Genomic DNA, 72,089 nt, shown 5'->3' with positions numbered 1-72,089 from the left:
CAGAGCCACAGACCAGTGGAACAGAATAGAGACTCCAGACATTAACCCAAACATATATGGTCAATTAATATATATATGATAAAGTGGCTATGGACATACAATGGGGAAAACAGCCTCTTCAACAGTTGGTTCTGGCAAAACTGGACTGCTAAATATAAGAGAATGAAACTGGACCATTGTCTAACCCCATACACAAAAGTAAATTCAAAATGGATCAAAGACCTGAATGTAAGTCATAAAACCATAAAACTCTTAGAAAAAAACATAGGCAAAAATCTCTTGGACATAAACATAAGTGACTTCTTCATGAACATATCTCCCCAGGCAAGGGAAACAAAAGCAAAAATGAACAAGTGAGACTATATACAGCTGAAAAGGTTCTGTACAGCAAAGGACACCATCAACAGAACAAAAAGGGATGATACAGTATGGGAGGATATATTCATAAATGACAGATCTCATAAAGGGTTTCATCCAAAATATATAAAGAGCTTACGCACCTCAACAAACAAAAAGCAAATAAGCCAATTAAAAAATGGACAGAGGAACTGAACAGACACTTCTGCAAAGAAGAAATTTAGATGGCCAGCAGACACATGAAAAAATGCTCCACATCACTTGTCATCAGAGAAATGAAAATTAATGCCACAATGAGATATCACCACACACTAGTTAGAATGGCCACCATCCAAAAGACAAATAACAACAAATATTGGCGAGGATGTGGAGAAAGTGGAACCCTCCTACACTGTTGGTGGGAATGTAAACTAGTTCAGCCATTGTGGAAGCAGTATGGAGAAAATAGAAATACCATTTGACCCAGGAATTCCACTTCTAGGAATTTACCCTAAGAATTCAGCTGCCCAGTTTGAAAAAGACAGATGCACCCCTATGTTTATCGCAGCACTATTTACAATAGCCAAGAAATGGAAGCAACCTACGTGTCCACCAGTAGATGAATGGATAAAGAAGCTGTGTTACATATACACATGGAATATTATTCAGCCATAAGAATAAAACAAATCCTACCATTTGCAACAACATGGATGGAGCTAGAGGGTATTATGCTCAGGGAAATAAGCCAGGGGGAGAAAGACAAGTACCAAATGATTTCACTCATTTGTGGAGTCTAACAACAAAGCAAAAACTGAAGGAAGAAAACAGCAGCAGAATCACAGAACCCAAGAATGGACTAAGTTACCAAAGGGAAAGGGATGGGGGAGGATGGGTGGGAAGGGAGGGAGAAGGGGGTGAAGAAGAAAGGGGGCCTTATGATTAGAATTATAATGTGGGTGGGCACTGGGAGGGCTGTGCAACACAGACAAGACAAGAAGTGATTCTACAGCATCTTACTCTGCTGATGGACAGTAACTGTGTTGGGGTTTGTGTGGGGGACTTGGTGAAGGGGGACCCTAGTAAACATAATGTTCTTCATGTAATTGTAGATTAATGATAACAAAAAAAATAGAGTGTAGGAAATGAAGATGAGTGAGAAAAGTGCAAAAATATTATATACCTTCTTGTAGGTTTTGAGCTACTTCTAGATTGACTGCTAGGTCCTCCATGAGCAAGGAGGTGTACATTGTAAGGCTATAGCACATGGGCTTTCCCATCTCTTTGAAGATCATGCCAATTAATTCAGCTTCATGGAACATTAGTCATAAAAATGTGAAAGCAGTGTTCTCACTTTCTTTTTTTAAATTTATTTATTTACTTTATTATGTTTTTTATTTTGCTATCATTAATGTACAATTACATGAACATTATGGTTACTAGACTCCCCCTATTACCAATTCCTCACCACATACCCATTTACAGTCACTGTAATAAGCATAGTAAGAAGCAATAGAATCAGTACTCGTCTTCTCTGTGCTATACTGCCTTCCCTGTGTTCGCCCCCTCCTACATTATACATGATAATCGTGATGCGCGTTTTTCCCCTTATCCCTCCCTTCCCATCCATCCTCCCCAATCCATTTCCCTTTGGTAACTGTTAGTTCATTCTTGGATTCTGTGAGTCTGCTGCTGTTTTGTTCCTTCAGTTTTTGCTTTGTTCTTATACTCCACAGATGAGTGAAATCATTTGATACTTGTTTGTCTCCCCCTTGCTTATTTCACTGAGCATAATACCTTCTAGCTCTATCCATGTTGTTGCAAATGGTAAGGATTTGTTTTCTTCTATTTTTTTCTTCTGATGGTGTCCTTTGCTGTACAGAAGCTTTTCAGCTGTATATAGTCCCACTTGTTCATTTTTGCTTTTGTTTCCCTTGCCTAGGGAGATATGTTCATGAAGAAATTGCTCATGTTTATTTCCAAGAGATTTTTGCCTATGGTTTTCTAAGAGTTTTATGGTTTCATGACTTAATCCAGGTATTTCATTCATTTTGAATTTACTTTTGTGTATGGGGTTGACAATAATCCAGTTTCATTCTCTTACATATAGCTGTCCAGTTTTGCCAACATCAGCTGCTGAAGAGGCTGTCATTTCTCCATTGTATATCCATGGCTCCTTTATGATACATTAATTGACCTTGTATGGTTGGGTTTATATTTGGGATCTCTAGTCTGTTTCATTGGTCTATAGGTCAGTTCTTTTGCCAGTACTAAATTGTCTTCATTACTGTGGCTTTGTAGTAGAGCTTGAAGTCAAGGTGCGTAATTTCCCTGGATTTATTCTTCCTTCTCAGGATTGCTTTGGCAATTTGGTGTCTTTAGTGGTTCCATATAAATTTTAGAACTGTTTGCTCTAGTTAACTGAAGAATACTGTTGGTATTTTGATAGGTATTGCATTGACTTTGTATATTGCTTTAGGCAGGATCGCCATTTTGACAACATGAATTGTTCCTATCCATGAGCATGGGATGCATTCCCATTTATTGGCATTTTGTTTAGTTTCTCTCATGAGTGTCTTGTAGTTCTCAGAGTATAGGTCCTTCACTTCCTTGGTTAGGTTTATTCCTAGGTATTTTATTCTTTTTGATGCAATTGTGAATGGAATTGTTTTCCTGATTTCTCTTTCTGCTAGTTTATAATTAGTGTACAGGAATGCAACAGATTTCTGTGTATTAATTTTGTATAATGCAACTTTGCTGAAGTCAAATATTAGATCCATTAGTTTCAGAGTGGATTCCTTAGGGTTCTTATGTACAATATCATGTCATCTTCAAACAGGGACAGTTTGACTTATTCCTTGCCAACATGGATGCCTTTTATTTCTTTGTGTTGTCTGATTGCCATGACTAGGACCTCCAGAACTATGTTGAATAAAAGTGGGGAGAGTGGGCATCCTTGTCTTTTTCCTGATCTGAAAGGAAAAGCTTTCAGCTTCTGTCTGTTAAGTATAATGTTGTCTGTGGGTTTATCATGTATGGCCTTTATAATGTTGAGGTACTTGCCCTGTGTGCCTATTTTGTTGAAAGTTTTTATCATGAATGGATGTGGAATTTCATCGAATGCTTTTTCATATTCTATGGAGATGATCATGTGGTTTTCCCTTCTTTTTGTTGATGTGGTGGATGATGTTGATGGATTTTCGAATGTTGTACTATCCTCACATCCCTGGGGTGAATCTCACTTTATCATGATGCATGATCTTTTTGATTTATTTTTGAATTCAGTTTGCAAATATTCTGTTGAGTATTTTTGCATCTATGTTCATCAGAGATATTGGTCTGTAATTTTCTTTTTTGTGGTGTCTTTGTCTGGTTTTGATATTAGAGTGATGCTGGCCTCATAGAATGATTTTGGAAGTATTCCCTCCTCTTCTATTTTTTGGAAAACTTTAAGAGAAATGGGTATTAGATTTTTGCTAAATGTTTGATAAAATTCAGTGGTGAAGCCATCTGGTCCAGCATTTTTCCTTTGGTAGGTTTTTGATTACCAGTTCAATTTTGTTGCTGATATTTGGTCTGTTCATATTTTCTGTTTCTTCCTGAGTCAGCCTTGGAAGGTTGTATTTTTCTAGAAAGTTGTCCATTTCTTCTACATTATCCAGTTTTTTGCCAAATAATTTTTCATAGTATTCTCTCATCCTTTTTTGTGTTTCTCTGGTGCCCATAGTGATTTTTTCCTTTGTCATTAGTGATTTTGTTTATGTGTGTAGACTCTCTTTTTTTCTTGATAATTCTGGCTAGTGGTTTATCTATTTTGTTTATTTTCTCAAAGAATTGGCTCTTGCTTTCATTGATTCTTTCTATCATTTTATTCTCAATTTTTTAAATTTCTGTTTTAATCTTTATTATGTCCCCCCTTCTACTGACTTTGGCTCTCATTTGTGCTTTCTTTTCTAGTTTCTTTAATTGTGAGTTTAGACTGTTCATTTGCGATTGTTCTTCTTTCCTGAAGTAAGCCTGCATTGCAGTATACTTCCTATCACAGCCTTTGCTGTGTCCCACAGATTTTGTGGTGTTGAATTATTGTTGTCATTTGTCTCCATATATTGCTTGATCTCTGTTTTTATTTGGTCATTGATCCATTGATTATTTAGGAGCATGTTTTAAGCCTCCATGTGTTTGTGGGATTTTTTTTTCTTTGTGTAATTTATTTCTAGTTTCATACCTTTGTAATCTGAGAAGCTGGTTGGTACAGTATCAATCTTTTTGAATTTACTGAGGCTCTTTTTGTGGCCTAGTATATGATCTATTCTTGAAAATATTCCATGTGTACCCTGTTGCTTTTGGATGAAGTGTTCTCTATATATCTGTTAGTTCTATCTGTTGTAATATGTTATTCAGTGCCTCTGTCTCTTTACTTATTTTCTTTCTGGTTGATCTGTTCTTTGGAGTGAGTGGTATGTTGAAGTCTCCTAAAATGAATGCAATTCATTCTATTTCCCCCTTTAATTCTGTTAGTATTTGTTTCACATATGTAGGTGTTCCTGTATTGGGTGCATAGATATTTATGATGGTTATATCTTCTTGTTGGACTGACCCTTTTATCATTATGTAATGTCCTTCTTGGTCTCTTGTTACTCTCTTTGTTTTGAAGTCTATTTTGTCTGATACTAGTACTGCAACTCCTGCTTTTCTCTCCCTATTTGTTCCATGAAATATGTTTTTCCATCCCTTTACTTTCAGTCTGTGTGTATCTTTGGGTTTGAAGTGAATCTCTTGTAAGCAGCATATAAATAGGTTTTGTTTTTTTATCCATTCAGTGACTCTGTCTTTTGATTGGTGCATTCAGACCATTTGCATTTAGGGTGATTTTCTATAGGTATGAATTTATTGCCACTATGGGCTTTAGATTTGTTTTTACCAAAGGGTCAAGGGTAATTGAACCTATCTAACAGTCTAATTTAACTCACTACATATGCTGTTACAAACACAACCTAAAGATTTTTTTTTCTCCTTTTTCTTCCTTCTCTATTCTTTATGTTAGGTGTCATATTCTGTACTCTTTTTCTATCCCTTGATTCAATTTGGGGGTCATTGATTTGATTTTACACCTGCTTAATAATTAATTGTTCTACTTTGCTGTGGTGTTATTTCTTCTGGTGACATCTATTTAGCCTTAGGAATACTTCCATCTTTACAAGTCCCTGCAAAATGCACTGTAGAGGTGCTTTGTGGGAGGCAAATTCTCTCAGCTTTGCTTATCTGAAAATCATTTAATCCCTCCTTCAAATTTAAATGATAACCTTGCCAGGTAGAGTACTCTTGGCTTGAGTCCCTTCTGCTTCATTGCATTAAATATATTATGCCACTCCCTTCTGGCCTGTAAGATTTCTGTTGAGAAATCTGATAGCCTGATGGGTTTTCCTTTATATGTGATCTTTTTTCTCTCTCTAGCTGCTTTTGAAAGTTTGTCTTTAACCTTGAATTTTTCCATTTTAATTATTCTATGTCTTGATGTTGTCTTCCTTGCGTCCCTTGTGTTGGGAGATCTGTGCACCTCCATGGCTTGAGAGACTAACTCCTTCTCCAGACTGGGGAAGTTTTCAAGCAATAACCACCTCAATGACACTTTCTGTCTCTTTTTCTCTCTCTTACTCTTCTGGTACCCCTATAATGTGGATATTGTTCTGTTTGGATTGGTCTCATAGTTGTCTCCATATTCTTTCATTCTTAGAGATCCTCTTTTCTCTCTGTGCCTCAGCTTCTTAGTATTCCTCTTCTCTAATTTCTATTCCATTTACCCTCTTTTACTACATCTAATATGCTTTTAAATCCCTCCATTTTATGTTTCATTTCAAATATGGAATTTTTTAATGATTGAATCTCCATCTTAAATTCATCTGTGAATTATAGAATATTTTTCTGTACCTCCTGGGTGTGTTTATGATTTTTATTTTAAAATCTCTTTCAGGAAGATTGGTGCAGTTTCATTTGGCCCTGTTTCTGGGGTTTGTAAGATTTTGTTCTGAACCAGATTCCTTTGATGTTTCATAATTCTATGTGGTGCTCTCTAGTCCCCAGAAGCCCTATTCTCTGGAGCTTCCCAGCCCCTAGAGTGAGGTCAGGGGTCATAGGGGAGCAGCTCTGTTGCCTATGGGGAGGAAATATCTGCTTCCTGATTCCTGTCTGTGGTGCCTGTTTCCAGTGTCAGAGCCAGTGGGCCGAGCACACAGGTGTAAGCCTCTGTGCTTTGCATCTCTAGCTGTTGTAGGTGGGGCCTCCCTCTTGCTGGCCTGACTCCAGCGCAGTGACTGCTGGTTTGTGAGTCAGGTTGGCAGGCCAGGAGGAAGGTGCAGCAGGCTCATGTCACAGTGGATGGCCTCAGAGATGAGTAGGCATCCAGGGAGCTGGAGCACCTGAAGCCCCTCAGAGTTCCCAACCTGCTGGGCAGAGTGCATCCAGACGTCCTTGTCCACCTATCCTCTCTCCTGCATAGCAAGCTGTGTGCAAACCCCGCCCCTTCAGACAGCCTTCTTGCTGCTAGGAAGCTTCTCAGACCACCTGCCTTACCTTTGTCCCAGAGCAGCCAGATATGGATCCCTCTCCTCCACAAATGGCTGGAATCTCAGTCTCTCAAGCACTCTGCCTGTCCCAGCTCCCAAACCCCAGCAACCTCCAGAGCACTACACAGTGTAGGTGTTCCAAAGCAGATCTCCAGGGCTGAATGTTCAGCAGTTCTAGGCTTCCACAACCTGCCCGCTCTGTTTCTTCTCCTCCCACCCGTGAGCTGGGGTGAGAAAGGGCTTGGGTCCCGCCAGGTCAAGACTTCCATACATTACCCTGTTTCGTGATGTCTGCTCTGTTCGTGAGAGGTCTGTATGCAGTCTGGTGCAGCCTTCTTTGCTGTTGTTGTTTTAGGGCTAGTTGTATTAACTATATTTTCAGACTATATATGGTTTTGGGAGGAATTCTCTGTCTCACCTCTCATGAAGCCATCTTGAATTCCTTGAAAGCAGTGCTCTTATGAGGCTATAAATTACCCATAAGACTTATTTTAAAATACTTATCATTGCCTTTTAGAGGAAGCAGGCATAACAGGATAAATTATTTGGCTAGGCTAAGGCCATGTATCAGGAATCCTGACATTTAACACAGCTAACCCATTTGGCAGGTTTAGAGTGTGTGGCAAAGGCACAGATCAGAAACTGAGTTTTCAGGTAAGACTGGACAGGTTTGAGAAATCAACACTTCTGGACCAGTGTCTCCCATAATGTGAAATAACTGCCTTGACAGCTAATAGAGAGACCAGAACCCACTACTCAGACTCCTGACAGAGAGAATAAGAGAAAGGTGATTAACACCAGATTGATCTCTATGGTTCGATCTGTGCAGAATCTAATGTAAACCTATGTCTTGGTTTACCTTGTAAGAATATTATCCCCTGTAAGAATATTATCTGTATGGCCCCGATAGATGACTGGTTAGCCAGAGATGGATAAGATTCCTCAAAGGAGGAACAACTTAAGCCAGGCACAGTCGCAGGGGGGCCATCAGGAGAGAAATTGGGGACCAACAGAGGGGAGGCATAAAACCTCACCCCCCCTGTTTTGAGAGAATCTTCTGCATCCGTGGATGTTTTGTTGCCCTTGTCTAGCTTGGATTAATACTTAGTCTATAGGCACAGACCTGATCATCTACATTTGCCCTCTTACAGCACTAAATTATGTTTTCTACCTTTATCTTGCATCTACCTACCACTTCAGCATTTTATTAAAAAAAATAATAAGGGAGAAATGTGGGACTCACACATAAATCAAGTATAAAAGTCAAACAAATAATCATATCTGACTTGATTATTTATAGTTCATGATACATGATCAAAACCGAAAGTTTCTGTGATATGATTGCTCTTGTACTGTTCACCATGTAAGAACTTATTCACTATGTAAGACCTTGTTCACCATGTAAGAACTTGTTTGTTATGCTTCAGAAGATTGGAGACTGTTGAGATATAGGCTTGGGGTTGATTAATGACTGTGCACTGAGTCCCCTATACAGAATTTTATTGTTGTTCACAACCATTTGATCAATAAATATGAGAGATACCCTCTCAAAAAAAGAAAAAGAAGATTATCATCAAGATTGAGGCAAGTAGAGGAGATGTGGGGAGGAGAGTCCAGAGAGGGAAACATGGGAGCTGAGGGCATATATTTGCTGAATGTTTTCCAGGAGGATTCTAGAACACTATACATAATACACTGTTTGCATTACTTTTTCTTTAAAAAATTGTTTAGATTTAAAAAATATTATATATCTAAGATCTTTACAAGATTCTTCACAGGAATTTAAGAATTAAGGGTACATATAATGAAATTGGTCTTCAAGAGATTAAGTGACCTATTCAAAGTCTGAGTGATACACAGCACTGATGGGCTTCAACCCTGAGTAATCTTTTGCAGGAGTCTTTTCATTTTTGTGCCTATTTAATTTTGATATTCTATTTATATGGAGATACATGATATAGCCTTATGTTTACTACCATTTATCTGTTCTTCTCTTTATCATAAAAAACACCATTGTATGTGGGAAAAGGGATATTCCTGAAGGCCTGACTCAAATAAGGTATCATTAGGGGCAATTACACACATGATTGGAGAAGCCACCAGGACCTTTGGAATGGCATTTTAGATGGCGCTAAACAAGGCTACTTAAGGTATGTCTTCCAAGAGTCCCAGAACCAAAGAAAATAGAAAGCCATAAAAATGTGAACACTTTTAGTAACAGTTGAGGTAAATGAGATTGTTCATGGAATGACTATGAATTAATTATATTTGATGGGAGAGAAAAATAATAGGTTGTCTATAAGTTCTATAGATACATCTTTTAATATGGAAGGCAATTATGAACAAGGTACCTCCTTGATTTCCATCGTTTAATTCTGTAACAATGTGTATTCACATATGCCTAGACATAATGAATGATTAAAATTTTGAAAATTAGAAGATTATAACTCATAAAAGTGATCACTCACAGTTAGGATGCATAACTTTTGGCAACAAAACAGGAACATATTTGTTGGAAATTAGTTTTGTTTAAAGGAAGCTCTGTAGGGTCACATTGCCTAACATATAATGAGAATACTGCTCTAGTTTGTGGCTTTAATGATATATTTTTCTGTGGACTGCTTGCCAATGATTTGGCTTGAGAGACACATATAGAAGTCTGTTGGCATTCTTTTTGTCCTGCTTTGAAGCTAAAAACAGTTGTATTAGAATTGGAAAGTAAAGGCAAAAAGAATTGTCAACTTAATCTTTACATCAATGAGCTGCTGAGTAACACAAGCAGCATCTTACTTTCAGATTTTGTATAATATGATAATTGTTGTTTAAATTAATCCCAGGAAGGAATTTTATTACTTGTAGCCCAAAGCATTCATAACTGAGTTCTGAATTTCTGTCTTTCTTGTTTTCCCTCTTTTGGTTGGTTTCCCACTGGTTTCTCTGTTGTGGAGATCTTTATTTTTGGCTGCCTATCAGTTGAATTCCCTTCCTGTGCACAATGACTCTTGGTGGAGACAATGCCAGCTTTACAGTACAGAAACAAAAAGTGTCAGATACTTACCTTCTCAGCATCATTTCAAGCTAGGCCTTCGGCATATAGGGCTCTCTTGACTAGATGTACCCACCAGGCTTTGAGTATGGATCTAGTGACACAGAGAAACATGAAGCATGGACCATTCCCTGGTAAGATGCAGTTATAGCAATACTGAGCTCTTGGCAAATCGGTGGCTATGGTAGCTAGAGTATTCAGTATTCTAGTCTTTGTAGAAGCATAAGTTTCCTCATCAGCCCAGTTTTACAGCCTAATTTGTGGCATTATTTCAAGATGCATAGTTCTGAGGAAGATGGTCCAGTTTTCCTGGTGATTCAGAGAGCTAACCATAGCCTTTTTATAAATTATTTACCACCAACCCCTGGGCACCTTCTACTTAATTAGTAATGGTTGGTTTCTTTGCTTGCAACTAAAAACCCTGCGTGATGCAATTTCTGTTTCCTTGGCCAAAAGAATAGAGGTGGGAGAAAAAGGCAGCCTAGCCACTAGAAATGCCTCACTGTTCTTGCTTGAGTATGCAGTCACCTTTCACAAATGAATTAGCATGTAAAGTAAGCCTCTGGGAGAAAGGAAAAGGAAAGAAAGAATGTGCACACATTTCTTTAAATTAAAATTTATGAAATTTATAGCTTTAAGAGACTGTATAGAAACTATTGGTAATGTTTTAGGGTAACTTTTGAGATGTCAATTTATATGTTTTTATTGTATCCTCATTCAAGTAGGTAGTCAGGCTCTGTGCTTCTCTGTCTCAAGGAAAATTTGGGTATGAAACAACTGAAGTTTCATTTCCGTCCAGATTTTCATTTTCTAACAAGTTAGGCATTTTCATGAGACATACTAGATGCCATTGAGTGGAAGGAGAGAGAGAATACCTCATGAGATGAAAGAAAAAGGATTCATTTTCCACATACTGAAGAGTTTCCTCTTGATAGAAATGCAAGGAGGGGGAATCATTGTAGGGATATACCAGGGGTCACAGCAGGGACTCTGCTTACTGTCAGTGCTGTGGTAAGGAAGCGGACCTCATGCAAGAGTGTTATATAGATCCCAGGATTGCCAAAGATTCCTACATTCCCAGTATGTCACACAGAAGCAGCAGCAAGGAAGAAGGCTGGATCCGGAGGGGATCGTGTGGAATATGTAACCACTGGGCCGATGGTCAGTGACCAAAGAGGTTACTCTCTGTCACTGTTTTACTTAACACCCTCACTTAGCTTTACTACCCTACTGGTTGAAAGGTCCCCAGTAATTATTGAGATTGTTTTTTAGATTATCTTGACAAGGGGCAGGTAAGAAATCAACATTATATCCATTTATAGAAAAATGAAGAAACGCACTATTGTATTAGTTTGCTAGGGTCGCCGTAACAGTACCACAGACTAGGTTTCTTAGAAAACAAATTATTTTCTCACAATTCTGCTGGCTAGATATCTGAGATCAAGGTGACATTAGAGTTTTTTTTTTTTTTTCTGAAGCTTCTCTCTTTGGCTTGTAGATGTCTGTCCTCTCTCTCTGTCTTCATGTGGTCTTCCCTCTGTGTATGTCTATCTGCTAATCTCTTCTTTTTATAAGGACACTTGTTATGTAGAATTAGTTCCCATGCCTCTGACTTCATTTTACCCTAATTACCACTTTGAAGACCCTATCTCTAAATATAGTCACACTCTGAGGTACAAGGGTTAGGACTTCAACACTGGAATTTTGGGGAGGAGCACAGTTCAGCCCATAACAACTACCTTTTGCCCAACTGTGTGTGAAATTGTGTGAAATAAATATTTCCCTGTATGATGATGCTACTAATGATGATATCACTAATAATGATAATGTTATTAATAATATAAATAATGAGAACAAATATTTCCCAGTGCTTATAAGAGACGAGGAACTTTCCAGAAACTTTGCATGGTAACTCATTTAATACATACAATAGACTAGTGTGACCAGATTCCATTTTATTAATGAGGAAGCTGAAATGTAAAACATTTCTGTAACATAAGTAGTATGTTATGCTGCTTCTCAATAATAAAAATAATATAGTAACTACTAAGCAAGGAAATCATGACATAATTGAAACTCTGGTTGGGACAGGGCAAGGAGGTTTGCTTATGATGTCCTTCCTCATTTTGATCTTGCTTCATGAAAGCTCTGTCCTATCATTTTAATATGGGTAACAGTCAAAAATGCCAAAATTGGCCAGCCAGGAGCCAGACGTGAGGTAAAACTCTTGGAATAACCTCCATTTCTAATTCTAGGGTATGGATATGTGTCTTTCTGCTGTCTAGAGATAAAATAGAATGAAATGCCACCCATGAGTCTACAACCTTATTTCTTATTTCATGGGTCTATATTTGGTTCTGTAAGAAAAATATCCTAATCTGGATCACTCAGGATGTGTCCTCCTGTCTCTTGAAGTCTTAGTCCTTGACTTTCGGGTCTATCCACCTTGTACTCTTTAGGTGTTGGGTTACTTTTTTGGGGATCATGTGAATCAAGGTCTAAAGGAGGTTGATTGAGGACTCATTTTCTTTCTCTAATCAATACAGGACAAAGCTCCATCCTACTCTCTGGCCCCTTTAAAGGACTGTGCCAGGTTATTTTAGAGCCTGGGACAAGCCAAAGATTTGTTGTCATTATGGTGAGTCATTCTGACCAGAGACGTAGCAAAGGTAAGTCCTTTAAGTGGGAGGTCTCATTATCTATAAAGTGGGAGATCTTTCTTAATAGCATAGGTTTTAGGTGAAAACACCATAAGGTATAAATAATAGGTAAATACTGTTTATTTTTTCTATTTTTTATTATTTTAATGTATTTTGGTATCATTAATCTACAATTACAGAAAGAACATTATGTTTACTACATTCCCCACTTCACCAAGTCCCCTGCACATACCCGTTCACAGTCACTGTCCATCTGTGTGGTAAGATGCTGTAAAATCACTACTTGTCTTCTCTGTGTTGTGCAGCCCTCCCCATGACCCCACGCAATATACATGCTAATCGTAGTGCCCCCTTTCTTTTCTTCCCGCCCTTATCCCTCCCTTCCCACCCGTCCTGGCCAGTCCCTTTCCCTTTGGTAACTATTAGTCCATTCTTGGGTTCTGTGATTCTGCTGCTGTTTTGTTCCTTCAGTTTTCCTTTGTTCTCATACTCCACATATGAGTGAAATCATTTGGTACTTGTCCTTCTCTGGTTGGCTTATTTCACTGAGCATAATACCCTCTACCTCCATCCATGTTGTTGTGAATGGTAGGATCTGTTTTTTTTTCTTATGGCTGTGTAATATTCCATTGTGTATATATACCACCTCTTCTTTATCCATTCATCTACTGATGGACATTTAGGTTGCTTCCATATCTTGACTATTGTAAACAGTGCAGCGATAAACATAGGGGTGCACCTGTCTTTTTCAAACTGGAGTGCTGCATTCTTAGGGTAAATTCCTAGAAGTGGAATTCCTGGGTCTAATGGTATTTCTAATTTGAACATTCTGAGAAACCTCCATACTGCTTTCCACAATGAATGAACTAGTTTACATTCCCACCAGCAGTATAGGAGGGTTCCCCTTTCTCCACAATCTTGCCAACATTTGTTGTTGTTTGTCTTTTCGATGATGGCGATCCTTACTGATGTGAGATGATATCTCATTGTGGGTTTAATTTGCATTTCTCTGATGATTAGCAATGTGGAGCATCTTTTCATGTGCCTGTTGGCCATCTGGATTTCTTCCCAGTTTTTAATTGGATTATTTGCTTTTTGTTTGTTGAGGCGTGTGAGCTCTTTATATATTTTGGATGTCAATCCTTTATCGAATCTGTCATTTGTGAATATGTTCTCCCATACGGTAGGATACCTTTTTGTTCTATTGATGGTGTCCTTTGCTGTACAGAAGCTTTTTAGCTTGATATAGTCCCACTTGTTTATTTTTGCCTTTGTTTCCCTTGCCCGGGGAGATATGTTCATGAAGAAGTCACTCATGTTTATGTCCAGGAGATTTTTGCCTATGTTTTCTTCCAAGAATTTTATGGTTTCATGACTTACATTCAGGTCTTTGATCCATTTGGAGTATACTTTTGTGTTTGGGGTTACACAGTGACCCAGTTTCATTTTACATGTAGGTGTCCAGTTTTGCCAGCACCATCTGTTGAAGAGACTGTCATTTCCCCACTGTATGTCCATGGTCCCTTTATCAAATATTAATTGGCCATATATCTTTGGGTTAATGTCTGAAGTCTCTATTCTTTGCCACTGGTCTGTGGCTCTGTTCTTGTGCCAGTACCAAATTGTCTTGAATACTTGGCTTTGGAGTAGAGTTTGAAGTTGGGGAGTGAGATCCCCCCTACTTTATTCTTCCTTATCAGGATTGTGTTGGCTATTCAGGGTCTTTGACGGATCCATATGAATTTTTGAACTATTTGTTCCAGTACACTGAAGAATGCTGTTGGTAATTTGATAGGGATTGCATCGAATCTGTATATTGCTTGGGGCAGGATGGCCATTTTGACGATATTAATTCTTCCTAGCCAGGAGCATGGGATGAGTTTCCGTTTGTTAGTGACCTCTTTAATTTCTCCTTAGAGTGTCTTGTAGTTTTCAGGGTGTAGGTCTTTCACTTCCTTGGTTAGGTTTATTCCTAGGTATTTTATTCTTCTTGATGCTATTGTGAATGGAAGTGTTTTCCTGATTTCTCTTTCTATTATTTCATTGTTAGTATATAGGAAAGCTACAGATTTCTGTGTGTTAATTTTGTATCCTGCAAATTTGCTGAATTCCGAAACTAGTTCTAGTAGTTTTACAGTGAAGTCTTTAGAGTTTTTTATGTACAATATCATGTCATCTGCAAATAGTGACAGTTTGACTTCTTCTTTCCCAATATGGATTCCTTGTATTTCTTTATTTGTCTCATGGCTAGGACCTCCAGTACCACGTTGAATAACAGTGGGGAGAGTGGGCATCCCTGTCTTGTTCCCGATCCCAGAGGAAAAGCTTTCAGCCTCTAGCTGTTCAGTATGATGTTGGCTGTGGGTTTATCATATATGGCCTTTATTATGTTGAGGTACTTGCCTTCTGTGCCCATTTTGTTGAGAGTTTTTATCATGAATGGATGTTGAATTTTGTCCAATGCTTTTTCAGCATCTATGGAGATGATCATGTGGTTTTTGTCCTTCTTTTTGTTGATGTGGTGGATGATGTTGATGGATTTTGGAATGTTGTATGATCCTTGAATCCCTGGAATGAATCCTACTTGAGCATGGTGTATGATCCTCTTGATGTATTTTTGAATTCGGTTTGCTAATATTTTGTTGAGTATTTTTGCATCTACGTTCATCAGGGAAATTGGTCTGTAGTTTTCTTTTTTGGTGGGGTCTTTGCCTGGTTTTGGTATTAATGTGATGTTGGATTCATAGAATGAGTTTGAGAGTATTCCCTCCTCTTCTAATTTTTGGAAAACTTTAAGGAGAATGGGTATTATGTCTTCTCTGTTTGTCTGATAAAATTCCTAGGTAAATCCGTCTGGCCCGGGGGTTTTTTTCATGGGTATTTTTTTTTAATACCAGTTCAATTTCATTGCTGTTAATTGGTCTGTTTAGCTTTTCTGTTTCTTTCTGGGTCATTCATGGAAGGTTGTGTTTTTCTAAGAAGTTGTCCATTTCTCCTAGGTTTTCCAGCTTGTCAGCATATAGGTTTTCATAGTGTTCTCTAATAATTCTTTGTATTTGTGTGGGGTCCGTCGTGATTTTTCCTTTCTCATTTGTAATTGTGTTGATGTGTGTTGTCTCTCTTTTTCTCTTAATAAGTCTGGCTAGAGGCTAATCTATTTTGTTTATTTTCTCAAGGAACCAGCTCTTGGTTTCATTGATTTTTGCTCTTGTTTTATTCTTCTCAATTTTGTTTATTTCTTCTCTGATCTTTATTATGTCCCTCCTTCTGCTGATCTTAGGCCTCATTTGTTCTTCTTTTCCCAATTTCGATAATTGTGACATTTGACTATTCATTTGGGATTGTTCTTCCTTCTTTAAATATGCCTGGATTGCTATATACATTCCTGTTAAGACTGCTTTTGCTGCATCCCACAGAAGTTGTGGCTTTGTGTTGTTGTTGTCATTTGTTTCCATATATTGCTGGATCTCCATTTTAATTTGGTCATTGATCCATTGATTATTTAGGAGCATGTTGTTAAGCCTCCATGTGTTTGTGGGCCTTTTTGCTTTCTTTGTACAATTTATTTCTAGTTTTATACCTTTGTGGTCTGAAAAGTTGGTTGGTAGGATTTCAATCTTTTGAAATTTTCTGAGGTTGTTTTTGTGGCCTAGTATGTGGTCTATTCTGGAGAATGTTCCATGTGCACTTGAGAAGAATGTGTATCCTGTTGCTTTTGGATGTAGAGTTCTGTAGATGTCTATTAGGTCCATGTGTTCTAGCATGTTTTTCAGTGCCTCTGTGTCCTTACTTATTTTCTGTCTGGTGGATCTGTCCTTTGGGGTGAGTGGTGTGTTAAAGTCTCCCAAAATGAATGCATCATTCTATTTCCTCCTTTAATTCTGTTAGTATTTGTTTCACAGTTATTGGTGCTCCTGTATTGGGTGCATATATGTTTATAATCATTATATCCTCTTGTTGGACTGAGCCCTTTATCATTATGTAATGTCCTTCTTTATCTCTTGTTACTTTCTTTATTTTGAGACCTATTTTGTCTGATATTAGTATTGCAACACCTGCTTTTTTCTATCTGTTGTTTGCATTAAATATCTTTCTCCAACCCTTGACTTTTAATCTGTGCATGTCTTTGGGTTTGAGGTGAGTCTCTTGTAAGCAGCAGATGGATGGGTCTTGCTTTTTTATCCATACTATTACTCTGTGTCTTTTGATTGGTGCGTTCAGTACACCATTTCCATTTAAAGTGATTATTGTAAGATATGTACTTTTTGCCATTGCAGGCTTTAGATTTGTGGTTACCAGAGGTTCAAGGTTAGCTTGTTTACTACCTTACTGTCTGACCTCACTCACTTGTTGAGCTATTATAAACATGGTCTGGTGATTCTTTATTTATTTCCCTTCTTATTCCTCCTCCTCCCTTCTTCATATGTTGGGTGTTTTGTTCTGTGCTCTTTTTAGGAGTGCTCCCATCTAGAGCAGTCCCTGTAAGATGCCCTTTAGAGTTGGTTTGTGGGAGGCAAATTCCATCAACTTTTGCTTGTCTAGGAATTGTTTAATCCCTCCTTCATATTTAAATGATAATCGTGCTGGATACAGTATCCTTGGTTCAAGGCCCTTCTGTTTCATTGCATTAAATATATCATGCCATTCTCTTCTGGCCTGTAAGGTTTCTGTTGAGAAGTCAGATGATAGCCTGATGGGTTTTCCTTTGTAGGTGACCTTTTTTCTCTCTCTGGCTGCCTTTAATACTCCCTGTCCTTGATCTTTGCCATTTTAATTATTATGTGTCTTGGTGTTGACCTCTTTGGATCCTGTCTCTCGGGAGTTCTGTTTATCTCCATAGTCTGAGCAACTATTTCCTCCCCCAGTTTGGGGAAGTTTTTAGCAATTATTTCTTCAAAGACACTTTCTATCCCTTTTTCTCTCTCTTCTTCCTCTGGTACCCCTATAATGTGGATATTGTTCCTTTTGGATTGGTCACACAGTTCTCTTAATATTGTTTCATTCCTGGAGATCCTTTTATCTCTCTCTGCATCAGCTTCTATGCGTTCCTGTTCTCTGGTTTCTATTCCATCAATGGCCTCTTGCATCTTATCCATTCTGCTTATTAATCCTTCCAAAGTTTGTTTCACTTCTGCAATCTCCCTCCTGACATCTGTGATCTCCCTCCAGACATCTGTAATCTCCCTCCAGTCTTCATCCCTTAGCTCTTGCATATTTCTCTGCAGCTCTGTCAGTATTTTTATGATTTTTATTTTGAATTCTTTTTCAGTTAGACTGATTAGGTCTGCCTCTGCAGATCCTTTCTCAGGTGTAACTGTCTTGGACTGGACCAGATTTTTTTGCCTTTTCATGGTGATTGCAGTGCCTGTATGCAGGTTGCGGGTGTGTCAGCTGGGAGAGGAAAGTCCTTTCCTGCTTGCTGGATGCCTTGCCTTCTCTGCTGCCTGTGACGGCTACCTGCACTCCTGGAGCAGCCACCGGGTTAATCTCCTAAGCTGCTGTGGGCAGGCTGTCCATCAGAGCAGCGTGGAGCCCTGCGGGGAGCGGCAGGCATGCCAGGTGCACGCCTCTGTGCTAGCAGTGATCCTGCTGGGAAGCTGTGTGGCAGCAGTGGTCTTTGGGTCTGGCCTGGGCAGCTGTGCATTGGACTGGGATCCCGGTCAGCTCCTGGGAGCGTGCCTTCTCCCTCTGGCTCTGCTGCCGGTGCGTGCGGGGCTTTTCCCCACAGGCTTTTACCGGGCTCTGGCTTCACTGCTGCTGGTGCATGCGAGCCGCGCCCAGGCTGTTTGGTCGCGCTGCTGCGGGCTAGCCCTGCATCGCCCGGATCTGCTCTCAGTTCCTTCTAGCACTTCCGCCCCCGGTGTACTCTCCCACTCTCCTGCTACTGGGCCCATGTTTCAGGGTCCACACCAGTTGGAGGAATGACTGGCAGGTTGCCTAGTCCTGTGAGGGGCTTCAGAGCTGCACTGCCTCCGTTTAGGGCACCTAAGTCTTCCCGGTGTTCCCAGCTGCTGGGACAACTTCGTCCAGCTATGGGGTCCCTGTCTCTTTAAGACTTGCAGAAAGCACTCACTTTTCTTTTGTCTCAGGGGCGCCAGATGCGGGGACCTGCCCACAGGTTTTGCTTTTCTGTTTCTCTAATATCCAGCATCCTGTGCACCTTGTATCTGCGTTCTGGGTGCGGATTTCTAGAGCTGGTTCTTTAGCAGTCCTGGGCTTTCCCTCCCTCCCTGTTCTGGCTCCTTTCTTCCCACTGAGTTTTGGCATGGGGGAGCGTTTGGGTCCCACCTGGCCGCGGCTTATATCTTACCCCCTTCGTGTGATGCTGAGTTCTAGCAGATGTACATGTATCCTGGCTGTTGTACTGCATCCACTAGTGTCTCTTTTAGGAATAGTTGTATTTATTGTATTTTCATAAATATATATGTTTTGGGGAGGAGATTTCCTCTGAACTACTCATGCCGCCATCTTCCCATGATCCCCTAAATAGTGTTTATTTTTATTATTATTTTATTATTCTCCTTCTTTGGTCAAATCCCATGGTGGCAGATATAAGAGTCTCTGGATAGAAACTGAAACCAAACAAAGGAACTATTTCTTTGGAATAATATACAAAATATTTTACCAAATAAGGTTAGAACAATTCAACTCAATCCTTGGCTACATGCTAGAATTGCTAGGAGACTTCTAAATTATAATGTCTGTCTTTACCAAATCAATTAAATCAGTAGCCCTGGAGGACAAGCCCAAGGATTAACAGTTTTTGAAAGCTTTCCAAGTGATTCTAACATAAATTTAGAATTCAGAACCATGTGAGTTGTAGGAAGAGAAATAGGATTAGTCAACTACTAGATGCATATAAGTAAAACTCCTAAATAACAGTAGATAAAATAAAAGTTTACTTTTTTGACTTAAAAAAATTCTGGAGGTAAATAATGCAAGACTGGTATGGGAGCTATATAGTATAATCAGGTATTTAGGATCATATTATCTCTTTCTCAGCACATGAATTTCATTTACAAGTTTACCTCATTGCAAGATTTATTGTTTATTTATTCATCCAATATTTATTGGACACCTACCCTGTGGCACGAACTGTTTTAGGACCTGGTTTCATTTTATACAGAGTGGTTATAAAATATCTGGCCAAGAAGATGACATTTAAGTAAAGATGTAAAGAATGTCAAGCAGTAAGCTGTATAAATATCTGAAGAAAAATGTTCTAAGCAGAGGAGGGAAGCACCAAAATCCCTAAGGTAGGAATGTGCTTGATTTATTTGAGAAACATCAAAGAGGCTATTGTGGCTATATCTGAATGAGTGCAGAGGTAAGCAGGACATGAGATAGATTGGGGGTGGGGAACACATTGAGTAGGACTTATAGACTACTAAGAAGACTGGCAATTTAGTTGTAGTGTGGGGGCTTTGGGGACTTTGAGCAGAGAAATGACACAATGTTATTTATGCTTTAGTCTCATCAGGATTACTCCTCATTGTTGTGTTAGAGAAGAGAACCACTATTAGACCAGGTAAAAGCATGTAGTTCAGTTAGAAAGGTCTTGTAATTATCAATGAGACATGATGGGGGCTTTGACCACGACAGCAGCAGTAAATTTGATAAGAGTAGACTGATTCCAGATTTAATTTGAAGATAGAGCCAGCATTGTTGGTTAACATAGTGTGGCAAGAGATCAAGAGAGGAGTCAGAATTCCTCCAAAGATTTTGGGCTAATGATCTGGGAGAATGGAGTTGTCATTTATTGTGATGGAAAAGACTGAAAGGGGGTATGATATGGGTCAAAACCAGGAGTTTAGTTTTGGATGTGTCAACTTAAAAGGCCAATTAGACATTTGCATCAGTTATTGTTTATTGATTCTCAGCATCTTTAATGCTCTGTGATAAGTAGTGGAATACCTTCATTCATTGCTTCTATCAAGTGAGTACAATGTTAAGCCTTCATAGGAGAGGGTGCTGAAAGGACATCTCAGGGGGAAGAGGCTTTCTATTATTCCATTTCTGGTGGAGACTGTTCATTGGCAGTGTGGGTGTAAGGAGATCAATGGAGCTGCTTTAGCCCTGTGACCAGGATCTAGCCCCTCTATGACACTGCAGCCTCAGCCTGGCAATTGGAATTTTGCAGGCCTCTTTGACATGGAAACCAGAGCCTCCACATTCTCTTGAGGGCCTCCTTCCCTGGCCTGCACCTTGAATCCATCTGCAAGTCATTTACTACTGATTAGCTGTTTCTGTCTGTACTCAAAAGAGTAGCCTGTGCTTGCCTAGCAAGCTCCAGACTAGTTTTGCCCTTCTTTACTATCTAGTAGGCTGATCTACACTTTCTCCAACAGCCCGTAACCCTTCCAAGATTGCCCTTCTTTGAGTACCCTCCCTCAACCCTAGTTGTTCAGTTAGAAAGGTCTTGTAATTATCAATGAGACATGATGGGGGCTTTGACCACGACAGCAGCAGTAAATTTGATAAGAGTAGACTGATTCCAGATTTAATTTGAAGATAGAGCCAGCATCGTTGGTTAACATAGTGTGGCAAGAGATCAAGAGAGGAGTCAGAATTCCTCCAAAGATTTTGGGCTAATGATCTGGGAGAATGGAGTTGTCATTTATTGTGATGGAAAAGACTGAAAGGGGGGATGTGCGTTAAGTGCTCTTTCGTAATAGCTCATAATTTGTTATTTTAGCCTTCCTTGTTTAACCTGTTGCATGTTTTCTGTATCTTGATTGGACAACAGACTCCTATAACCTCCAAGTGGAGAGGTATGTTGACAATCGGTTATAAGAATTTAGAGCTCATGGGAGGAGTCCCAGATGGGGATACACATTTGGAAACATAAATATATAGACTATGGCAAAAGCCATGAAACTGAATTAGCTTTTAAAGGAAACAAGTTTAGAGAAAAAACATGTAAGACTGAAACTTGGTCCAACATTTAGAGAAAGAAGAAATAAAAAGGAATTAGAAAGGAGACTGAGAAGGATTTCAGAGAGAGAGGTATAGAAGAGTATTTCAAGGAGAATGTAATTAACTGTGTTGAATTCAGCTGGTTGATTAATTTAAAAATGGTGGAGAACTGGCCATTGGATCAGGCAGGATGAAGATCTTTGGTGATAACAGTAGTTTCAGTGGAGGGGAAGTAGTTAAATTCTAATTGGAAAGGAGTCTTGAAAATAAGACAATGAAATCATAATAAGTATAGAACCTCTTTTACAGAATAATTCTATGAAACAGAGGAGAAATATGGGTTAATGGGTAAAGGAGAATGTGGGTCCAAGGGGAGGTTTCTTGTAAGTGATAAATGAAAAAACAATTTATGCTAATGGAAGTACTAGTAGGAGGGAAGATAATGATGATGGAGGACAGGGAGGGAAGAATTCCTGGAACAATGTTTGAAGAGGAGAGAGGAGATGGACTCCATTGTACAAGTGATAGGGCTCATCCCTAGTCACAGGAGAAAAGACAAAATACCTGGGCAAAATGCTTCCATATAAGTAGATGCAGTGCTGGAAGCACGTATTATTCTTTTGATTAAACTATTTTGTCAATGAAATACAAAGTAAGGTCATTATCCCAGATTAATATGGGGGAGTGGGTGCTATAACCTTGAGTAGAGAAGAGATATGACATGGTTTACAAATGAATTGAAGACTGCATTTACTAAAGGAATATACAACTTACAGGTAAATTTAAGAATTAGTAGTCTTGAAGGACTTGGAAGGAAGATGACAGAATAGGAAGCACCAGTAATCTGAATTATAAAACTGAATTACAAAAACTGAAACTATCTTTGAAAAAGAGCAGATGGCACTTACAAGGCAAAGACCTTAAAACAATTATCTTAAAGATATCAGAGACCTAAAATGGGATATGAACAAAGTCAAGAAAACACTGTATGAACAAAATGAAAATATCCATAGAGATAAAAAGGAGCTGAAAATAAATCCTAGTGCTGAAAATTACAATAACTGAAATGAAAATTCAGAGAGAGTCAAAAACAGATATAGGCAACTAGATGAATCAGTGAACTCAGTGAGAAGATGGGCAAGTTTGAAGTACAGAAAGAAAAAAGATTGCACAGAACCTGAAGTACCTTTGGGACATCATCAAGTGGACCAACATGCACATTTTGGAAGTCTCAGAAACAGAAAGAGAAAAGGAAAGAGATTATTTGAAGAAGTGATGTCCCCAAACTGCCAAAATTTGATAAGAGATATAAATATCCAAGAACCTTAACAAACTTTAAGCAAGATAGATTCAAAGAGAACTTTATCAAAGCACATTATAATCAAGCAAATCAAGCCAAAGCAAGCATCATGAAAGCAGCAAGAAAGACTTGAGTAATTGCACATAAGGAACTCACTGACAAGATAATAGGCATATTCTCTGGAGAAACCTTGGAGGTCAGATGGCATTGAATTGATATATTCAAAGTGATGAAGGATAAAAACTGCCAACTGAGAATCCTGTATCTGGCAAAACTGTCTCTGAAAAATAAGGTAGAAATTAAGACATTCCAGATAAACAAAAGCTTAGGGAGTTGATTGTCATTAGACTTGACTTACAAGAAATGCTAAAGGAGGACCCTCAGTTTGAAATGAAAGGACACTTGACAGTAACTCAAAGCTGTATGAAATAATAAAGATGTTCAGTAAATGTATTTACATGGACAATGGTATAAGCTGATATCACTGTAACTGGTTTGTAATGGGACTTTTTGTTTCTACATTATTTAAGAAACTAATGAATAAAAGCAACAATTATCAGCCTAGTTTTGAACACATAATGCATGAAGATGTAGTTTGTAATAATAACTGAAAGAGGGTAGGAGTGTAACTGTATAGGACCAGAGATTTTGTATGTTATTAAAATTAAGCAAGTATAAATTCAAATTAGAATGTTGTAACTTTAGGATGATAAATATAATCTCATGGTACCACAGAGACAAAGCTGAAGAGTGGTTGCCTGGGCTGGGGACAGGAGGTGGAGAGAATGGGGAGGTACTGGTGAATGGGTAGAAAGTTTGTTTTGAAAGCTGAAAAAAGTTCTGGATGGTGGTGCTAAATGTACAATAATGTGAGTGTACTTAATGCTACTGAATTCTACACCCAAAAACAAAAAATAAATAAATAAAAGAGACCATAGTGGTGCATTTAAGATGAAAATATTCATTTTCACTTTGTGTTTTTCCTGTGCCCCAATTTAGTTGTGTGGATGCAGGTACAGATCTGGTGAAGATATGAGTTTCTTACGGTTTTAAGACAATAAGGTGATTTGAAAAAGGGGTGAAAAGTAAACAAAGGATGGTTTTTAACGACTGGTTGTGGAACATAGTCTGACTGCTAAACTTGTAGCCGTTAAGATCAGGCAGGTACTAGGAGGAAGTAGGAGACAGTAAAATGGCCTTGAACCCACCTAGTCAACTTCCTGTAATTTAGTGGCTAGAATTAGTTATGCATAATGCATAGCTGTAAGAGTTCTGAAAATCTATCCTTTTATTCTCTGGAGTAATGTGTCCTTCTAAAAAACATCCATTTACCAGGAAAGAAGGGGAGAATGCATGTGGAGAATGCATTTAGAAACAATTGGCCCCCTCTATCACAGTATGAACTATCCTGCCTAATGAGTCTCTTTGGGAAAAAGGACTACAGAAGAAGTTGATTTAGCCTGGAGGAAAGGGATGTTCTCCTTTAATGAAGGCTGGGCACAAAGCCATTTGCAAAAAATGTGGGCTAGACAACAGTATAGCTTTTGCTCATCTATTCATCATCTTCTCCCTCAGACATATCTTTCTTCAAGTTATAAGAATCTTCATGTATTTCTTATCCCTTTACAGAAGATTTTTTCAGGAAAGGATCTAATCAGCCCATTTCACTATGGTTTAAAAGACTGATAAAGTTCAGAGTGACTCATCTGAACAGTGTAAACATTGTTAAAAGGGATGAAATCTTAAACTAAAAGATAGGTTATCTTATCAGACTGGGTTCCTACATGAGGAAGTAGAATAGTTTAAGGGATTTGGGGAGCTCCCTGTGCCCTCTATAATTATGCCATTTTGGCCATTCCCTATGTGAATGCTCCTAAGGACATCACTGGCCAGAGCTACATGTTCAATCCTTTAGACTGTCAATCTGGCAACAGCTGTTAAATTGAGTTTGAGACCGAATAAAAAGGAGTATTTCACAATTGGATTGAATAAAGGTTAATAGCAAAAAGATGCAGAAATCACGATCAGATAGCCTTGGGATTCAGACTTCTCACAACTTAATCAATGGATGCTGGGAAGTTGAGTTAACCCCATGGCATCCAGCAGGAGTGGCCCAGGACAAGTTTTTACTTGTGACAGAAGTACATTTTATTTTCTGAGCATTGAATAGCCAAATAGAATTGACTGACAGTTTGCCATATGCCACCAAAAGATCTAAGCCCATCTGATAGATTGAAACATAGGAATGCTGCCTAACATGCATTTTATTGCATCTCAGTGCCTGCTCCAACCTAAATTCATTATGATGTAGAGGAAGCTGTACTCAGATTATCATTAATCCTGTATCTTTGCGTTTGTATTTCTTCTTTCTTTCTTTTTTATTAAGGTGTCATTGATATACACTCTTAGAAAGGTTTCACATGAAAAACATTGTGGTTACTACAGTCACCCTTATTATCAAGTCCCCCTCATACCTCATTGAAGTCACTGTCCATCAGTGTAGTAAGATGCCACAGAGTCACAACTTGTTTTCTTTGTGCTACACTGTCTTCCTCGTAACTCCCCCACACCATGTGTACTAATAATAATGCCCCTCAATCCCCTTCTCCCTCCTTCCTTACCCATCCTCCCCAACCCTCCCCTTTGGTTACTCCTAGACCCTTCCTGGAGTCCTGCTGCTGTTTCATTCCTTTAGTTTTGCTTCGTTGTTACACTCCACAAATGAGGGAAATCATTTGGTACTTTTCTTTCTTCACCTGAATTACTTCATTGAGCATAACACCCTCTAGCTCCACCATTCATGTTCTTGCAAATGGTAGGATTTGTTTTCTTCTTATGGCTGAAGAGTATTCCCTTGTGTATATGTACCACACTTTTTTATCCATTCATCTACTGATGAACACTTAGGTTGCTTCCATATCTTGGCAAGCAGTGCTGCAATAAACATAGGGGTGCACATGTCTTTTTGAATCTGAGAACTTGTTTTCTTAGGGTATTAGTTGCATGAAACACCTTTTCCATCCCTTCACTTTAAGTCTGTGTATGTCTTTGGGTTTGAAGTGAGTCTCTTGTAGACAACATATAGATGGGTCTTTTTTTTTTTTTTTATATCCATTCAGTGACTCTATGTCTTTTGATTGGTGTATTCAAACCATTTCAATTAGGAGGATTATCAATAAATATGTACTTATTGCCATTGTGGGCTTTAAATTTGTGGTTATCAAAGGATCAGGGGTAACTTCCTTACTATCTAACAGTCTAATTTAAGTCACTTAGTAAGCTATTACAAACACAGTCTAAAGGTTCTTCTTTTTTTTCCTCCTCCTCCATTCTTTATATAGTAGGTATCATATTCTGTACTCTTTGTTTATCCCTTGACTGACTTTGGGGATGGTTGATTTGATTTTGCATCTGCTTAATAATTAATTGTTCTACTTTCTTCACTGTGGTTTTATTTCTTCAGGTGATACCTAGTTAGCCTTAGGAGCACTTCATTTGATAGCAGTCCCTCTAAAATATACTATAGAGATGGTTTGTTGGAGGTAAATTCTCTCAGTTTTTGCTTCTCTGGAAATTGTTTAATCCCTCCTTCAAATTTAAATGATAACCTTACTGGGTAGAGTATTCTTGGTTCAAGGACCTTCTGCTTCAGTACATTAAATATGTCGTGCCACTCCCTTCTGGCCTGTAAGGTTTCTGTTAAGAATTTGATGATATCCTAATGGGTTTCCCTTTATATGTGATCTTTTTTTCTCTCTTTGGCTGCTTTTAATACTCTTTTTCCTTGATCTTTGCCATTTTAGTTATTATATGTCTTGGTGTTATCTTCCTTGGGTCCCTTGTGTTGGAAGATCTGTGCATCTCCATGGGCTGAGAGATTATCTTCTTTCCTACATTGGGGAAGTTTTCTGCAGTTACCTCCTCAAAGACATTTTCTATCCCTTTCTCTCTCTCTTCTTCTATTGATACCCCTATATTGTGAATATTGTTCTGTTTGGTTTGGTCACACAGTTCTCTCAATATTCTTCCATTCCTATAAATCCTGTTTTCTGTCTGTGCCTCAGCTTCTTTGTTTTCCTGTGTTCCTGTTGACTGTTTCATTTACCATCTCTTCTGCTTCATATAATCTGCTTTTAAATCCCTACATTATATGTTTTATTTCAGATACTGTATCCTTGAACATTTGTACCTCATTCCTGAATTCCTCCCTTAGTTCTTGAATACTTTTCTGTAGCTCAATGAGCATGTTTATGATTTTTATTTTGAAATCTCTTTCAGGAAGGTTGATGAGTTCAGTTTCCCGTGGCTTTCTTTGTGGTGTTTGTGGGATTTTAGTTTGAACCAGGTTCCTTTGACTTTTCGTATTTGTTGGTGGCACTCTGTAGTGCCCAGAAGCTCTAGTCTCTGGAGCTGCTCAGCCCCTGGAGTGATGGCATGGGTCACAGGCAAGCAGTGCTGGTGCCTGTCAGGACGAAACAGCTCTTCACTTCTTTCTGACTGCAGTGCCTGTCTCCATTGCCAGGGCCAGTGGGCTGAGCATGCAGGGAGAAGCCTCTATGGTTTGCATTTGTAGCTGTCATAGGTGAGGCCTCCCTCTGGCTGGCCTGGCACAATGGCAGGGGCAGCCGGTTTGTGACCCAATGCCAGCTGGGAGGAAGGTGCAGCAGGCTGCATATCATGGTGGGGGGTGGGGTGCTCGGATCTGCATAGCCAGCCAGGGGGATGTAGCACATGAAGCTCCTGAAAGTTTCCAACCTGCTGGGAAGAGTGTACCCAGACAGTTTTGTCCACCTGTCCTTTCTCTTGAGCAGCAATCTCTGTGCAATCCTTGCCCCTTTAGCAGCCCTCTCACTGTTAGGAAGTCTCTCAGACTGCCTGCCTTTCTTTTGTGTCAGAGTAGCTGGATGTGGATGCTGATTTCCACAAGTGTCTGGAATCTCAGTCTCTCTAAGTATTTCATCTGTCTTAGCTTTCCAAGCCCACTAATCTCTGGAGCACCATGTAATGTATGTTTATGCTCCTAGAGCAGATCTCCAGGGCTGGGTGTTCAGCAGTCCAAGGCCTTTACCCCCTCCCCACTGCATTTCTCTTCCTCCCTCTGGTGAGCTGGGGTGGAGGAAAGGCTTGGGTCCCTCCTGATCAGGGCTTTGGTACCTTACCTTTTTCCTTGAGGTCTGCTGGTTTCTTTAGGTGTAGACAGTCTGCTGCAGCCTTCTTTCCTGTTGCTCTTTCAGGAGATTTGATGTATTTGCTATATTTTCATATTATATGTGGTTTTGGGAAGAGGTTTCTATCTCACCTCTCATGCCACCATCTTTAATCCTCTTGCATTCATATTTCTGACTACAGTGCAAGGTAAATTGATAAAAGGAGGGACTGATTGTGAGTGGCAAAAACCTGTGGCTGCAAGTCCTTCACAAGCCTGGAATATTAAGAAAGTTTGGGAGAGGGGAACTGTTTATGTAATTAGAATCATTGTCTAGGTTTATCAGTCTTTCTCTCTTTTCTCTCCTACTCAACCTTTTCTCATCCTCCATTCACCCCCTATTTTCTCTCTCTTTATTCTCCATTAATATCCATTAAGTCAATATTTTATTTTAATAAGGGACAGAGAAAATTTTCATGTAATAACTAGCACAACAACCATCAGGAAGAAAATCCAAGTCTCTGATAAATAGGCTATATGTTAAAATTGTGAAATCCCATGCATTAGATCCAGGGATAAGTTCATTCAGAATACCCAGACCAGTCACTGAGATACTGATATGCTTCCTTACCAAACAGTATATATCTGCTGACCCAAGCCTTCTGAATATATCCTCTCCACAGAGCCCTTTGGTGGGTCCTTATAATTTCTAAGATTGACTCAGTATGTAGAATCTAATGATTATACCTTGGCATGTCAGGGGGGCCAGGTGTAAGTAGCTTCTGTTGTCTGATCTGATTGTTCTAAACTCCTGTAACATCAGTTGTTAACTGCTAGAATGCCCTCCAAAGACACAGAGATCCTCAGAACTTATTTATCTTATAACTGACAGTTTGTGCCCTTTTATGAACCTCTTCCCATTTCCCTCAATCCCCAGCTCTTGGCAACCACCATCCTCCTGTTTCTATGAGTTCGTGAGTTCTGTGAGCTCTTTCCTACTGTGGGGTAGGAAAACAAAATGAATTTCTCCTATGTAATATACTGGTTTTTATTCTAAAGTGCAAGCCTGGGTACTTAGCCTTCTTTGGTGAAGAGCTGAATCAGTATTCCTTTCACTTATCAAACTGGTTTTAGGCAGCAAATATCTACTTTGTCTGAGTAGATGAGAAAAAGCAAAAATGCATGCTCATTCCATGGGTCAGGGATTCCTACAGATCTAAGTGATGATTCAGCTCATTTTGTGGAGGCTATTGTAACCCTTGCAACATTTGCTTATTAATCTGTAAAATGGATTTACTCCTGCATATCATTATTTGTAGGTCTCCTTTTTTGAGAAGGTCCTGGGACTCTGCGATTTACCTTTTGGATATTTCTGCCCTCCAAAATTCAAAAGGCATAAAAATGTTTCATATTTTTAGCAGGGCTTGTGTCTTCCCAATCATAGTTAACAATGATATTCTTGACAGAATTTGTATCCTCTGGCACGCTATAATGTGTGTTTCTTCAAACCATTTTTATGCCGGGTGTGATTGGGTCTGCACAGATTAAAATAGCACTGAGAGCCAAGTTAAGGCTTGGGATGAGGGATTCTGGGGCACACACATCTTGTAAATCCCATTGTTAAGTTTGCGGTGGGTATGATGGAATGTACAACTCAGGCACTTTACCCTCATTAGTGCAAAAGTAAATTGTAAGGGCTCTTACACAGCTCCCAGGGGAATACTGAAGGGGAGAGAGAGGCAATGAAAAGGTCTTTCTGAAATCTGACAGCTGTCCCCTTTGTCCCCCTGAGGTGAAATACACCAGTCAAAAAAGTCAGCCTTGTATGCACTAAATACATGCTACTACTGAATAAAAGGAAATCAGAATGACTGTTAGCACATTCAAAATGGAATTGGAACTAGAAATAATCTTTCCATAAACAGTTCATTGATAAGATATGGTAAATGATGGGAAAATGCTAAAGATTTGGCTCCTGTGGCATATCTGGGAATTAAATACACATTTTCCTAAAAGAATCATATCATTAAATAAGAATCATTAACGTTATATGCTCATTTATTAGAACAGTGGTTTTCAACTTTGTAGGGATGTCAGAAGCTTCAAGTTTAAAAAAATACTACCACCTTGGTCTGACCAAAAGAGATTCTGATTTACTTGGTCTGGAGTATGGTCTGAGCACCAGAGATTTTTCTATCTCCCTGGAAAATTTTTTCCAAGATGTAGGTACTGTTGAAAAATATAATTATAACATACTTAAAATGTACAATGTAATGATTTGATATATGTAGACATTATGAAAGGATTCATACAAACTAATTTATCTATCACCTCATCTTTTTTGTTTTTGTTCTTTTTTGGTGAGAACTCTTAAGATCCCTCTCTTAGTAAATTTCAATTATACAATACACTGTTGTCAACTGTAGTCACCATGCCATACATTAGATAATCTTGTAACTGGCAGTCTGTACCCTTTGATCAAACTCTGCTTGTTTCCTCCAACCCCCAGCCCCTGGCAATCACTATTCTCCTCCTCTCTGTCTCAAGAGTTCAACTTTAGATTTTTAGATTCCACATATAGGTGATACCATGCAGGATTTGTCTTTCTCTGTCTGGTTTATTTCACTTAGCATAATACCCTCCAAGTTCATCGGTATTACGTGGTCCATGTCGTGAACTACTGGGTGAGAACATTCAGAACCATTTAATTTAGACACATTGCCTTATTGACACATGCTTTAAAAAGTAAGAAATCATTTCTTTATAGCTGTGTATTTTTAATATACATATATTCTTCAAACTGTAAGTGACTCAGAAAAGAATTAAAACTTTTAAGGCTGAGAAACATTTGAAAGAAGAGATTGAGGTTTTAATGGAATATATCTAGAAATATTGTTTCATGACTTAGTTTAAAATAATAATGCATAGAGTTTATAGAAACCCAGAACTGTATATATATTTTGGATTTTATGGTATCTTTAAGAAAGCAAAACTACTCAATGTACACTTCATGGTTTTAATGAGAAGTGTCTTCCTGCAGGCACTTAATAAGAGCAAAGGTATTCTGTATAACAAAGTAATATTTGTTTCTTATTGGAAGAAAGAGACAATAATCCCTAGGTAGAAGATAATAGCAGCTGAAGGCTGACGAAGGTCTGACTGATCCGATTATAGTTCGTCAAAAACATGGGCATTTCTGAGACTCAATCTGCTTTATACCAGAGATGATGGGGATCATTTTGACACTTTAAACAGTCTCTGAGTTAAGTAAGTCTGTTGGATTTTTGAAGTCAGAGAAAGGCTTTGATGCAATAATTAATCATTACTTGGCTACCAGCATAAAGAATAAATTCAGTTCCTTAGTAACTTAAAACCCTATTAGTGGAGCCTATTTAAAGTGTCCATTAAAAGCTTCATGGGACATTTTTTCTATTCCAGAAACACATCACCTTACCACCTTTGTAAATTTGAGTAAGAAGAAAGTGTGAATGTTTAAACTGATTTTTCATTCTCCAGTAAGACAGTATATTTTCAAGGCAAGGCATTTCTATGTGACTGTCACTTTCCATTGTAGCATTTCCAAGGAAAAAGATTATTAAGAGAAAACTATATACCACTTTATGCTGGGGAATAGCTTGGTGGTTGATGGCCAACACTCTTTCCATGTTTCCAGCAAACGTGTTCTAGAGCTAAAAGTAGCACAGGTTTTTAAATGTTTTCTATTTTTGTCTGTTGAATTATAATTGACATACATTATATTATATTAGTTTCAGTAGTACAAGATAATGATTCAGTATTTTTATACATTATGAAATGATCACTTTTAAGGCTGAGAAACATTTGGTCTGGTTCTATCCTTCACCATACAAAGTCATTAAAATATAATTGACTATATTCCCTATGCTGTACTTTTCATCCCCATGACTTATTTATCTTATACCCGGAAGTGTGTACCTCTTAATCCCCTTCACCTATTTTGTCCAGCACCACCACCCCTCTCTTTGGCAACCACTAGTTAGTTCTCTGTATCTGTAAGCCTGTTTCTGTTTTGCTTCTTCATTGTTGTTTTTAGATTCTCCATATAAGTAAAAGCATGTGGTATTTGTTTTTCTCTGTTTGATTTGTTACTTAGTATAATAACTTCTAAGTCCATGTATGTGCTGCGAATGGCAAGATTTCATTTTTTTATGCCGCAATTATACTCCACTGTATATGTATATATACCACAAGTACTTTATCCATTTATTAGTAGACATGTAGGTTACTTCCATATCCTACTATTATAAATAATGCTGCAGTGAACAAAGGAATGCGTATGTCTTTTTGAATTAATGTTTTCATTTTCTTTGGATAAATTCTCAGAAGTGGAATTACTGGATCATCTAGCAGTTTTAATTTTTTAATAGCCCTTCATACTCTTTTCCATAGGAGTTGTAACAATTTATTCCCATCAACATTGCATAAGGGTTCCTTTCCTCCACATACTCTTCAACACTTGTTATTTCATGTCTTCCAGACTGACAGGTGTGATGGGGTAGCTCACTGAGGTTTTGGTTTGCATTTCCTTAATGATTACTCATATGGAACATCTTTTCATGTATACACTGGCCATCTTTATGTCTACCTTGGAAAATTGTTCAGGTCCTCTGCCTATTTTTTAATTGAGTGTTTTTGTTGTTATTGAGCTGTAAGAGTTCTTTACATATTTTAGATATTGACCCCTTATCAGATATATCATTTGTGTCTTCTCCCATTCAGTACGTTGTCTTTTCATTTTGTTGATGGCTTTCTTTGTTGTGCAAAGATGTTTTTGTTTAATCCTCTTTGTCTATTTTTGCTCTTGTTGCCCTTGCCTGAGACATAACCAGAGAAATATTGCTAAAACTTAGGTAAAAAACTTTGTTGCCTATTTTTTCTGCTAGGAGTTTTATGGTTTCAAGTCTTAACATTTAAGTCTTATCATAGTTATCCCATCTTATCCATCCTTATTTTATATCCGAGTAAACTGAAGTTCTGTGAATTAAGAGATTTGCCCAAAGTAAAATTAAGAGTTATCTTCAGAAGTGGGATTAGATAGACGTTCTCCTGAAACTTGATCTAATGCTTTTTAAAATATGTACTGTCAACTTCTTGCTCCACCACATGCTAGCCTGTGACAGAGACAATGTCTGACTCTTCCCAGATCTTGTTTCATTTCCTCTTTCTGGGCACACAGAGTACATTTTTTAATCTTCCTGTATTAGGAGCACAGATTAACTTCTGGACAATGGGATATGGTCAGAATTGATTTAAGCTCTTTGCAAGACATGCACTTAAAATGCCCTATAGGATCCTAGCCCTCAGCTTCCTTTTTGTTTCTTTGGTGACCTTAGACATACACAACACATATCCCAGATGCAGAGTTCATAACGGCGGGGGCCCAGACCCTAGGTCATAACTTGAAGGGCAGCCATTGGGGAGAACAACCTAGCTTTCACTGGTAACAAGAGAAAAATAGAGTTTGTTGTGTTAGGCGACTAAGATTTCAGTATTTCTTTGTTACTGCAGTACAGCCTGTTCTATCTACATAGCCTATGACAAGTTTTGGGCTTCAATCCAAATGCAATTTTATCTACTATGTAAACCTCATTTGTGCCTTCTGTTTTCAGTGTGGGACAGCCCATGACTACTTCTAATTATAAAGAACACTGATTAATTTACCCAATGTTTCTTTATTTCTCTGTTCTTCATTTAATCTAGTTGTCGATAAACTCTGATCTTGGGAAAATTTCTCATGGGCCCTTTACCTCAGTTTCCTCAATATGAAATAGAAATAATGTTGTTTCCCTATTTATTACTCAAGGTTGTCAAAAAGATGAATGAGTTGATAATTATTAGAAAAGAAGTATGTAAGCATAAAGCATTGTGTTATTATGTTTTTCTCATAAGAACTGTAAAAATGTTCCTGTGCTATGGATCTGGGAAATGCTGTGAAGGAAAGATTTATGATTTGTTCTGTGATTTGTTTTTCTTTGTAGAATTGGAATAATTCCTTAAGGTTACATAGATAATCTACTTATCTTAAAACTTGAAGGCATCTTAACATGTAGAAATGTATATGAAAAATGCTTCAGGGCACTGGTATTATAAATGTTATATGAGATAAAGTGATTTATAACAAGGAAAGCATGGGTGGCTTTTTATAGTTTCACTTTGCTGTACAAATGTGCATTTGATTCTAGTTTAGACATGAATAAAAATTAATTATAACACCTATGGGCTTAGTGGACCTTGTAAAAAAACAATATGAATAACGGTTGATCTTACAAGGATATCAAACTTAAAAATAATTCTTAATAAGCATATGTCATATTTTACAGCAGTGTTAATATTTAATCATCATTAGTCTTTATATTTAAGTGGTTATTATAGAGTATTCTTTGTGCTGTTCTTGAAGCATAACTTAATTATGCAAGCTATATTTATTTTCAACTTTGAGACAGTCTCAAAGTATCCTTAAGTGTCCTTATATATTTAATCTGTATAATATATTTAACCACATTAGTCAAGGGTTAAAAATAGACTAATAGGATTAATCACAAAATAGGAGTTCCCTTGCTTCATACAGCCACCCAATCTGTAGATGAAGTAACTATCCTAAAATTCCTTTCAAACGATCCTGATAATCCTCAGGAAGTGGTCAGTGTTGCTCTACTGACCCCTGCACTTGGCAACTCCATGACATTGGCCTTTTTTCCTTGCTGGGTGATACATTTTGTCTTGTTGGTGTTCAGAGCAGGAGCCAGGCTGCTAATTACCCTCAAGTTGCCAGCTGTTCTGGCACTGGTGCCTGCAGACCTGTTCTGAGCTTACTAATGTCTGAGCTCAGGCCCCTGAGGTTTTCACCAATGTTTTTTGTGTCCAATGGAGCCTTGGCATTAACAGGCTTCTGCAGACAGTGCTACTTAAAGTATGACAGCAAGAGTTATATTACTGTTGGCAACAGCCACGATCTCCACTTAGGCTGATAATGGCTAATATTGAGGGTGTCACTTTCATCACAGAGATGTGGTTAAACAGCTTGTTCAGGTTTCCCCTTCTCTCTTGCTATAGTTATTACTGACAATTTAGGTATAAGTCTTTAAGATAGGGCCTGGGCAGAGAACAAACCTCATTGGTAATAACCGTGCACTCTTTAGAATTCTTCATTATAACACACTCTTTGTCATGTGACAGACTTCAGTTCTGTCTTCCTTTTTGGAATTCATAGTTGACCATTCAACTTTACTTTGGAAATCTGAAAATGATGTGGATGTGTAACGAAAACTATACAAATGGGAAACCAGACATACTATTCCTGATGATCACCTAAACCTCATCCTGACCTGGAAAACTATGTTGAAGAGCTTAAATTAGCTAGAATCTCAAGTGAGGCCTCACACCTTTCACCCCACACATGTCTCTGGGGATATATACTTTCTTGTAGAACCAGATTGGGGGCTAGTAGTAGAGTATAGGAGTCATGGAATATTTGCTTGTGTGTGTGCTGTGACACTGGAACATATTTGAATGTTAATGGGAATTACTCAGTGTAACAGACAAAGCTGAAGGTGTTGGGGGGAGACTTGAGCCATAGGAGTAGGAGTAAATTCCTAGTGGTTGGGAGGTTACAAAGGCTGGACATAACCAGCCTTTGACAGCAGGATGCACCTTATGCTGTCCTTCATACAGTATGAGGTCAATGCACAGCTAGAGCTCTGCCTGTAATTTTTTTACTCTGTAGTTGTCAAGCTCATTTCTAGTAATACCCTTTCTTGTATGTCTCTTTCCCCCAATTTAGATCATATGCCTATCATTTGTGCTCACTCAGAAGTTAAAGGATACTTTACTCATAGAGTTTTTTATACTGTATTATAACCAGTAATAAGCTATTTCTCAGTTGATCCCACTAGGTTGTAAAGTCCTTGAGGACCTTCATTTGTTTTATTTTTTTAGTGTGGTGGGACATACATAACATAAAGATAGCATTTTAACCATTTTTAAGTGTTGAGTTGTGTGCCATTAAGTACATTTACATTGTCCTGCAGCCATTATCACTGTCCACCTGCAGACTGTTTTTGTCATTGCAACTGAAACAGTCCATTAAACATTAACACTCCCACCAGCCCCTCTCCCAACCTTGTTTTTGTCGTATTAAAGATGAACACAGTGCTTGTCATATAATTTATTTATTGAATAAATAAGTAAAGTAGTCTTTCCTGTTTGTTAATTTTCCAGTGGAAATGTGGGCCAATGCCTTTAAATTTGAAGTGTCTCATCTCTACATTAGTCAAATTTACTATCTCAAAATTTATTCTAATCGCATTGTGCCCTTATTTGATGAAAGAACCATCATGACTTAAAAAAAGGACTGAATAAAAGTGGATGACAATCAAACTCAAAATATGAAGATGTGCAAAACAGAGCATCCACATCATTAAAAAACATAAGCACAAAGGAATTCAATTATTGGTAACCTTTACAAAGTAAGTACAAGAACAAAAATAATCACAGTTTCAGGAGAATGCCAAATAAATGACAGTGTCAGCTATCATAATTATGGAGTTAGGGCAAAAGAAAAAAGATTATCCAAGTGAGCTTTTTTTGTTGTTATAGTGACCTTCTTACTCTATGATTGGGTTGCATGTGGCTTAGAAGTAGCAGCAGAAAACAAGGAAGTTGAACCCAATCAAATTATTTGGTTTTAATGAATAATTAGATTGTTATTTGGGAAAATAAGAAGTATTACTTCAAAACTTCAGAGTGCTCTCTTCAATTCTTTGACAAACATGGAGTTTGAAAGCTAGTTATATTTTTTAATTCAGTGGTACTTTTGATGGCATCAGATTTACTGGAATTAAAAAAAAAGAGCTTTCTGAGTGTCATAGGTATAGCTGCAATAATAAATGAATGACAATAGGTAAATCCCTGTGGAAAAAATTCCTATTAGCATTGGTAGAAGCTGGGTTCTTCCATTCCTGTATGCTTGAGATTAATAGGTGCAGATTGGCGTTAAGGCTTCAGTGTCAACTCAGCTTTCTCTAAAATATAGGTTGATCTTTTTAGTCACATATAGAAAACCATAATCGAAAGCCAAGTGTCAGTTTCCACTCATGTGAAAATGGCACATGTTCCCATTGATGAGACAAGAACATGTGGTCAAGGAAGGTAGGAGTACAGGAAGACAAAGAATATTTCACAACAAACTTATGCAAATATATGTTTGTAACTGAATTCCCTTCAGTGTCACAGAATTGTTTTCATAATAAAAAATGATGCTTTAAAAGTTAGAAAGACTTATAATCCTAGAATTTGAGAACCAATTTAGACCATTTAATACTTTTAAGTGATATCCTAGAATTAGAGGTAGTGTTGAGATGCTGGGTTTTAAATGGCAGAGTAGATTTTTAGTTCTGTTGTTTATCAGCTGTGAGGTTTAGGCTAAGATCTTTAATTTTTCTGGGTTTTAGTGTCCTTTTCTGTAAAATGAAAAAATTGAGCTAGATAACTGAAGAAATCCCTAAGTTCTCAACAGCTATGAAATTTATAAACAGAGCAGACATTAAACTGTTATTTCTTTCTTACATCAAGTTCATCAGGGTTTGGGAGTGGCAATGGATGTGCAATATTGAACCTACTGTGAATTGTTTCTGAACCAAATGATTTCAGCTATGTACATCTGACTTAATAAAATATTGAGTTACCAACTTTCATCAGCACGCTTAGGTTCATTAGATGAGCTCACATACTAAGGCACACAGTAGAACTGTGTTCTGTTTTTCTCAATTCTGAAAGACAATTTTTAGTGCAAAGATTAAACACTGTACTTCCTGAAGATAATGAGAATTGAATTCTTTACCCCCATTCAAACTTTCAAGTTCCAGGAGATGAACTTAAAAAAAAAAAGCTGGTTTTTAAATCTTATAGTTCTTCTGAGCCCCTAACAGTGAAAGGTATTATACCATTTAAATGATGGAAAATGGTGCACTTCATTTTATTCTTATATACAAGTAAATACTATTTCAGGGACCTTAAAGCTTAAAGCAAAAGATCCATTTTAATGTTTACCTTAGTTAAGATTATTAAGATTGAATGTAGGGCTGAGTTTGCATGTAATAAACTTCAAACAATTTATATATGCAGATGGCTAAATTTTTTCTTTTAGTTAAAATGTACATTCTTTTAAAAAATTATAGCGTTAGATTGTCTTCATGATGCCACTCAAAATTCCCTATATTACAGATTTCTTTTTAAGTTAAATGATAGGGGAAAAGTCTGGATATGAATATGTATGTGTTTTGTTTTTAGAAAGCCCTAACACACTTTTCTTTTCCTATCGCTATTGGAACATGTGAAAACAAATTAGGGCCCCTTTGACTTGATTTGCATAATTCTGATGATAAGTAGCTTTTTTCTCTATTACCAGGTCTTTAGAAGTTACCTCTTCTCAATGCTAAGTGATTCCTTTCAGTTGGTGACCTTTGACATTTTTCCTAGATACTGGATTTCCTGGATGCCCTGAAAAATTCCACATTCCTTTATTGAAACTACCCCTTACACATTTTTTTTTTCTTGGTATAAAAGTGTAGTGAGGTGGCCAGCTTCACAAGAACACAACAGTGAGGGTGTGCGCCCCTGAGCACCTGGATCTGTGCCTAGGGGCCTTCTGATTCTAGGAAGATCTTATGCCCTTCATTTACAGAAGCATTTAATGCCACAAATATGTTTCCCAATTTTTAAAGCATTTTGACATCAACTACAAAGTCCAGTCACTGACTCTGCCCTTCTCTTCCATTTCCTACAAACCTTCAGTGATAGCTCCCTTTCTTCCTCCTCTCAAACTAATTTTACCAAAAGGGAAAATTACATTTTGGGTGTACCAGGCAATTCTCACTGAAAATAGCCCTGTTGATGAGGCTTACTTTGATGAATAATTAGAATTGACACCTATTGAGGCTTAATCAGTTTCCATTTATCACCCTTTGTGTCTAATGACTTGTGACTTAGCTTTTCTGACCACATATGTGAATTTTTTTTTCCTGTAGGAAACATGGGGATTTTCTTTCCTTTTACTTTAAGGATTTAAGACACTAGTTTCTGCTGCTTGAGATTTGTCAACTGTAATGGACTGAATATTTGTGTCTTTCCAAAACTTATATGTTGAAATCCTATCCCATAATGTGACAGTATTAAGAGGTGGTACCTGTGGGAAAAATTTGGTTTAGCAGAGATCATGAGGATAGAGGACTCACAAATGAAATTGGCGTCCTTAAAAGAGTCATGAGAGGGTTTGCGCCCTGTGCTCAGCTCTCTGCCGCATGATCTGTCAATCTGAAACCTGGAAGAGAGTTGTCACCAGAACCCAACCATATTGACACCTTGCGCTCAGCCTTCCAGCCTTCAGAACTGTGGGAAATACATTTCTGTTGTTTGTAAGCCACCCAGTCTGTGATGTAGCAGACTAAGACAACACTCAAGCCACCTGGAGTCCATCCTTTCCATCCCTTTCTCATTAGCTCCTCTCCCTCCTGGACTTGCCCATGAACAACACAAATGAGCTCAGGCAGAGCCAGCCCTGCTGCAGCGGGTCCTGCTCTCAGAGTTCTCATCTGCAGGGGCCCGAGTCAAGCTGCTCACCTCTGCGTCTCCATGTCTTCAGTTCACAGAGGAAGGTATAGCGAGCTCTGTCTCAGCCTTGGGTGCAAGCTCTGCTCTCCAAATCTGCTTCGTCAGTCAGTGACTAGGCTGTACTTGGACCTAAACCAAGCTTTTGGGCTCTATTTCTACAGTTGGTGGGGTCTCACAAAGGAAACCAGGTAACTGATCAGCATCACACAAGTTTGGAATAGTACATATTATTCTATATCCATAATCATTCAGGTTTTGTCCTGGTTTGCCCAGAGATATTCTGGGGATGGGTCACTGATTCATTCACAATGGTTTGGATTCTGTGTGTCGTGGTCATTGGCTTATGCTAAAAAGGCTGAGGACATACCAACCTGCTTACTTTGCTCCCTTCTAGACTGGTCTAGGTGCTCCTAGGACCACCAGTGGTAGACATAGTTCAGAAATTAGTGTGGAAGGACTAAAGCATCCCTACTTCTCAGGGAATATCAGTGGAACTTTGCTAGAGGCAGCAGGCTGTGGTCAAGGCAGGATGGCCAAGGTTTATCTTGTTTGGTAAACAATCTGTTCATTATCTTTAACAACCAGGAAGCCTCCAACTGATATAAGGCCTGGAGGAAAGAAGTTAAAAGCAGCAGGCCATGTTACAGTAGGTGAGGAAATGGTCATAATCAGCCGATGAGTGCTGTCCTAACTTTGAGGGGCTCATCTCTTCAGTGCCTCTCAGTTGACCCACAGCACGAGAGGCATACCCATAAGGAATCAGACACACATGCCAAAAAATGCACACAGAGACATACACATAGACATTCATGGATAAACACAGATGAACAGATGAATACAAACACACAGAGAAATAAGTATAAATAAAGACATTCACAGACAGAGGCACACACATACACGCACACGGTTGATTTTTCTCCTAAGGATTTTTGCTTATACCCACCGAATCACATCACCCATACTCACCACCAAATGAACCTTTTTGCTAAAGCCAATCTGTCTTGAATCTCAGGATTCTTGTCAACTCTTTGAGGTCTTTAAGGCCTTGGGCATTGATCTCTTCTTCCTCTGTACCATAATGTTCCAATTTAGTTTTTTCTTTTAAGTTGTTTCCAAAGTGATAATTTTCTTTCCATAACCAGATTGTATTTACATGAGAGAAGGAGACTTGGGTTGTATATATCATAGGGCCCAAAAAGTCAAAAATAAAAGGTTTGGTAGAGTCAGGTGATTGTGGAGGGCTTGGGGGGGTGACCCAGGAATTCCTCAGGGAATCAATAGCATTCATTTAACTCTAAATAAACAAGGACCTGCTATGCTCTAGACTCTGTGCAGAGTTTCAAGAATATCATATATGACAGATAAGAGACATGGTGTTTTGCTCTTGGAAATTGCAGTCTAATGGGGAATCAGATAGTTATAAAACATTTTTTAAAAATGAAGTGGAAACTAGTACTATGAGGCTGCAGCAATTAATATATAACTTTTTCTAACTAAATTAGCTCTTTTACCCTGTTATCTATGAATCTATTCTTATTACGCAAAAATGTAAAACTAGCATTAGCATCTGCCTACAGATTACCCTTTTAAAATGTAAAATAACTGGGTAGCATGTAACTTTACATCCAACATTTATGTTTAACCAAACTTTTCACAAACTAGTAAGACAATATGGCTACACTATAAACTAATCAGTGTACAGAATCTGTTGCTTGTTTTCTAAATTGAGTGATATTTACATTTAGCACAAATTAGCATATTAGCTCACAAAACAATTCTCCAATTGAAAGATTTGCTGCCCAGTTTAATCTGCTATATTGTTGTAAAACAAATGTTACCTTTAAAGTTATAAATTAAAAACTACGATCACTTGTATTAACCTACCTTATATTTATGCATACTGGAGGTAATTGACATCTATTAAGGGATCATAAGGATGAAAAAAGATTACACTGACACTCCTGTAAACTATAATTATCACCATGTTAACATGAAGTTTATGTAAGTATATTTCTCTGCTAATCACCTGTAATTGAGATAATAATCCATGGGATAAATGGATTTTTTGTTGCTGTTGTTAAATCCCATGTAACTCCTTAGTACATATGTTTTAATTTTATAGCATAAACTCATTGGCTGTTTTATGTAATACAAGAACAGATTTCTTACTAAGCACCAGCCACTGCTTCTGGCATGAGGCAAACAGGAAGCAGAGCTGGGGATCCCAGCCCTTGGGAGACCCAGCTGGTCAAAGAAGTGAGAAGGCCCACGGCTCTTAAGGAAAAGGCATGTGGGTCATTCACACATGTGAGAGAGCTAACTACCTGATGACGGGAGAATGCATCAGAATCAACTTTTCCTTTAGATTCCTTGGCTCAATTAGAAACATTTACTTCTTTGAGACTCAAGTCATCAATGTCTACAATGCTGTCTACCTGAAGGGACTGGTTTTTAAGTCATTTGTCCAGCAGCTGGAGTCTTATCTTTTAAAAGCCTGTTTTTGTCAGAAGAATCTAACCAGGTACTGACCAAGATTAAATGGATGAATGAATGAATGAATGAATGAATAAGTAAATAAATGTTTACAATGTGATAAGAATTCATAATGTAGCAAATTCTCACTTCTCTCAAGACTATAATTGTTCAAACAATAAATTCATATGGTCTCTTATTAGCAAAGGGAAAATCTGGGATGGCGTAATGGATTACACTAAACATTAAAGAGATGAAAAATGATGAGTCTCTCAGAATTGGTAGAGAGGAGAGAAATGGCTGAATAAAGTCCAGTTTGTAGTATTTTGAAGTAATTTGGAGAAGCATGCCAGGTTTTTGTGGCTAGAGAATATAGAGTGTCACTGAGATATTTGACTAGAGGGGCTAGTTTCAGGGGTGTAGATGTAGCCCTGAGAGTAGATGACAGTATACAGGTTCCTGGTGTCTCTGTGGATTGCTGTCATGTTCTGAGATGCTATTGTGTGCTAGGTGGATTATTGCTAATCCTCAGACCAGTCCTTATGTTGAGAGGTTTAGTGCTGTGCACAAAGGCTGTTATTTAGGTTATGGGGAAGCTAAAATCTGGTGCCAACCAATTTGCTCCAAATCTATAAGTGCTCCTTCTACTCCAATGCATGGTATCTTTTGAGCAGTTCTGCCTAAAGTTCAACCAGCTCCTGTCCTTACTTATATATATATATGTAAATAATTCAATCCTATATTTCTAATACTCACTTCTCTGAACTTTTTCATTTGTATATAATTTTAGAGGGAGATGAAATTCATTTCATTCCTTGTCCTTTGCATGGATGGAAGATGAGGTCATGTTAGGTGCATACTTGGACTTAGAAAGTTGAATGCTTCCTTGTAGGACTTTGAATCTTGAGAGGGTGATGCTAGCAATAGTTGGGGTACGTTGCCCACAGCAGGTGTTCGATCAGACTGTTGCTCCCTTACCCTCCAGGACCCCTAAAATTCTGACTGTTAATCCAGGACTAGTTTTCTGGCTTCCCTCTGATTCATTTGAATTTCTAGACTTCCAATACTTTCTCTTTGTATGTAGACTGATCAGAATCAATCTGACTAAAATTATGGCATAGGAACTTCTTTTCTTCTCTGTCTAAAGCAAAAGACAACAGCGAAGTGGGAAAAAGGAGAAAGAGAAAAAATCTTAAAAATCAAGGGACTGTTTCTTTAAGCAAAATCACTTGTAAACTTCTTCCTTGAAAATACTTCAGTAATGATAAATGGCAGCAAGAAAACAGCCAAATTCAGAGATTAAAAGTATTAACCTTCCTGAGTCCACCTCTACCAGTCACAGGCAAAAGCCACCCAAAGGGAACTTTCTGAATGAACAGAAAAGCACATGATATCAATTATTTTTTTAAGTTTCAAGCTCTCTAAAGATGTTTCTGAAACTCAGTTTTATATTTGATATTTAATATTTGATCTCCTTACTTTCTAATCTTTTTCTTGGATCCTTTCCTACCTGTTTAAATAGCATTATTGTTTTTCTTGGTAATATATTTTTTCACATATAACTTATTATAAGTAAATATAAATCTAGCCTTTTCAAAATAGAAGTCATGTGATTGAATATGACTGTAATGTACATACAACGTTCTGATTAAACAGTGGAGTCAGGGTGATGATTTTATTTTGTGATGAATGAATTTCAGTTAGAGTTCCAAGGTGCTGCCCAGGTAAAACCTGGAGAAACAGTTTCTTTTATGACTTTTTATATATTACTTTTGACCTCTGATTTTTATATATAAAGTGATTTCAGTACATGACTTCATTTGGAAACAGTTTCACAACTGGCAGAGAAAAAGAGTTGCTGAGAATCTTCTAAAATCTCTGGGGGAAAAATGCCTTCTGCCAGAATAAAACCTGGAAATGGACGTGAACCCTACACCTTCTGGGCATGAGTGGATGGAATTAACTGTTTTACTACTGGACTTAAAATGTAACTATTTTCTTGGTGAAATCATCCTACAATTGTGGTGTACATTTTTCCAGCTTCTTAGACAGACATGCCTGCCTAAGTGTACCTTTTTCTACACGCAACTCCAGAAAGCTGGTTTTGGAAGCTGTGGTTTCATGATAGCTCTAGTAGATCTTCAAGGACTAGAGGGCCTTAATCATATTTCAGTTTTCTAGGACTAATTCTTTTTATCCCCTTTAGCTTATTAGTTCTAAAAAGAATGATAGCAGAGAAGAGGGGATAAGTGTGCAAGTCCTTGGAGTCAAACTGGCTGGGTCCAAAATCAGTTTTATTATTGAGTAGCCATGGGGTTTGGCTATGTCAGTTGATTTCTCTGTGTCTCAGTTATCTTACTTGTAAATTGGAGATGATGGAGTATTTAGCCTGGAATGTCATTCATTCTTTGGATATTTATTGTACACTATTATGAGCTATTCAATATTGGATAATACTGGGGATACAGCAGTGAAGAGAAAAGGCAAAATCTCTTGTAGAGCTCACATTTTACTGGATAATAGCTAACAATTACTCAACACAGAATTCCAGTCACAGTTCTAAAAGCAATGTACATATTTACTTAATGTTGACAACCACTTTGAGACAGATAAGATTGGTGTTTCTACCACTCACAGAATCATTAAGTAACTTGCTCAGGTCACATAGGATTAAAAGAACAAATGTAAAGGACTCAGAGAAGTACTTGTATAATGGAAGCACCAGATAGATGGACAGATTGATGAATTGATATTACCTATAGATAAGTAGGTGATTAAATAGATTGGACAGATAACACTTATTTGCTGTGTATAAATATATAAATATGCACATACACACATACATCTACACTTTTTTTCTTCCTCAGAAAGGTAATAGTATTTAAATAATATAGAAATATGTGAAGTAAAAATAAAAGTCCCTGTAATATCTTCTTGTACTGTTAATAGTTTGGCTTGTAATTTATTTGATGGACTTCTGTTCCTAGGGCATATGTGAAATGAAGCCCCAGAATATAATAAGCCAAAAGTTCTGTTTGTAATCAGTATTCCTCTTAAAAACATCAAGTGATTTCTACTATCAAAGAAAATCATCTGTTAGTTAAGAAGTTTATCACAGAAGGGGCAGTAAGGAATGTCTAAGCACTTCCATAATTTGTATTTTTTTCATTCACCTTCTCATAAGGACAGTAATATGAAATGTCTCCTTTCTCTGTAGTGCAGAAAAGAAAGCTCTATTTTTGCCTAACTGGGTTGACTGCCAACCAGTTGTGAACTTTAAATATAAGTAGTTATTTAGTGTAACAACATAACTTAAGGACATATGCTCATTTTTATGTATGAGGAGTCACAGTCATAACTCTCCTGGAACTAAGAGGAGAATTATTCTTGCATCTTTTACATGTTTTAAACCAAAATTGCTTGAAAACCTAACTGCATTCTTAATTTCCTTTCTTTCATTTTGCTTTAGCCCAACTGCAAGGCTCTAAATCACATTTTATAAAAACTGATGTTTTCTTATTGTAATTACCAAGAAAATTCTCTTAGAAACATGCTTAATATAATTCCTCTCAGTCTTTCAAGTACTAATGGCATATCTCTATGTTTTAAGAAAGTGAAAGCTTATTAAAGAACCATAAACAAAAGTGTGGCCTTTCAAGGTGAGATATGGAGTGACATATACCTGTGTACAAATGTGAACTGTTACATTCCAGATATTACATAGTCAAAGAGAGAGTGTAATCTTGGGAAGAACAGAGTATATGTGTAATAAGGGGTACCCAAATCAACTGGGGCCAAGAGACAATTTAAGAATTTCTAATAGCATCTTCTTAGTTGAACAAGGTTTTACTAATGTGAATTATGTTAATAAAATTAAGAAATGGCTAAAAATTTCCTATGTGCAACTCTGCATTGAAGTTAAGCATAAGCAAAGATAAAATGGAGATGCCTCTCCTATTGCAGCACCCTCTGCATTAACCACATTAAAAGGCAGAACATCGATTACTGGATCATATCTGTCATGAAGTGCTTTAAAAAGTGAATTATGAGGCAGATTATTTGAAGTGTACACTCATATACACATCATTAATGATGGCCTCACTCTGGAAGCATCTTGTGCCTTGAGATATTAGCAATATATATGATGTATAATGTGTATCTAGCATTCATATACCCATGCACTGGGAGTGCTTCTACACATTTTTTTTTCTTGAACAATAAAAAAAGTCTGGAGAACACTAATCTTGTGAAGACAATAACAATTCTGTCTCTTTATTGAAGGATGAATTTATCAGAAGGAAAGTAGCATATACACCAGAGATTGCAACCATATTTTCTTTGAGCCAAATCTGGCTTGTAGAAATAGTTTATGCTTCTTACACAGTGTCACTTTCTTTACTTATCTGCTGACTTTTAAATATTAAACATTTTAAAAATACAGATTTTCTTCTCTCTTGCAAAGCTCTGCCAATAATGTACTTGGTTTTCTGATGGGAACATTCTCTCAGGTTTCCAACAGTTTCTTCCACTTTGTCTAGTTTTACAGCCAAACTGCTTCATTCATTAATGCCCCCGTTTTTGTTCAGTCTGTGAACTTCAGTATAAATGCTGGTTTTATCAAAGTAAAGATAGCTAGCTGCCCCACAGAGATTCAGATTCCTCCAACACTAAGGTGTAGGGAGCTAGTGCTGGGAAGCAACAGCTGACCACGTCATCTTCCTCATTCCTCCCTCCCATCCAGTAATGGTTTGTTACTGTGACTAGTTCGCGCAACGGAATATGAGTGGAAGTGGCATGTTTCCAGAGCTTTCTTTTTTCCACCACTGTCTGGCTGCAGAGGAGACTCCGGCAGAGGTTAGTAACCTCAAGTGGTAGAATTCTGGTACCTGAATTCCCATGTGGAAGGCTTCCTGCAGACCAGAACACACCTCTGCTGTGATAAACTAGTAACATTTGTGGGTTTCTTTGCTGCAGTGGTAAGCAGCACAATGACTAATACACACTAATAGTCATGAAATTCTTCTCACATATCCCTATTAATTTAGAAAGCACTTTCATGTTTACTGATAAATGTCATGGAAAAGTAATTAAACTGATATTAAGGCTGCAGATAGTTTGTCCATATTAAAAATACAAAATTAGATTTGGAAAAAAGCATTGCCATTATATCAGTTACTTTTTATTATTAAAACACCTAAATGATGTCATGGGGTGCATATACATTATTAGCAAAGTGAGATTAAACTGTGGCCACATTATTAGCAAAGTGAGATTAATTAAACTGTGGTCTTACTTCCCTGTTATGTCAGTCAAAGATTAAAAAAACAACAAAACAAGCTTGAGACTAGTTGCTCAGTTTTGAAACTCATAAAAATTTCTGTACTTGGGGTATCAAAATCATTTCATCTCTCTCACTGTCAGATTTTTACCCTTTTATTTTTAGCACCCATTTATGCTGCACCTTAACAAACATGGAGGAGAAAGGAAATAATAGTTGTTTCCAGTCTAAATCAATTAAAAACATGTATTCGCTAGGGACAGGGCGTAAGAAAAACCTTAAGCAGCAGCAGATTATTGTCAGATACACTTTATTCCAAAATAAATGTAGGGGGGAGTATCAGCTCCCCTCTCCTGTAGTTGACTTTAAAGCAAAATACATAGATTAGAATGAAGCTGTCCCACCTCATGCTCTGGATCGTGGGTGGGAGAGAGAGCCGTGATCTTATCCTGGGGATTGTTTTTACTTTGGCATGAGGTGTGTACCTGTGTGTGCATGTTTGTATGTTTACCCTGAGTGTGATCAAAGGGGTGAGTATTCAGTCAGTCTGTGATTCTAAAGGCCAGATTAGAGCTGGTCAGTCCCAAAAGTGGACAGACCAAAGAGAAAAGCTGGCTAAGTAGGAGAGGAGTTATGGTTTGGGGTTAAGGTAGGAGTTTGGAAGGGACTCTCTGCTGATAGGCTTACGATTGTTTATTCGGGGGAGAATCAGAGTCTGAGCCAGCACTGAATGTGCAGGCGGGAGTCACACAGTGTGAATGTGCACCATTAGATGCATAGAGAAACCAGTGGCTAGGGGAACACTGTAGTTAAGTCAGCACTGCGACAGCCTTTCACTTGTTCACTGCCTCTCTGAGCCACTGGTTTTAGCTGCTTCCTAACTAAACATGAAGGATTTCACAACCCCAGCAAGAACAGGGAAATTGTCTGGTCTAATATATTCTAAGTCCCAATGAAGAAAAAGCACAAGATCTTTGCATTACTAGGAAGTCTTAGATTGAGACAAAAGTTTTATTTAACCTAATAATATAGAACTTCTTTCTTTTTGTCTGAACATAAAATTAGGATTTAAAAAAATAGCAATATCTGTAGCACTTAGAGTGGTTCCACAAATTGGAGTGTGTTTTCGGTTGGTTGAGCCAAACTTCGGCTACTCCTTTGTCTTCAGAAAATGCTGTATTTCTACATACAAATTTATTTCATTGTAGAAGATGGACTAAATGATGTATTTTCCTGCAGCATACAAATTTAATGAGCTTTAACATAAGGGATGTTTTCTTCCAGGTTTTAAAGTTTCCAAAACGTAAATACTTTTTATTTATTCCTTTCTTCATTTGCTCATTTGTTTACTAATTTAACAGATAACTTGTTGAGCACATGTATTACTCTAAGTACTAGAAGTTCTAATATGAGAAGATACAGTATCTAAATCCCAAGAACCTAAACAGGAGTAAATCACCTGAGACCTCTAAGTTAGGTTGTATAGATGAAGCAAAAAGTAATTATAATAATTGACCTAATAAAGCCTTTATTTGGGTTTTAATCTATATAATCCTCCTTAAAATTCTTTTAAAACCAGGATTTGAGTTTATTGCTCTTTCCTCTTGTTGGTGAAAATAGTCAAGTCTTCAATATTGCTTGAGAAAAGATTGTAAAATATTTTGCTAGGAAATTTGAATTTAATCTAGGAAAAAAATAATAAATGGTAATCATGGTTGCTAATGTGCTTTAGGAATAAGGATAAAGAGAAGTTGTATATATAAAAGAAAACAAAATTTATTTAATATCTTTCATAGTAATAAGTCTAGGTACTTTGAAAGAGAATGTATTTTTATATATCTTAATAAATAGATGGTCATAAATAATACTTTAAAAATAGATATTTGCATTTAAACAGATTATCATAAAAGATACTTTAAAAATAGCCTATATTCCAATTAAAAATTAGATTTATGAGTGCATACAAAGGTGTCACATAATAATTTATATTAAAGAAAACAGCATGTTAAAAATATTAATTATTTCAAAGACAATTTTATAGGGGTTTTTTTGTTCTCTAATTGAATTTTCTATAATGTACTAAAATTAAGATAAGGAGAAATAAATGATTGATTTCACATATTTGTTCTAGTAATGCAAGTTGTCCTTATGGGGAGCCTTATAAAGTTCTTGTCACAAGGCAGAGAGAGAGATAAGAACTTAGATTAACAGATTTAATAGTAGGAAGGAAACAATAAAGCATTATGGTTAAGGGATAGGCTCTGGAGTCACACCATCTAGATTCCAATCCCAGCTCTGCCACTTTCTGGCTGTTGGACTTTTGGCAAGAAGCTTACCCTCTTTGTGCCTCAGTTTCCTCATTTGTACTCCAGCATTCCCCATAGGTCTAATGTAAGGTAAAATGAGTTTACTAATCCTACTATTACCAGTGCTGCCTTTCTCATTACTACTCTTATTGCCACTGCAGGATGACCAAGAAAGAGTTGAATTTTGTAGAAGTCAGCTAAGGTGGAAATTGTCACATGGGTACCGTATTTCTAAAACAATAAAGTACAGAACTGAATTAAACTACAAGAGTCAGGAAGAGTAAAGAGAAGTTAAAGTGGTGAGCCATACCATTGGCTGTAGTTTGGATGCTTTAGTTTATATTCAGACAGGGTACTCAGGACCCAATTATGTTTTATTTGTTGTTGATGGATAGGTGGTCGAATATGATTGGGGCAGAGAACTGAGGATACAAGGTGGCTTGCATTCAATTATGATCAAATGAGATTGTTTATTGTAAGAACTTAGTTTCTTCATCTTTAAGATTAGGGTGCTGGAGAGGGCTCTGAAGTCTGAGTTTTAATATTCAGAGTTATTAGGAAGTACATCATTTATTCACATCTACTTCCTTTGTGAGTAGTACAGTTAGAACTCCAACCAGGACAGACAAAAACTATATTAAAATATATTAGAACAATATTAGCCTTAATTCACTTTTATGTGAGGATGTCTAAAAACCCAAATAAAAACAAAGTCAAAATCACAAATATCTGAGCACTCTTCAATGAAGTAGAACAAATAGTTTTAAAATTCATATGGAATGACAAAAGACCCCAAATAGCTAAAGCAATCCTGAGAAAGAAGAACAGAGCTGGTGGTATTACTCTCCCTGACTTCAAGCTCTATTACAAAGCTGCAGTAATCAAAACAGTTTGGTACTGGCATAGAACAGATCCATAGATCAATGGAACAGAATAGAGACCACAGATTTAAACCCATCCATCTATGGTCAATTAATATATGATAAGGGAGCTATGAATATGCAATGGGGAAAAGACAGCCTCTTCAACAAAGGTGTTGGAAAAACTGGACAGCTACATGTAAGAGAATGAAACTGGATTATTGCCTAATACCATACACAAAAGTAAACTCAAAATGGATCAAAGACCTGAATGTAAGTCATGAAATCATAAAACTCTTAGAAGAAAACATAGACAAAAATCTCTTGAATATAAACATGAACAATTTTTTCCTGGACACATCTCCTTGGGCAAGGGAAACAAAATAAAAAATGAACAAGTGGGACATAAAACTAAAAAGCTTCTGTACAGCAAATGACACCATCAGCAAAACAAAAAGGCATCCTACAGTATGGGAGAATATATTTGTAAATGACTCACCTGATGAGGGGTTAACATCCAAAATATATAAAGAACTCATATGCTTCAACACCCAAAAAACACATAACCCAATCAAAAAATGGGCAGAGGACTTGAATAGACACTTATCCAAAGAACAAATACAAATGACCAACAGACACATGAAAAGATGTTCCACATCACTAATCATCAGGGAAATGCAAATTAAAACCATGAGATATCGCCTCACCCCAATTAGAGTGACCACTGTCCAAAAGACAAGAAACAACAAATCCTATGAGGATGTGGAGAAATAGGAACCCTCCTACATTGTTGGTGGTAATGCAAATTTGTTCAACTGATGTGGAAAGCAGTATAGAGGTCCCTGAGAAAACTAAAAATAGAAATGCCAGTTGACCCAGTAATACCACTCCTAGGAATTTACCCAAAGGAAACAAAACCCCTGTTTCAAAAAGATATATGCACCCTTATGTTTTTTCAGTACTATTTGCAATAGCCAAGATATGGAAGCAACCTAAGTGTCCATCAGTAGATGACTAGATAAAGAAGATGTGGTGTATAGACACAATGGAATATTTTTCAGCCATAAAAAGAAAATAAATCTTGCCATTTGTGATGATATGAGTGGATCTAGTGGGTATTATGCTCAGTGAAATAAGTCAGATAGAGTAAGACACCATATGATTTCACTTATTTGTGGAATGCAAAAACAAAGCAAAATAGAAGGAACAAAATAGCAATAGATTCACAGACACTGAGAAGTGACTAGTGGTTACTAAGGGAGAGGGGAATAAAAGGGCACAGTAATTCAAAATCACAATATAAGTTGATCATGGGGACTGTTGAACTACTGTGATATACATATGAAACTAGCATAAGATTGTATATTAATACTTTAATAATAATAATAAATCACAAACATATACATGAGATGATCAAGAGTCGAGCAGTTTGTGTTCAATCCTTAGATTGCATGGTCTAAATTAAAGTTGGGGCTCCAGAAGATTGTCTTGACTTAAAAAAAAAGCACTGTTTCTGCTGTCATCAGTAAATAGCTTTAAAAAGGAAAAGCAAAATGCTATTCCTTAAGGTTTCCACCTCTATGTGTCTAGCCATCTAGAGTACAAGAACTCAGAGAAAATGCTAAGCAGAACCTCATCATTAAGAAGTATGCATGTGGATGGAAATTAGCTTGACATATCCCCAGGGAATTCAGGGTTGACAGAGATATGTTTGGAGTCTAGCCAAACTGAAGGAGGCTTCATATCAGGCATGCCAGTTTAGCTCATTCCTTAACAACTAAGGAATGATTAAGTGAAAAATATTTTCTGTGTAGATTTTATTCTTGTTTCCACTTAGTTGCTACTTCTTTCTGTGAGAAATTTATATATTTTTTTCCACTCTGTGGACATGAGACTTGACCAAGTGTCTTGCTTTGGGCAACAAAATGTGAGTAAAACAATGTGTGTCACAAAGCAGATTTAAAAATCCTCACGTGGGTCCACTGCTGCCTTTTTTCCTCCCTCAAGAGAATAGCGGGTCCTTGACAGAGATGGCTCCTAGTGTGGGACCCAGAATGCAACAAACCCAAAGCGGATCAGTAATGTAAACTAACACAAACAAGGTATAAACCTTTGTGTTGAAAGTCACTGAAATTTTGTGATTTTTGTTATTATAGCGTAAGTGAGTAAAGACTAGTTAATATATTCCTTCCTCCAGTGAAGATACTTTTACCTGGGCACTTGGATATATTATTGGTAAAACAATCTTTTAGTGGCCAATGTTTGTGTCAGTTTGGATTTACTATTAAACATTTGCCTAAAATATCACTGTATTCTCTTAATAAAAACCATTTGTCTAATAGAAGCAGAAATTGTGGGGTTTTTTTCACCATAACCCAAAGATTAATTATAATAGATGTTAGTTTGTTTGGCAGAGAGTATGGTCTTAGAAATGCAGAAGCAATTTCATTTCTTTCTGAGGAAAAATGAAGCCTTCTTTTTAAAGCTGAAATGTTTTTAAATACATTGGAACTCATAGTGATGCTTAGAATGAACTGATGTGATTTCTGTTCCATCTGCAGTGGCTATTCCACAACTTTATGAAGAAACAGACTGTCATTCTGTGTGACCTTTGAACACAAGGGGAAAACATTTTCAGTGTGTTGAATGACAGCTGTAAATGGAATGTCTCAGCAAAAGTAAATCTTCTTTACTCTTTTTGGAAGTACACATGCTATGATTAACCACAGTTTCACCATTATGGTGGACTAATCTATGATTCTGAGTTATACTTACCACATACAATCTTTGAGTATAGGGCATTATTCCAGAGAGATAATTCTAAAGAGCAATGGGTTAGTTCTTAACAAGAAAAGTAGTCAAAGACTTTAGAAAAAAATAAGAGAAATTCAGGACTGGAAAACATAAGTGGACAAAGAATTTTCTCTCACAGGTGGCACAGAAAGTAATTATATACCTTCCTGGTACCCATCAATAACACCCATTGATACTATTTTGGGAGGAAGATAAAAAGATAAAACTGGGTTACTGTGTCCATAGAGTTAATCTTAGAATTTGGCCTCTTGGGCTTTTCAGGTCTTTTCATGGAGACAGATGAAGCCTACTTTTTACTGAGAAAAGAAGAATAAAGCTATGAGCAACCTGGTTTACCTCTAACACTGCCTCTGATCCTAAAACTGCAAGATTATGCAAGTCAGGTTTGGTTAGGTTTATGTTGTAGTAAACAATTCACGAATCTCTGTTTCTTCCTCATACTACTGTCCCATGCAAATTGGCAGGGGCTTCTGCTTCACATAGTCACTCAGGAACCTAGATTGTTGAGGGTTCTACCCTCTATTTTATAGCTACACCATCTGGAACACCAAGTTTCTCAGAACAGTAAAAGAAACAAAAATGATGAGAAGTTTTTCACCAGCAGTTAAAATTCTTTAGTCCAGAACAGACACATACCACAAACTATCAGTCAGAACTAGTCGCATGGCCTTGCCTGATTTTAGGGAGGTAAGGAAATAAAATTATCTTACTATTTACCTAGTAAGTTAAAACATTTTTAAGTACATTAGGACAAGAGAACTACTTGTGAATGAGCTCAACCACAGAAGTGAACCATGACTACCCTTAAAAATCATACTAAGAAGCTTTGAATGAAAAGAGATAATTATCAGACAAATATAAAGAAGGGTTGTTACACTGTAAGTAGAATTTGGGATAATCAGTGATCCAGGATAGAATTTTTCCTTTGGAGAATTATGTTTACAGCTGTTTCTTAGAAACTTGTTTTCTATCCAGTGTTTCAAAACTGTTTTGGTTATAAATTATTTTAAATAATGTAATTAAGTTGGGAAACAGATGATGATGGTCTTTTCAAAAATGGAAGCCTACAACTGTAATCAAGCTTTTTAAACTAGAAGGAATTGTAATAATAATTTAAAGAAATGAACAGTTTCCCAATATATGGATTTTGTCAATGGCAGGGGAAGAATAAGGAGCAAGTTGGCATAAGAGAAATATTTACTGAGTAAAAGACAGTCACTGAGGTTAACACCATTGTATCATGCTGAGTAATTTTTTTTTTCTCTTTCTATTGTGAAACCAGACAGTAACAGAGAGGGGATCAAATGGAAAAATCTCAAGATCTAATCGATCACGAATACTAGTCATGTATGCTTCTTATAATAGGGAAGTAGCAGCAGAATGAGTCAGTTTAACTTACAGTTGCTGGTAAACACTCAGTTATGCACTTGGGCATCAGTAAACTTTAAAACCCCCTTCAGGCGAGTCTCAGGTAGAGTCTTAGCTGTGGAACCACTGCAGTTAGTGAAGCAGAGCTCCACGGTTGTTTTGTGCATCATTCTGTCTTCAGTACCCAGCATAAGGCTTAACATACAATAAGCACTCAATAACTATTTCATGAATAAATGAATGTTGATGGAATGTGTATATTTCAAAGAAACAGCTTCTATCTACTAAGGCTTAAAATGAGAAGTGTAGTTTTAAAAATGAAAAAGAGTTAAAGTGTTAGCCTCTCTGACACTGATGGGGTACAAAGTGTCATTGGAGAAATGTATATTACCTGCCTCTGATAAACACAGTTAGATCCTTCTGTCTGTCTTTCTGAGAGCCATAAATGGCAGTTATTAGCACTCAAGTAAGTGTGACCCACTGCTCACGGAGATGCCTAAGTTTTCACAGAATGCAGTTACGCCTGTCTTGAGAAAGCTATGAACAATACTTTATAAAAGTAATTATATACAATAAGAACTACGACAACATACTTGTACTTCTTTGGTTTAGGTTTCATAATTTCTTGCTACTTGTCCATTTTGACTCTTTTTGAACACGTCTGACTAATATTTCTGCTGCCTTTGTAAGAAAAAAATAAAAATGCATGGTTTTCTGAAGGGTCCCTCTTCATTCAAGACCCTTCAAAAAATTATTTCTCTCTACTTCTACCTGATTCTGGATTTTCCTCCATATTTCTCTTAAAGGGTTTTGTATTAATTCCCTTCCTGTATTCTGTCAACTCTATTATTTCTTAAATGAGCCTCAGATCTTTACCTCAAATGCTTCTCTTACTGCTTCATTTTAGGGCCCCTGATTCCATAGACCATGAGACAGAAAATTTCTTAATTTACTAGAGAAATCCCTTCAGGGTTTAACTTTAACCCATATTTCTAGACTATGTTTCTCTTCTCTTACTATTCTTTCTTCCAAATTTACCTCTTCCAAAATACGTCCTTAGTTACAAATGCCATTTTGACTGTTTCCCAAATATGTCATAATTTGGGCACTGAATCAGTTAGGATGTTTACAGAAAGCATGATTTAAGTGGCTTAGATGAAAGAATATTCATGATTTCATTATAAAACCCAGAGAGAGAGAGAGAGAATGATTCTAGTGTTAGTTGATTCGGTGGCACAATGAAGTCACAGAAAATCTAGGTGTATCCCTCTTTCCTCTCTGCCATCTTCAGCAAGTTGCTTCTGTTCTCTTCATGGTCACAAGTTTGCTGAATCAGCTCCACAAATTGCATTTTCAAACAACAGAGTCTACAGGCAGTAAAAAAGAGTTTTTAATGTCTTATATAGCTTTTTAGAGTGAGAAGACTTTCCTGGGTGTCTTCAGGTATCTCCTCCTGTTCTATTGGCCAGAATTGTATGTATCTCATGCCCTTCCTCTTGGTGAGAAGAAGATCGCCTTAAACCAGTCAGAATTCACCCACAATGGTTGGAGAGGCAACTTAACCTCCTTGGAAGGACTGATTAAGGAAGATTGAACAAAACTGGTATCTTCTTAATAAGTAAGAAGCTAAGAAATAGTTACTGAGTAGGAAACTTTCTTTCATTAACACAACTCTACTTTTCCATTTGCAATGTTCCCTGCCAGTCCTCCTTTTTATTAAGATGACACACTGTATTCCATATATCTGTATACATATATATATACATATCAATACATAACAATTTCTTTCTTTAGATGGAAGATCCTGGAAATGAAAGGTTTATTTGGCACTGAATTCCTAGTACTCAACACTTTTATCTGATTGGATATTGAGTAAATGTTTGAATGGGTGATTATTAAAGTCAAACTATATCAGGATATTTCAGTAATGTGGGTTTTTTTTTCATGGTTTATATAATCTAACTCATAACAAGTACTATTATCCTCAGGATGGCTGTTCTCTTGTCATTTATAGCTGGACTGGAAATAATGTCTTTTTTACCTTTTGAAAACTTCTCTGGATTCTTTAAATAGTTCTTCACAGGCCAAACTCACCTGGTCATTATACATTCAAAATGCATATGTCTGCCACTGTAGCAGGCTCTTGGGATATAAGACAAGACAGATATAACAGACCTCTCTTTCAGGGAGCTAAGAATCTAGAGAATGAGACAGACTTTTTAAATAAGTAGTAAACATGTAGCATGTACCAGGAGAAATACATCTCGACCCACAGGAGGAACTCCAAGGACAAATATAAGAGAACACCTCTTGGCTAATTCCATCCATAGTAGGGGCGGTGCCTAGCTTTTGCCTAAGAAGGTGTTAAGGACTTTTTGAGATGAACCAGGGAGGAAAGGAATACCAGGATGAGTTAGAAGAGAGTACAAATAGACAGAAGCATATAATCATAGGCATAATTAGAAAGTGCAAGTAGTTCTATAATTTTGAAAGATGTATTTTGAGATGAACAATGTGAGGAGAGGTAACTTTACATGGAAATAAGGGCTGGATTGTGAAGGGTGTTCTGTGTCATTGTGAGGATCTAGAACTAGTCTACAGTTTTTACTGGGAGTTGGTTAATTTATTTTGCATTACTGTGAGGGTAACAGGTCCTTTGACTAACAAATGCACTGTGAGTTCTCACTGGATGGATGGTGGTAAAGTCTTTTATTGGCAAATTAGGGAACCTCAGCAGACTGAATTGATATAAAATGACCAAGTTTCTGTTCTACTTTTAAAATAATAGAAAATCTGAAATGGATCCTCTTCCCATGAGCATTTTTCATCCTCTTATTGTCACCTGGGGGATGTTAATGCTTTTGGACTTCTGCCTGCAGCCTTGGCTGTGCCCCCTAAGTGGATATTCAGTGGTGGCAGCACAACCTCACAAAGACAGACTGCTGATTACATTTCCATTAAAGACCAGAGCCATTTCTGTCTGCTACTTGCCCTGCCAATAAGAGTAAGCTTTTTACAATGGGCAGTTTACTGTGGAGAATAAACACTTTTCTTGTCAGAGTGCAAATAGCTTAAGAAATTTAATATGTAACTTTAGTCAATACATATCCTAAATAGAGTTTTTAGAAGTTCTTACATATCATGTTTTTTTTAACCATATGTCTTTCTTTATGGAGAGTTATGTTATTGTCAATCCTTTCAAATTCTATTTGTCCACTGCATATGTAAAAATGAAAGAGAATGAATGTAGAGAGTATAATTCCAGTTATTCAATTATTAGACATCTGTGAAACATTTATTATGTTCCAGGCATTGTACTAGTGGACATGACTTAAAAACTCATGAATTTGGCATAGTTGTTGTCCTCCAAAGACTTAAGAGTTCAGCCCTTCTTACCTTAAGTGTAAACTGTTTTGACAGTAAATATGAAAACAAAACTTTTATGAAGGAAAGAAAGGCTATTATATCACTGTGGTTAGCAAGAGAAACCATAGGTAAAATTATTGAAGCCAGATTATCATTAATAGTAGATTTAATTATAATAGACTCTCTGTAACAACAATTTTTGCAATTTCATATATATTTTTCTTTTTTTGGTTGCCCCTTGCTATGGATTGAGTGTCTGTGCCAATCTCAAATTTATATGCTGAAGCCCCAACCTCCAATGTGATGGCTGGAGAGGGGACTTTGGGAAGTAATTAGGGTCAAATGAGATGATGAGAGTGGGAGCGTCATTATAGGATTAATGTTCTTATAAGAAGAGATGCCAGAGAACTCACTCCTCTCCCCACCTCTCTTTCTCTCTCTCACTCCTGTGATCGCTCCCTTTATCTAAATGTACATACAAAGGAAAGGCCGTGTAGGCACACAACAAACAGGCAGCCCCTGCAATCCAGGAAGAGAGCCCCCACCAGAACCCCATCATGTTGCCACCTCTGTCTCAGACTTCAGACTCCAGAACTGTGAGAAGATCAATTTCTGTCATTTAATCCTCGCAGTCTATGGTATTTTGTTATGGCAACCCGAGCTGACATTCTATAGTAGGCGCCATGCCCAGTACTTTCCTCAGTGCTCATCATGACCTTCAAGGCAGCTATTATTGTCCTTATTTTATATGTATGTAAACTGAGGCTAGGATGCTTAAATGATTTGTCTGAGAAGATAAAGCCAGTAAGTAGCATGTCAGGATTTGAGTCCATATCCACATTAAGTCCACTACTAAATGATACTGCTTCATGGAATAGATTCATTAACATTATTTCCATATATGGCAAAATATGCTACTCAGGTATTTGTATTCTAACTTCCCAATTCTCTACTTTTCTATGTCATAATTTAGTAATAACCACACACACTAATTTATCCTTGTTCCTAAACGTTCAAGACTCTTGATAATAGCCTATCATCTACATAATTTCAGAGGGCCCAGATCCTGAATACTTTTTTCCTAAGATCCAAATATCCTATTATTCACTACTTAATTTTGTGATGATAGGGAGAAGCAATGTAACAGTTGTCTGACACGATATGATACCACATTCATCATGTGATTACCGAGAGTCTCTGGCTCTGTTTATATTGTGGAAATTATGCGATTATGTGAATCCTTGGCAGGTGGGACTGTCAGTTACATCATTTAAGAACTCATAAGGGTATTCTATTTTTGATAGGTTTCTAGGTATACATACAAATTTGATAATAGTTTCTTTTTTCCAATATGTTTTGAACTTGTATATTTGTTTTAGTACTATAAAAATACACAGTTATTTCTGAGTCAATATCTTTTGAAGGAGGTTTGAATGTATTCATATTACTGCCTCATTAGTCTTTTACCTTTTATGGCAAAACTCCTTGAAAGAGTGGTCTGCACTAGCTAATCCTCATTTCTCATTTCTCAAGCTCTCCAAAGCCAATTTATATGAGATTTGCTCCAAACTGCTCTTATCAAGGTAATTACTGACCTTCCTATTGCTAAATATAAGGCTTAATTCTCATCCTTCTTACCGATCAGCAGCATTTGAGACCATTGATCATTCTTCTCCTTTGATACTATTTTTTCTGAGCTTCAGGGATATCACTGGATTTCTCTCTCTCTCTCTAGCCATTGCCTTAAGTTTCTTTTGCTAATTTACCTTCATTCATTGGATCGTTAAATGTTGAAGTTTCTCTGAAATCAGTCTTTGGAACTTCTTTCTGTATTTTTCTGTATTTGGTGATTTCATGTAGTTTCATGCCATTTTGTGTATCTCTTCCTATGTAACAAGTCAGTCCAATATTTAGTGGTTAAAAATAATTGTTATTTACTATTTCTCACAGGTTCTTAGTTCAGTGGTTCTGGTTTGGATACCTTCTGAGGTTACAGTTAGATGTCACCTGGAGCTGCAGTCATCCAAAGGCTGAGCTGAGGCTGGAAGATGCATTTCCAACGTGACTCATTCACATGGCTGGCAGGTTGGTCCTGTTCTTGGCCAGAGGCGTCAGGTACTCTCCATGGATCTCTCTAGAAAGGAATTTATACATTTTCACTTCCACCATTGGTCACACAGGGCTATCCCTGATTTAACCTGGGAATGGATTGCATAAAGATACAATTACTAGGAAGCTTGGATCATTAAGGGCCATTGTGAGGCTAGCTACCACACACTACCCTGTGGCCCCCAGTGATAACCCTCCCACATATAAAATATTCTCACCCTTCCCCTCATGCCCTCCAAGATCGCTTGTCTTTATGCCTCAGGTGCAAGCTGTAAGTCAACCAACTGCTCATCTGAATTAAGTCCAAATGTGACTGAAGCAGCTCAGGTTAAGTTCATAAAGTGCAGTTCTTCAAGTAGAATTCCTATTGATCTGAAGACCTGTGAACTAAAGTGATGAGTTATCTACCCCTAACACCCTCAATATGCATTGGTGGGACAGATGTAGGATGACTGTCCCAAACGCTCCCATTTCTAAGGAGGTAAATAAGAGCCCCACAGGAGTAACTGCTCTCAATTCTGAACTCCAGCTGGGCACATGTTGCCAGTATCATGGTCAAGGCACATCCCCTCTACCACTCACTGTGACATTTAACTCTGCCATTTGAGATCTAGAGCCTCTATGTTGAATCATCCTTTCTTTTTTATAATAAAGAACTAGTGTTTATGAGTAGCTCTTCAGCCTGCTTCCAGCCCATGGTGATTTCAGAGTCCAAAGTCATCTTTTTCTTTTGTATTATCTCTGCCTCTTTTAGTCGAAGCTAGCAGCATTTCCACAAATACAGTTCAGCTAAAAATATTTTTGGATCTCCTATGAATCATAAAGGAGGTTCACTCAATTAGAAATTAGAAAGCCACATATATCAACAAATCTTGTCACAATAATTCCTCTTTACCTTGGGCTTCCTATAAGACTTTTATAGAGAAACACATGTACATACCTCTAAGGAACTTTTGAGTATTTCAAAGGCACTTGTTTTTTCTTTCAGTTTTTAGATTCAATTTTAAATATTTCTGAGGATTTTACAAAGGATTTTACAGTTATACCCTTAATCTCTAGTCGATGTTTCCCTGACAATGCCTTGGATTTCATCTCTTCCTAGAAGCCATTTTTTTATTGTTAAAATTATTTTCCATCTGGAGAGGCAGGTCTTAGATACAATTCTATTTTGAAGATAGAAAGTCTTGGATGTATGTTGTGATTTCTTTTGCTTAACTTTTTCATCTTCATTTTTTACTATATGGAACAAGAAGAAGCCACACAATACCTTCACCACTCTGCCTACAAAAATCTTTAGCTAAATAAACCTGTTTATTTAATATACTCTGCATTTACTGTTATTTCAGGTGGCAGTGTTACTAAATTTTCTGTTACTTCATATCAACAATTCGTCTTTCTCCAGGGTCCAGTACCATTTCATCACCTTCCTTTCAGCAGTGCCCAGTCTTTGTGAGAGCTACTAGGTCTGCTGACATTCTTTTCTGGGCCCTTTAGAATTTCACTAATAATTCCTTGTGATTCTTTTAGTGTCTGTTACTCATCCCCAAACAGAAATGTTTCAGGTTTTATTACAGTGGCTCCCTACTCCTGGTATCTGAATCATATTTCTACTTTGCTTCTACAAAACAAATCATTCCAAAAGTTAGTTGTTTGAAAGTATGAAAATAACTGATCTTTCATGCTATATGTTTAATCAACAGTGTCCTAGTTGCCTAGATCTAGTTCTGAGAGTCTTTTATGAGGTCACTGTCAGTTACAGGCTGGGCTCCAGTCAGTTGACTGGGTCTGAAGAATCTACTATGAAGGTGGCTTATTCAGATGACTAGCAAACTGGTGCTGGCTAATTTCTAGAGGCCTTAGTTTCTCCCTACATGAGCATTTCACAGGGCTGATTGAGTGTTCTCATGGCATGGAGGAAGGTTTCCCTCCAAGCAACCAATTCAAGATGACAAGACAGAAGCTGTAATGCCTTTTTATGACCTACCCAGAGAAGTCGTACACTCTCATTTCTACCGTATTCTATTAGTCACAAAAGGTTGGCTCTGATTCACTGTGGGAGTGGATATATAAGTTTACATACACCAGAAGTGTGAGACATTGCAGGTCATTCTGATGGCTGGCTGCAACACTCATCACTGTATAATGCCTCCCAAGCGTGTACCTCCACTTAGCTAAATCTAGATTTGTATATCCAACTGCTTAACATCTTCATTTGCATATGTAATAGGCATCTAAACATTCCGCATGGAAAACTGAGCATTTTGAATATTTTTTACATTTTTTATCTCTTCAATGGTGATCTGTTATTGTCACCATCTCAGTAAATCAACTTTTCTTCTAGTTTCTGAGGCCAAACTTATTGAGGTTATCCTTGATTCATCATTTTTCTCACACTCCACATCAAAATTATCAAAATATTGTTTGTTTTCTTTAAAAATATATCATTTATCCAATATTTAGTTGCCTCTTCTCATCCAGGCCATCTAGTCCAAGCCACCATCATCTTGCAACTAGATGTTTCCCAAGTCTCATAGTATATTCTGAACCAGCATCCAGAGCAATCATACTAAACTTTAGTTAAATCATGTCCCTTCTTTGCTCAACATATTCTAATATCTTCCTCTTTCATTATAAGTAAAATCCGGTGTCCTGAATATTACTGACTTGGCTCTACATGATTTGGCTCTTTTTAAATTTTCTTATATATGCTTGTACTTCCTGGTCTCAGTGCTGTTTCTTGAAAATACCAATCATAATCCCACATCAGCACCCTTGTACTCACTCTGTTTGGAATGCTCTGTCCTTGATATCCATATGTTTTGCCCCCTTCTTTCATTAGGCATTTTTTTTAATTAACATGTATCATATCAATGATTACATATAAAATTATTACTATGATAGGTTCAGCTAATATCCATTGTATCATATAGATACAATAAAAAGAAAAGAAAAAGGAGATTGAGGCATTATAATTTTATCAAACACTTAGAGAAGACTTAATATCCATCCTTAAAGTTTTCTAAAAAGTAGAAGAGGAGGGAATAGGTCCAAACTTATTCTATGAGGCCACCATCATGCTAATAACAAAAGCAGGCAAAGATACCACAAAAAGAGAAAATTTCAGACAAATATCAGGGATGAACACAGATGCAAAAATCCTCAACAAAATATTAGCAAACCAAATACAAAAATATATCAAGAAGATCATCCATCATGTCGACTGGGGTTTATTCCAGGGGTGCAAGGATGATATAATATTAAAGAATCCATCAACATCAAACACCACATCAACAAAAAGGACATGATCATCTCAATAAATGCTCAAAAAGCATTTGATAAAATTCAATATCCATTCATTATAAAAAATGAGCAAAATGGGTGTAGAGGGCAAGTACCTCAACATAATAAAGGCCATATATGACAAACCCACAGCCAATATCATAATTAACAGCAAAAAGCTGAAAGCTCTTCCTCTAAAATCAGGAACAAGACAAGGATGCTCACTCTCCCCACTTTTATTCATCCTAGTACTGGAGGTCCTAGCCATGGCAATCAGACAACACAAAGAAATAAAAGGCATTCAGCTTGGTAAGGAAGAAGTTAAACTGTCACTGTTTGTACATGACATGATATTACACATAAAAATCCTTAAAGAATTACCAAAAAACTACTAGAGCTAATAACTGAATTCAACAAAGTTGCAGGATACAAAATTAATAAACAGAAATCTGTTGCATTCCTATACACTAACGATGAATGAGCAGAAAGAGAAATCAGGGAAACAATTCCATTCACAACTGCACCAAAAAGAATAAAATACCCAGGAATAAACCTAACCAAGGAAGTGAAAGACCTATACCCTGAAAACTACAAGGCACTCTTGAGAGACATTAAAGAGGGCACTAATAAATGGAAATTCATCCCATGCTTTTGGGTAGGAAGAATTAATATTGTCAAAATGGCCATCCTACCTAAAGCAATCTACAGAGTCAGTGCAATTCCTATAAAAATACCAATGAAATTTTTCAACAAACTAGAATAGTTCTAAAATTCATATGGAACTGCCAAAGACGCTGAATTGCAGAAGCAGTCCTGAGAAGGAAAAATCACATTGGAAGGATTATGCTCCCCAACTTCAAGCTATACTACAAATCAAGATAATTTGGTACTGACACAAGAACAGATCCATAGATCAATGGAACAGAATAAAGAGCACAGATATAAACCTACACATATAAGGTCAATTAATATATGATAAAAGAGCCATGGATGTACAATGGAGAAATGACAGCCTCTTCAACAGCTGATGTTGGCAAAACTGGAAAGCTACATGAAAGAAAATGAAACTAGATTATTGTCTAACTCCATACACAAGAGTAAACTCGAAATGAATCAAAGACCCAAATGTAAGTCATGAAACTATAAAACTCTTAGAAGAAAACATAGGCAAAAATCTCTTGAATATAAACATGAGCAACTTTTTACTGAACCTCTTTCCTTGGGCAGGGGAAATAAAAGCAAAAACAAATGAATGGGACTACATCAGACTAAAAAGTTTCTGTACAGCAAAGGAAACCATCAGCAGAACAAAAAAGATATTCTACAGTATGGGAGGATATATTTGTAAATGACATATCTGATAAGGGCTTAACATCAAAACATTTGGGTGCCTCAGCACCCAAAAGCAAATGAACAGATTAAAAAATGGGTAGAGGATCTGAACAGACACTTCTCCAAAGAACAAATTCAGATTGCCAAGAGGCACATGAAAAGATGCTCCACATCACTAATTATCAGGAAAATGCTAATTAAAAACACAGTGAGATATCACCTCACACCAATTAGGATGGTCAACAACCAAAAGACAAAGAACAACAAATGCTGACAAGGATGTGGAGAAAGGAGAATACACTGCTGGTGGGAATGTAAATTATTTCAAGCATTGTGGAAAAGCAATATGGAGGGTCCTCAAAAAACTCAAAGTAGAAATACCATTTGACTTGGGAATTCCACTCACAGGAATTTACCCAAAGAGAACAAGTTCTCAGATTCAAAAAGACATATGCTCTCCTATGTTTATCGCAGCACTATTTACAATAGCCAAGATATGAAAGGAACCAAAGTGTCCATCAGTAGATGAATGGATAAAGATGTGGTACATACACACAGTGGAATATTATTCAGCCATAAAAAGAAAACAAATGCTACCCTTTGCAACAACATGGATGGGGCTAGAGGGTATTATGCTCAGTGAAATAAACCAGGCAGAGAAAGACAAATACCAAATGATTTCCCTCATTTGTAGAGTAAAACAACAAAGCCAAACTGAAGGAACAAAACAGCAGCAGACTTGCAGATTACAAGAAGGAACTAGCAGTTACCAAAGGGAAGGGCTTGGGGAGGTTGGTTGGGGAAGGAGTGAGAAGGGGATTAAGGGGCATTATGATTAACACACATAATGTAGAGGGGTCACAGAAAAGGAACCATACTACAGAGAAGACAAGTAGTGACTCTATAGCATCTTAGTATGCTGATGGACAGTGACAGCAATGGTTTTTTTGGGGGGGAATTGATAATATGGGTGAATGTCATAATCACGATTTGTTCATGTGAAGCCTTCATAAGTTGTATATCAATGATACCTTAATAAAAAAATTAGACCCAGAAGAAATAAATAATAACAAAAGAGGAACTACCTTTGCTGCATCCCACAGATTTTAGGGTGTTGAGATGTGGTTTTCATTTGTCTCCATATATTGCTTAATCTATGATTTTACTTGGTCATTGATCCACTGATTATTTAGGAGCATGTTGTTAAGCTCCATGTGTTTATGGGCTTTTTTGTTTTCCTTGTATAATTTTATTTCTAATTTTGTGCCTTTATGGTCTGAAGAACTGGTTGGCACAATTTCAATCTTTTTTAATTTACTGAGGCTCTTTTTGTTCAAAAACGTTCCATGTGCACTTGAGAAGAATGTGTATCCTGTTGCTTTGGGGTGGAGTGTTCTGTAGATGTCTGTTAGGTCCATCTGTTCTAATGTGTTATTCAGTGCCTCTGTGTCCTTACTTATTTTCTGTCTGGTTGATCTGTCCTTTGGAGTGAGTGGTGCGTTGAAGTCTCCTAAAATGAATGCATTGCATTCTATTTCCCACCTTAATTCTGTCAGTATTTGTTTCACATATGTAGGTGATCCTGTGTTGTATGAATAGATATTTTTAATGGTTATAACCTTGTGTTGGATGCATAGATATTTATAATGGTTATAAACCCCTTTATCAATATGTAATGTCCTTCTTTCTCTCTTGTTAATTTTTTATTTTGAAGTCATTTTGTCTGATAGAAGTAGTGTATCTCCTCCTTTTTTCCCCTATTATTTGTCTAAAATGTCTTTTTCCATCACTTCACTTTTAGTCTGTGTATGTCTTTGGGTTTGAAGTAATTCTCTTGTAGGCAGCATATATATAGGTCATGTATTTTTTATCCATTCAGTAACTCTATGTCTTGTTTGGTACACTCAGTTCATTTACATTTAGGGTGATTATCAATAGATATGTACTTATTGCCACTTTAGGCTTTAGATGTGTGTTTACCAAAGGTTCAAGGGCACCTTCATTATTACCTAACAGTCTAACTTAACTCCCATATTATGCTATTTCAAACACAGTCTAAAAGTTCTTTTTTTTTCTTTGTTCTTCTTCCTCCTCCACTCTTTATATATTAGGTGTAATATTCTGTACTCTTTGTGTATCCTTTGATGGGTAGTTGAGTAATTTTGCATTTGCTTAGTAATTAATCCTTTATCATGGTTTTATTTCCTCTGGTGACAGCTATTTAGCCTTAGGAGCACTTCCATCTATAGCAGTCTCTTTAAAATACACTGTAGAGATGGTTTGTGGAAGGATGTTAAGCCCTTATCAGATATGTCATTTACAAATATATTCTCCCATACTGTAGAATACCATTCCGTCAATGTTGCTTATCTGGAAATTGTTGAACTCCTGCTTCAAATTTAAATAATAATCTTGGTTGGAGGCCATTTGGTTTCATTTCATGAAATATATCATGTCACCCCCTTCTGGCCTGTAAGGTTTCTGCTGATACCCTGATTGGCTTTCCCTTATACGTAATCATTTTTCTTTCTCTGCCTGCTTTCAATACTCTTTCCTTGTCCTTGATCTTTGCTAATTTAGTTATTATATGTCTTGGTGTTGTCTTTATAGGGTCCCTTCCAATGGGAGATCTCTGCACTTCTGTGGCCTGAGAGACTATTTCCTTCCCCAGAATGTGGAAATTTTCAGCAATTATTTCCTCAAAGAGACTTTTCATCCTTTTTCTCTCTCTTCTTCTGTTATTGTTCCATTTGGATTGGCTGCACAGTTCTCTTATGATTCTTTCATTCCTAGAGATCCTTTTTTCTCTCTGTGCCTCAGCTTGTTTTCCTATTCTCTAATTTCTATTCAATTTACCATCTCCTCTACCTCAGTTAGGCACCTTAGGCATTTGTGAAAACTTATCTATGATATGGTGGATATTGTCCAACTGAACTTGAACAGTCTGAGAGAAATCAGACAAATTAAAACAACCCATTCCTGGGGACTGTTCACATTCCATATGTTCTTTTAACAGTAGATAGTCTGTAGTTGTAAGATTTTGGAGTGCTACAATTTGCACTTCTCCTAATTCTTGGTAGAGTTCCAACAGTATAGATCCAGTCAAATTTGTCATTTTACTGTATGCACAGGCCAGCTTAGATATCTCCTTCTTCATTCCCATGGCAAGTCCAGGAACTGGTGGGATGAATGCAGCTACAACTGTACCAGCGCCTGGATCTTTCTTGAGGTTTTTTGATGACCATCTTCTGGTATGACTCTTCCAGAGAGTGCTGATATTGGAAGTTCTTCTTTGTAGCGTATCTTAGTTCATTTTCTGGGTAGCCCATTTAGGCTTTGATCCTCTGTATAAACACAAACAGACCCTTTGCCTACACTTTGATATGCCCTTTATACCATTGTGTAGAACTCATTGGAGGTCACCACACAGGAACTGCTTTTTTTTTTTAAGAGAAAGGAATATTATCAGAAAAATGTACCTCCATAGCTGATCATCTGACACCCTTTAAGTGATCAAAATTAAGTATATTAAAGCATGTTGGTTGGTAGGATTTCAATCTTTTGGAATTTACTGAGGCTCTTTTTGTGGCCTAGTATGTGATCTGTTCTGGAGAATGTTCCATGTGCACTTGAGAAGAATGTGTATCCTGTTGCTTTTGGATGTAGAGTTCTGTAGATGTCTATTAGATCCATCTGTTCTAGTGTGTTGTTCAGTGCCTCTGTGTCCTTACTTATTTTCTGTCTGGTGGATCTGTCCTTTGGAGTGAGTGGTGTGTTGATGTCTCCTAGAATGAATGCATTGCATTCTATTTCCTCCTTTAGTTCTGTTAGTATTTGTTTCATATATGTTGGTGCTCCTGTATTGGGTGCCTATATGTTTATAATGCTTATATCCCCTTGTTGGACTGAGCCCTTTATCATTATGTAATGTCCTTCTTTATCTTTTGTTACTTTCTTTATTTTTACATCTGTTTTGTTTGATACTAGTATTGCAACACCTGCTTTTTTCTCTCTGTTGTTTGAATGAAATATCTTTTTCCATCCCTTGACTTTAAGTCTGTGCATGTCTTTGGGTTTGTGGTGAGTTTCTTGTAAGCAGCATATGGATGGATCTTGCTTTTTTATCCATTCTATTACTCTGTGTCTTCTGATTGGTGCATTCAGTCCATTTACATTTAGGGTGATTATTGAAAGGTATGTACTTATTGCCATTGCAGGCTTTATGTTTGTGGTTACCAAAGGTCCAGGGTTAGCTTCTTTACTATCTTATTGTCTAAGTTAACACACTTGTTGAGCTGTTATAAACACAGTCTGATGATTCTTTATTTCCTTCCCTTCTTATTCCTCCTCCTTCCTTCTTCATATGTTGGGTGTTTTGTTCTGTGCTCTTTTTAGGAGTGCTCCCATCTAGAGCAGTCCCTGTAAGATGCCCTTTAGAGTTGGTTTGTGGGAGGCAAATTCCGTCAACTTTTGCTTGTCTGGGAATTGTTTAATCCCTCCTTCATATTTAAATGATAATCGTGCTGGATACAGTATTCTTGGTTTGAGGCCCTTCTGTTTCATTGCATTAAGTATATCATGCCATTCTCTTCTGGCCTGTAGGGTTTCTGTTGAGAAGTCTGATGATAGCCTGATGGGTTTTCCTTTGTAGTTGACCTTTTTATCTCTCTGGCTGCCTTTAATACTTTGTCCTTGTCTTTGATCTTTGCCATTTTAATTATTATCTGTCTTGATGTTGCTCTCCCTGGATCCCTTGTCATGGTAGTTCTGTGTACCTCTGTGGTCTGAGAGGCCATTTCCTCCCCTACTTTGGGGAAGTTTTCAGCAATTATTTCTTCAAAAACACTTTCTATCCCTTTTTCTCTCTCTTCTTCTTCTGGTAACCCTATAATGCGGATTTTGTTCCATTTCAATTGGTCACTCAGCTCTCTTAGATTTCTTTCATTCCTGGAGATCCTTTTATCTCTCTCTGCATCAGCTTCTCTGCGTTCCTGTTCTCTGTTTTCTAGTCCATTAATGGTCTCTTGCATCTCGTCCATTCTGTTTTGAAGTCCTTCCAGAGCTTGTTTTATTTCTGTATTCTCCTTCCTTAGTTTCTGCACTTTTCTCTGCAAGTCCATCAGCATGGTTATGACTTTTATTTTGAATTCTTTTTCAGAAAGACTGGTTAAATCTATCTCCCCAGGTTCCTTCTCAGGGAAGATGTTGCAGATGCCGACGCTGTCTGGGTTAGTCTTGTCTGGATCAATTTTTTTTGCCTTTTCATGTTGATATGTGCTATTGACTGTCAGCTGGGAGAGCCAAACTTTCCACTTGCTACTGGCCTTTCTTTACTGTGACATCTGTGACCCCTAGTGGCTTGTGTTGGGCAATTGCTTGCAGACTGGGTGTTTGTGTCTTGCCCAGCCAGTATGGAGGAAGCTCCCTTGCTGAGGGCGTGGCAAGTCTCAGGCTGCTTCTCTGCTATGGTTTCTCCCTGGAGAGTTAATGGACAGGGGACTGTTTGGCTGTTTACCTCTGTGAAGAGTCTCAGAGCTGTTGCCCAGGGGCTTAGTGTGCCCGGCTTTCCCTGGAATTTTCAGCTGCTGGACTGTGGGTTTTTTCCATCCAGCTGTTGCATCCCTGTCCCTTTAAGACTTTCAAAAAACACTAACTTTTCTTTGTCACAGGGGCATCAGCTTCAGGACCCACTCAGAGGTCTTGCTGCCCTGTTTCCCTAGTTTCCAGCCCTCCACATGTGCACTGTGTCTGTGCTCTGGTGCGAATGGCTTGCGCTGGGTGTTTAGCCTTCCTGGGCTCCCTCTCCCTCCCTGCTCTGACTCCTCTCCTCCTGTTGGGAGCTGGGGGTAGGGGTGCTTGGGTCCCGCCGGGCCGGGGCTTGTATCTTACCCCTTTCACCACATGCTGGGCTCTCACATGTGTGGATGTAGTCTGGCTGTTGTCCTGTGTCTTCTGGTCTCTCTTTTAGGATTAGTTGTATTTGTTGTATTTTCAAAAATATATATGTTTTTGGGATGAGATTTCCACTGCCTACTCACGCCAACATCTTGGCTCCACCTCAGTCCCATGTAATCTACTTTTAAATCCCTCCATTGTATGTTTTATTTGAGATAGTGTATTTTTCAAAATTCTGCTCTTGAAGTCCTTGAAGCCCTCCCTGAGATCTTGAATATTTTTCTGTAGCTCTGTGTTCATGTTTATGATTTTTATTTCAAAATCTTATCTAGAAGATTGGTGATTTCACTTTCACTCAGCCCTCTTTCTGGTGTTTGAACTTTCGTTTGTAGAAATTTTTTGCCATTTCATTCTAGCGATTCCTATGGAATAATAACTTCATGTAGGCAGCTCCCTCCAGTGCCCAGAAGCTCTACTCTCTGGAGCTGCTCAGCAACTGGAGTGATGGCAGAGGTCACAGGCTAGCACCACCAGCACCTGCTGGGAGGAAAGACCTCTTTCCTGCTTCCATGCTACAGTGCCTGCTTCCACTGCCGGGACCCGTGGGCTGTGTGAGCAGGGAGGAGCCTCTGTGCCTCTGAGCTATGCCCTTGTAGCTTACATAGACATGGCCACCCTCCAGCTGGCCTGGCATAATGGCGGAGCAGCAGGTGTGTGTATCAGTGCCTTCCAGGAGGAAGGAGTGGTAGGCTGCAAATCACAATGGGGGGTTTTTGGTGCTGTGTGTCCAGCTTGGGGGATGGAGTATCTGAAGCTCCTTAAAATCCCAACCTTCTGGGCTGAGTGTGCTGGAACAATTTTATCTACTTGCCCTTTCTCCTGATCAGTGATCTCTGTGTAATTTTTGCCCCTTTAGCACCCTCTCACTGTTGGGAAATCTTTCAAAGTGCTCACCTTTCTTTTGTCCCAGAGTGGCCTGTTGTGCATACCTGTTCTCCACAAGTGGTTGGAATCTCAGTTTCTCTGAATATTCTGCCTATCTTTTCCTTCCATCACCACTAATCTCCAGAGAACCATGTAATATGGGCTCCTGCTCCCTGATCATATCTCCAAGGGTGGGTGTTTAGCAGTCCTGGGCTCCTACTCTGTCCCCTGATCTGTTTTTCTTCCTCCTGCCTGTGAGCTGGGGTGAGGGAAGGGCTTGGATCCTGCCAGACCACACTTTGCCTCTTCACCCTTTTCTGTGAGTTCATCTCTTTAGCATTACTTGTAAGGCAGGTCTGCTGGTAATGAAGTCCCTCAGCTTTTATTTGTTTGGGAAAGTCTTTTTCCTGGCTTTGTTTCTGAAGGACAGCCAGAAACTATGCTCAGCTTTGGCTATGAATTAATCTCCCTGCCTA

The sequence above is a fragment of the Manis javanica genome, chromosome 3 (genome assembly GCF_040802235.1).
Source record: "Manis javanica isolate MJ-LG chromosome 3, MJ_LKY, whole genome shotgun sequence".
Classification (NCBI taxonomy): Eukaryota; Metazoa; Chordata; class Mammalia; order Pholidota; family Manidae; genus Manis; species Manis javanica.
The sequence above is the reverse complement of the archived record's forward strand: the minus strand, read 5'-3'. Positions refer to the sequence as shown.